At 52.7% G+C, this 69776-nt stretch overlaps 1 protein-coding gene and 1 long non-coding RNA gene across 2 annotated transcripts; both read left to right on the forward strand.

Moving 5' to 3' along the window:
* Positions 1 to 379: 379 nt before the first annotated feature.
* On the forward strand, positions 380 to 3283 carry LOC101676714. Its single transcript, XR_201281.3, has 3 exons — positions 380 to 518; positions 1249 to 2431; positions 2760 to 3283. It is a non-coding gene; the product is annotated as an uncharacterized LOC101676714 (long non-coding RNA).
* A 13496-nt stretch (positions 3284 to 16779) lies between these two features.
* CREG1 (cellular repressor of E1A stimulated genes 1) lies at positions 16780 to 21749 on the forward strand. The gene is made up of 3 exons (XM_045087791.1): positions 16780 to 17228; positions 20241 to 20360; positions 21561 to 21749. The coding sequence occupies exons 1-3, from the start codon at positions 16875 to 16877 to the stop codon at positions 21747 to 21749; spliced, it is 663 nt and encodes a 220-aa protein (XP_044943726.1). The 5' UTR covers positions 16780 to 16874.
* Positions 21750 to 69776: the final 48027 nt, after the last annotated feature.

Here is a 69776-nt window from a genome sequence, read left to right on the forward strand (position 1 = left end):
TCCAAGAAGACTGGCTCTGAGATTTGGACACAGACTGCGATCTACCTGCACAAATGTCTAATTGTTCCTGATTTGTTCGGAAAGCTTCTCCTGATACTTGGTAGCAGCTCAGGTCGGGGTCAGTCCCTGAGCGTCCAACAGAGAGATTTTCCCAGGTTTCTTGATGGAGACTAGAGCCATTGGAATTGGGGCACCTTGAACTCCAACTAGCCGGCCATTTTTGCCCAGACACCCCTAACCCCAAAGGTCATGCCAAGAGCCCAGAGGCTCTGATTGTGATTTCACCACCTCAGCTAATAATGGCCCTTATTGTTGTGTTTTCCAAATGCCACAAGGCTCCTTTCTCTCAGGTTTCACGGATCCACCCTGCTTGTAAAAAGACCCCTGGATCGTGTCAGCATTCATCTGGGCCCTCTCTCTGCTTATCAAAGTCCAGACCCTTTGGTGTGGGCTGACGGATGCCTGGTGTGCTTTTCCAAGGTGGGCTAGTGAGACAGAAGACAGCAGAGGTGAGAGAGGTGAGTGCAGTAAAAGTGAGGCTACTGTATCAAGAAGACAAAAACACAGTAGCTTACACTAACTTATTTCTCTCATGCCAGATTTCAGGTGAGTAGTTCAGAGGTGCTCCACTCCAAACGGCTTCCTCAGCTCCGGCCCTCACATTCCGTATCCTCGCCATCAGGAAGGAGGAGAGCACAGGCTTTTGTTTTAAGGGGCTGGCCTGGTAGAGTGCACATACCGCTTCTACTTCTCTTTCACGTTGGCCCAAGCATAACTACATGGACAGCCATAGCTGCCAGGCAAACTGGGAGACACAGTCTTTAGCTGAGTTGCAGGTGCCCAGTAAGAATTTTTCTTCCTGTAGAAAAGGAGAACAGACATGGGGTGGGACACGTGACCGCCACAGTAACTCTGGGAAGCTCTTGCACGGATTGAGAGGCCATTTATGTTTTTTTTAAGAAGTCGAGATTCAGGGTGCCTGGGAGGCTCTGTGGGTCACAGCTTCTGCCTTCGGCTCAGGTCATGATCTTGGTCCTGGGATCGAGCCCTGCGTGGCGGCGGGGGCGGGGGTCTCTGCTCAGCGGGGAGCCTGCTTCCCCCTCTCTCTGCCTGCTTCTCTGCCTCTTATGATCTCTGTCAAATAAATAAATTAAATTAAAAAAAGAAGACTCTGTCTTCTCCATTGGTTTCTAAGCTCCTGAAGGAAGGAAGGAAGGAAAACTTTTCTCAGCATCTTTTCTGTCACAGGAACATAAAGAACTTGCCAGCATTTGGCCCTCACCCAACCTCACTGCCAGAGGGTATCGGGACTTCCTTTTTGACGGACGAGGAGGCGGAGGTTGGTCTCCGTGCTCAGGACGACACAGCCATTAGCAGAGGAGTCAAGCTCTGAACCAGGACCTATGACACCGAGTCCAGCTCTTTTTATAATGCCGCAATTATTTTTATGACAGTTGAGGGTGGAAGGGTAGAAGTCGGCTGGTTGGTCACTGGATCCTCCTCTAGGCACGACTAGCATGACCTCCTGTCTGCCACAAGGACCCAAAAGAGTTAGAATAAACTCTTTTTCAGCTTTTCATCTCTGACAGTGCACAGCATAGTACCTGACATGTGAAACAGGTCATTATGGTATTTACTGGACATACCTGAGTTGTTGGATTGATATTTTTAGAAGAATCATCATTGCATTCCAAGAGGCCTTGCAAAGTCTTCATGGGGCTGGGGTCCTTCTGCAGACACAGCAAACAAGTGAAATCAAGGAAAGGGGTTTTTGGACGCCACCGTTCATGCCCAGATTCCTGGCAGGCCCTGAGCACGAGGTCACCAGTGCTCCACTGTGTCTGGTGTCTGAGTCGCGCTCAGTCTTGAACCCATGGCTGAAGGAGATGGCAGCTTCCGGCAGGCATCCCTGAGAAGAGAGAATTTCCCCTGAGGTTTGCGCATGGCGACCATCCATCCTGGATTTTCTGGCACGGTCCCAATTTTATGTCTTTTGTTCAGAAGGCACGTGCCTGGTGGGGTAACGTGTCCTGTTCTTGAATTTGGAAAATATGGTCACCGCAGGCACGTGGAAGGTGCCTTTTATTGCCTCCTGCTGTAGCTCAAAAGTAGAGGGGTAAGACTGCCCAGGGGAGCAGCTTTAGCCCAGCGAAGGGGGGACGCCAGGGCTCGGGAGTCATTCTGTTATCCTGCTGAGGTCAGGAAGCTTCCCTTAGAGAGCCACCTGGAGCAGGGCTGCATCCCGAGAACTGGGTTCTGGAAAAGCTACAGAAAGTGATAACAGGAAAGAAAACAAGCAGAGGCAGAAACTGCCCTTTGGATCTCATTGCACAAAGGAAGGAGGTGACCCAAGGGCTCCTTGTGACACAGGAAGAGCACATTTGGGGAAGTGAGAGCTCTCTCTGCAGGTCCTTCAGATTTGAGGCCAACGGTAGGTGGCCCCAGGGCAAGCATGAGGTTCTTCTGCGGTTCTGGCTCTTTCCACACCTGGGTGGGGTCAGTGCTGGGTAAGGGTGCCTCTCACAAGCACTGTGAAACTAAGTCAAGAGCCTATTTGGCTTCTAGGGTCAGTCCATTCCCATCTCCCCAGTCCCCACGCTGCCTACCCTTCAGTCCCCAGCCTGTCTGGGGGCTCCTGAGGGCTGGGCTTTGTGCTAGGACTCAGGAGACCCGGGGTCTTATGGGGATTCACTAATCAGCTCTAAAACCTGGGGCGCATCACTTTCCCCCTCTGATCCCTGTTTTCTTGCCCATTGGAGGAGGACCCCCAGCGGCTGGCCGAGCTACGGAGTGCTTACCCCTCGCAAGACCCTTGCTTTGCTCCGAGGGGAACCCAACGGGCCGACTGCACACGAGGGCAGCTCGACAGTGTCCGCTTCCCTCAGTCCAGTAAATGGTTTTCGATTCTGCCACCTCCTTCCTTGCTTCGGTCATTCAGTCCGACGCCTACTGAGCCCCATCGTCCGCCAGCCCCGCTACCTGCAAGCTAGTGTTGCTCCTGCCTGTCGAGTCCCTCGAATGTGTCACGGGCTGTCTTGCCTGCTTTAGAGGGACCCTCCACCCCATTTAATAACCCTCCCCCACACACACACACTTGCAGTTATAGGAGATGATACTTCCCTTTTTGGACTGAGAGGGGTTTAAGCAACTTGCTCCCTAACCCTTGAGTCAGACTCTGGTCGTGGTGTCTTGATACACTAATTCTGTTGCTACAGAGACACAGGACATGCAGTTAGTTGGTTTCTGATCTTAAGGAGCTTCCAGCCAGCAGCCCTGTGGTGGAAGGCCAGCCCCGGACATTAGAACATGTCCCACCCATTCCGGAAAACCTGGTGACCCTAGTACACACAGCCAAAACTTCTTTTCCCTGGAGGCTCCCAGCCCCAAGTCCCACAGACCTAGTTTCCCACAAGAACATAAACTGTAGGATCAGCGCCCTCGTGCGTCAGAAAAACAACCTACGTTTGAACTGTGAAGCCCTTTAGTTTTCACTTTTTTTCCCTTCCCTTCTGTGTCTTTGAAACAAGTTGGGGAGAAATGACAGCCACCTGCTAACGGGCAGAACCTGACCCAGAGGCACACGACTAAGTGCTAGGACCAGCAGGAGCGCACAAAGGGGAGTGATCTTGGCACACTCCTTCGCTGAGTGACTTGAGGTCCTGTGTTAGCCTGGAAAATCAAAACTTCGATCGTTCCAATCTGAGAATGATCCTTGCTTCTTTACATGTTCCCTTTCTTCCTTTATACTTGCTTTTTCATTTATTTTCTCCTTTTCTTGTTTTCCATTCATTTGCTTTTTCCTTCTTCTCTACTCTCCCTAACTACTCCTAGGAACAGCTATATTTCCCTATAAAACATAACATTTTTATTTCTCTCTTACCTGTTATTCAAGAAGTTTGCCTCTTGGTTTGGAAGGTGTGTTTTGGTGGAGAGGGTGCGCGGCGAGGGAAGCGCTGCTATGGCAGAGAATCCGACTCGGAAGGAGAAGCTCTGGGTTTGCCTCCACCTGCCCATCCCTCTCTGCTGCTTGCGGGGTGACTAGCAGTGAGTTTTAAAGCACAGGCCGTGCAAATGACACGCTGTGTAAGTTGGGCCATAGGAGGTCAGAGACCACATGTGATCCTGTAAAGGCCGGGGTGAGCGCGGCACAGAGCGACACTGGCCTTGCGTTGGCTCCGGTGGGTCGCGATACGTGTCCTTGCGGAGTCTCTCAGAAACCAAGGCAGAGGGGAACGCGCACTTAGGATTCGCGTCGACCGTACTCCTCAGGTGAAAACAAACGGTTGCTCTTTGGAAGGACTGTGCGTCCTGAGATCCAGACTGGACGAATTCTGCTACACTGTGAGACCAAAGGCCCTGCCACGTTCCCACTAACAAACGTCCTCTGTGTTTCTTATAACAATGCTCCAAGCCAGGCTGATGTGTCACTCCAGGGTACAGTTCAGTAAAAACAAAACCAAATGGGGTTGGGGGGTGGGGGGAGCAATATTATCCAAGCACAATTCTCTGCTACTTTGCTACATTTCAAGGATAAACTTCAGAATTATTACAGGAATGAGTGGACTGCATTTTCCTGGGTGATGCACCACCGCCCATTTTATTTCTCCTGACTGGGATTTTGATAAAACCGAACAAGGCAGAATAGGAGTTTGTGATCTCTCGAAAGAACCTGCATTACGGATAAAAAGAAAATTGTTGTGCTTTTAATGACTAAAGGGGAGAACAGAGTTTAGGGTTTTCTCTAGACTCACGGCTGGCTGGTGCCTCACTCCACCTCAGCAGAGGAAATCAAAGTACCGAGAAGCTGGCACCAAAATCTCTTTCAGAAAACAGTTTGAGGTCTACTCCAGCTTTTGAAAGAAAGGAAGAAAGAGGCACCAAAAAACTGTCAAACTTTCATGTGTGCAGGACCTACTAAGATACTTGTTTAAAATGCAGAGCCCGGGGACCCACCCTCACAGATTTTGGTCTCACTGTTCTAAAGTGGATCAGTGAATGTGCGTTTTAAACTCAGGAAACAGTTGGAATGCGGCTCTGACGTATCTAGTCGGGAACAGGGATTCAAGGCAGATGCTCGTGGCCATTCACTTGGACAAAAATCTCACCATAAAACTCATTGACTGATGTTAATTTTAAACTATAGTTTCCTGGTAAATCCTGTGGGACAAATTAGTTTAGAATGGTGCCCCGCTCCCAGGAACTCAATGTTCTAACCTGATGCATAGAATTGCCAATATAAAGCAACTTTATGTGCAAGATATTTGTCAAAACTGATTTTAGAATAGATCAACTCAAGTCAGTAGGTCACTTACGGTTAGGTTTGTCGGCACGACAGAAAAATCACAGTGGGGGTGCCTGGGTGGCTCAGTCATTAAGCATCTGCCTTTGGCTCCGATCATGATCTCAGGGTCCTGGGATCGAGCCCTGCATCCGGCTCCCTGCTCAGCGGGAAGCCTGCTTCTCCCTCACCAGCTCCCCTGGCTTGTGTTCCCTCTCTCGCTATCACTCTCTGTCATAAATAAATAAAATCTAAAAAACAAAGTAAAAAAAAAGTGTGTGTGTGTATACATATATATGTACATATATACACATATGCATATACTGTGATTAAAAAATATCTACCTGTCTATCAGAGTGGCTTAAAGAAAGATCAGTTCTGTCTCCCAGAAATGAGTGCCAGAGACTGGCAGTGCTGGGCTGGTCACATGCAGTGCTCTGCTACGTGGGGACCCAGCTCCTTCCACTGTACTGATGCCCAGCATACGGCTGGAGGTAGCTGCTGGAAGTCTGGTCATAGTTCCACACTACAGAGACCAGGAAAGAAGAGGGTGAAGACTGACAGCTCTCTTCCCTTTAAGGAGACTTTCCAAGTTTGTACTCAGCATATCTGCTTCCATGTCATTGCCCAGAACTTAGTCTCATGGCCATATCTGGCTGTGAGGATTTGAAGGTCTGGGGAAATGTATTCTTTATTTTAGGTGGTCATGTGCCCAGCTAAATTTGGAGGTTGATGACAAGAGGAAGAAGCTGGAAGTGGGTATTGGGGGACATCTCCCAGTCTCTGCCATGGTCATTTGTGGACACAGATTAGGTGACAAGGTCAATCATTGGTTGAAGCGAGTTCTAGTGGGCAACATCAAAACCATATCACCTCTTTTAGGAAAAATGTGCCTTTCTGAGCTCAAGAACAGACACTCATGCTTCCTTCTCATCTCAGAGCAAAAGCAGTTCACGAGATACACACTGTAAAGGTGATGTGTCAAAATCCTTCTGCTTGTTTCCATTCTTGCCGTTTTAAAAATTCTACATGTGTCACACGACTGTGACACATGCAAGCAGCACAGAAGATACAAAAGTTCAAGTTCCTGCTGCCACAGCCCCCAGCCCCGTCCTACCTCAGGGCAGTCTTGGGGACACCTGGGGACCAGTCGAGATTGGGGACACTTGGGGACCAGGCAAGATTATGTCGCCCACTCATCCTTGTCACTCTTTATGTTTACCCCGACTCCTATTTTGTTTTGTTCTGTACCAGTGTGGGGTTCCGGTGGGGTTTATCACAAGGAGGGAGGCTGGAGTCAAAGATTACAGATGTTAGAGTGTTCAAAGGGCTTGAGAAATTGCAATGGGTTCTCACAAGTAATTCCTTGGTATATAAACCAGGAAACGTAAATGGGACTAGGGTTGCCCACCCCCCACTTGACTAAAAGAATTTTCTTTATTTTGTAATACCGGGTGGCTGGACAACACCAGCAGGCCTCTGTGCCAAAGAGAAGGCTCAGGGGAACGGAGGACATTTTTTTCTTTTTGATTTGCTTATTTATTTATCTAATAACACCCTGTTGTACGAGAGGCTCAGGGTGGTCAAAAGTACAAAAACATTGACATTAAGGTCAAAAGATGGAAAAGGCAAGGTTGTGAGTCTTGTACCCGTGGGCCAAGTGGGTGACAGAATGAGGAGGTCACACCCTTTCTAAGGGACAGTAGCTCATGCTTCAGGCCTAGGCCACCTGATCTAGTTCCTTAGAGGATGGCAGAAAAGTGGATTTTCTGATTTATAACTTTCAGAAACTCCATCCTTAAAAAGCTTCAAGTTGGAATCTCAGAGGTTGGAAGCCAGTTGGTGGTTTTCCTCAGAGAGGTGGGGAAAACCAGGAGGAGACGTGAGCATAATGGCCTGGAATGTTCTGGGTCTTCATCTAGGCTGGTTCCACGGGTGTGTGTAGCCCTTGGTCATTTAATGGGTCCACACACAGATGTGTGCCTTTCTTCTCAGATGAAAATGTAAAAGGTAAATTAATGCCACAGTAACCACAGACTGGCCAAAGTACGTCTCTAGCCTGGATTTGATCGGCGGGATGCTGTTTCATCTTCTGAAACAAGACTGAAATGGAAGTTAGGTTGTCAGCCTGGAAGGGCAGGTCCCAGGGGCCAAGAGAGAGGAACAGGAAGCAGAGGTCCACTTGGGGCTTCCCAGCAGCCAAAGCAAACGGGAAAATGAAAAATACAGTCATTTACATGGTTTGTCAGGCCAAGGAGAGAAAAAGATAAATGGACACCCCCCAAAAAACAGTCCTCGGCACACAAAACAGACAGAACATCTGTGGTTTTTTTTTCTTTTTTTTATCCCTGGGTGAAAGAGGTTTTATTTTTAGGCTCTGGCTTGTTTTATGTTTTTTGGCTTCCTGGGCTAGGAAAAGAAATTTCTTTTTCGTGCAAAAGTAAGTATGTTATATAAATGTATAGAGATATTTTTTATATGTGTAATATCTAAACTAGACTATTGCCACTACCTCCCACACGGCCAGTGGGATTTCTTCTCAGCCTCCGGCCTCCCCACGAGACGTCAGAGTATCCTAAATTTTGTGTTCTAAATTCTTTGGCTTTTTAAAGACTTTTTATTTATTTATTTGAGAGAGAGAGAAAGAGAGAGAGGTAGAGAAAGCACAACAGGGGAGGAACGGGGGGGGGGGCGCAGGCCCCCCGCTGAGCAGGGAGCCCAATGCGGGGCTTGATCCCAGGACCCCAGGATCATGACCTGAGCTGAAGGCAGCTGCTTACCTATGGAGCCCCCCAGGCGCCCCTACTATTTCTCTTATTTTTAATTGAGGTAATAGGCAAAAGTTCAAAGCATGCCTGCGGATACGGAAGTGTGTGCTACGTGTGCGTGCCAGCGCCTACTTGCAGATAAGTGAAGGAAGCAAGGGAGGAATGAAGGTCATTCCCATAGTTTTCTTTTTTTAAAGCTGCATTCTCTTGCTGTCAAGCCGGCAGTCACACTCCTTGGTATTCACCCAAAGGATCCGAAAACTTCTGTCCACACAAAAACCTGCTCACAGATGTTTATAGCAGCTTGATTGATGATTGCCAAAACTTGGATGCAACCAAAATATTCTTCAGTGGATAAATGAACAAATCAGCAGTGGCCCACCCACATAATGCAATCTTGTCCAGTGCTAAAAATAAAGGAGTTATCAAGCCTTGAGAAGGCATGGAGGAACTTTAAATGCAAATTACAAAATGAAAGAAGCCCACCTAAAAACTACGCACTTTTTACGGCCCAAACTATCCGACACTGCAAGAAAGGCAAAATGGTAGAGACATTAGAGAGATGAGTGGTTGCCAGGGGTCCGGAGGCTGGGGATGAGGGACAGGGACGGATGCGCAGGTGGGGCCCGGAGGATTCTGAGGCAGTGGCGGGACTCTGTAGAGCTCCATAATGGTGGAGACGTGTCATTATACACCTGTCTAAACCCATGGAAAGTCCAACACTAAGAGTGAACCCTAATGTAAACTACGGACTTTGGGGGATTAGACGTGTTAGTGTGGGTTCATTGATTGTAACAAATGTGGCATGCTGGTGGGGATGTTGAGATGGGAGAGGCTGTGCCTGTGTGGGGCGGCAGGTAAATGGGAAATCACTGTTCCCGTCAATTTTGCTGTGAACCTAAAACTGCTCTAAAAAGAAGTTTTTTTTTTTTTTTTTTTGGAAGGCAGACGGCTACACACAGTGCCTCATTTGGATGTGTCTGGAGTCTCGGAAACTTGACTCCCCTAGGTTCTCCTCCAAAGGGACCTCGAGAGCTTGTTTGGAGGGTCTAGCAGGGGACATAGCTACTTGTATACCCTCAACCTTGGGGCGCCTGGGTGGCTCAGTCGTTAAGCGTCCGCCTTTGGCTCAGGTCATGTTCCCAGGATCCTGGGATCGAGCCCCGCACTGGGTTCCCTGCTCAGCTCCGTCTCCCTCTGCCCTCCCCTTATTCATGCACGCCCCCCCCTCTCAAAAAAATAAAAAAATAAACTCTTTTAAAAAGATATAATAAAAGGTAAAGATGAATAACCAGGTGAAAGGTGTACAGGCAAGATCCAGGAGGGCGTCGAGCATACACCCTTCTGTCCCCGTGGGGTTTGGGGCGCTTCTGGCTTATGCATGCTTTTACCATCCTGGAAGCTCTCCAAACCCAGCTTAGGGCTTCTACAGAGGCTTCATACATAGGCCTCATTGATTACATCATTGGCCTTTGGTCATTAAGTCAGTCTCTGGCCCGACTCCCCTCTCCAGAGGTCAGTGGGTGCAGGAGTCGGGTCTAAAGTCAAATATTGCAAGGCGCCCGGCTAGCTCAGTCGGTAGAGCATGAGACTCTTAAAATCACATATTGTAATGAAAGGTGTTCTCATCACTCGAGAACTTACAAGGGTTTCAGAAGGTCTGTGCCAGGAACTGGGGGCAGAAGCCAAATCTGTAGTTCTCGTTTATGTCACAGCGGTCAAGAAAGTCAGACACGGAGGAAAGAGAGTGGAGAGGAAAATAAGCACAGGCTTCCTCCTCAGCTCTCGGAGAGGCAAGCCACACGGAGCTGTCAGAGCGGGCTTTCTCCTCGTCATCCTGGACCTCAGGGCGAGAGGCCGTGCCTCTGCCTCCAGCCCCGAGCAGGATGTCGTGTCCTGAGGGACAGCAGCTCTGGGCACAGCCCCTAAGTGAGGCTGTCCCCGTGCCCCTCCGATCAGCCTCTCTGGTTCCTGGGAGTGACCTGCAGAAAATGGGTTGTCTGTTGGTCCACACACTAAATGCTAGGCCTTGGGTGGGCTCCTTAAGCCCGGTTGCCCTCAGTCTCGTCCACCATAAGATGGGGCAGATAAAAACAGACCCTCAGCCAAGAGACCCGGGGCCATGTCTGTCTCGGAAGTCACCATTTTCCAGATCTGAGGAAGGTAATAAGGGGCTCAGAAGTGTCTGTTTTTGGTGACCTACAACACCTCAGAGCAGGGTTTACAGCAAACCCCCTGTGAGAGCCCCTGAAGGGTGGAGACGTGTCCACGGAAGTCCTCAGGGGCTCCTTCCACCTCCTGCAGCACGTGACCTCAGCCCTGCCATAACTGCTCCTCCCCACCCCTCCCGATGAAATCCAAATTCTTCCATTCTGGCTGCAGACAAGCGGGAAGAATTCCTCTCCCCGTCCAGGACCCACCGTTAACCACCAGTTCCCAGAACCGCTAAGCAGGGCTGATCCTCCTGCTGAGTCCCCGTGACACAACCCCTCCTTCCCAGACAGAGCCTACTTTAGGGGCCTCTCAGGCCTGGAGTTCTCGAATGAAGGCTCATGAGGATGGCACTCTAGGATCTCTTTCACAACATTGGGAATTTTACTGTGAAACACGGGTGCACGCACGGGTTGTGGAGCAGACAAAAACAGTAAGGACCCTCCCCCAGGTTAAGGTCTGCTGCCAGATGACTTACAAACACGTGTTGTTTTCAGAACTTTTTGGATTTTGGAAATGAGGTTATGAGGTTGAGGGCTTGTATACCAACAGACGTGAGATTTGATGAGACGGTCTCGGGAGGTGTTTAGAACAGTGCTGGGCTCACGGAGCTTAACAGGTATCTGTCACGTGAATCATACTAAGAGGACAGCCGTCACTAAGAACTGTTGCTACGAGAGCTCAGACCCACAGGCCTGCCTAGTGATTGCAGTTTAGAGCAACGCCATGCGCAAGGCAGCCTCTCATCCCTGAGCCCTGAGAAACTATGGGGCAGGTGCCTGGCGTTTGCAGCAGAGAGCCTGTGGTCCTTGACAGCTGAGATCAGAGCTCTGAATGCAGACTGTCCACAGAAGGCTTTGGTTTCCCAGCAGTTAAATGATTTATTTTTGCACACGGCAATAGTCATAGGATCGGCTCCGCAGCCTGAAGAGGATCCAGAACTCTTGGGCTTTTCACGGGGGAGTGGGATGACAGATGGACACAGATGCACGGAGCATGTGCCTCTGATAAGCATTAACATGTGATCTAAAATCCTACTCTAAGCTGTACACACTACAGAGGTAAGACCAGTCAAAAATATTTTAAATATTGCCCGTGATTTAATCACCACTGTATTGGGGCGCCTGGGTGGCTCAGTGGGTTAAGCCTCTGCCTTCGGCTCAGGTCATGATCCCAGGGTCCTGGGATCGAGCCCCACATCAGGCTCTCTGCTCGGCAGGGAGCCTGCTTCCTCCTCTCTCTCTGCCTGCCTCTCTGCCTACTTGTGATCTCTCTCTGTCAAATAAATAAATAAATAAAATGTTAAAAAAAAAATCACCCCTGTATTCATTCACCCGGCCATCAATTCCCGAGCACCTGCTGTAGACCAGGCATTGTCTGTGGCCAGCAGGATTCCGGACTGAACACACAGACAAAGTCCTTGCTGTGATCTGAACAGTTCTGTGTCCACTCTCTTCGCTAAAATGAAAACTCCATGAGAAGAGAGCTAGGTTCTTTCCGAGTGCCACCCACACTCGGAACCCTAACACCCAAAGTGATTGTGTTAGAAGGCAGGGCCTTTGGGAGGCGATTAGGTGGGGATTCGTGCTTTTATAAAAGATCCCCCGGGCGCCCTTGTCCCTTGCAGCACATGAGAATACCAGAAGTGTTTGACCCAGCAGGGGCCCTTACCCGACCACCCTGGCACCCCCAGCTTAGACTTTCAGGTTCCAGAACTGCGAGCCATAAACTTCGGTCAGTTGTGAGCCCCCCGGTCTGCGATAGTATGTCACAGAGGCCCAGAGGGACGCAGTTAGTTCTCTTCTCATGGCGTTTTCATTTTAGCGAAGAGAGTGGACAGACACAATTATCGGCTGTGGTGAGGGCTACAGAGATAATAAATCAGGTCCCAGAGCCAGGAGGGACTGGAAGGGACTGTTCTGGAAGGGGTGGCCAGGCAAAGTCTCTCCTCACAAAGGCTGAGGAGGCTGAGAAGAAGCTGGCTTGTTAGGAAGACAGGTGGGAGGCCCCGCGGTGGCAAGGTCTGAGGTGTGGGAGATGACAAGGGGGCAGCGGCTGGGCTGGGGGGTGAGCAGAGGAGCTGTGGCTGGAGAAGTCAGCCGGGAGCAGCCAGCTTGACTCTGCAGGCTGAAAGGAAAGAAATAACGTGCTCTGATTGTAATTATTTAAGGAACATGAGATTTTTTTTTAAAGTCATCTTGACCACTGTGAGGCTCAAACTTCCAATCCCGAGGTCAAGGTGCTCGTGCTCTGCCGACTGAGCCAGCCAGGTGCCTGAGAATTGTTTTTTATAGTGTGCTCTGGGCTATGGTCTTTCACAGTCTTAATGTATCTATAAGGCAAAGCCTTACATATTCTTTTTAAAAATTATTATTTTTTTTAGAGAGAGAGGGTGTGCACACACACGAGCTGTAGGGGTAGAGGCAGAGGGACAGGGAGAGAGTCTTCAGCAGGCTCAACGGTCAGTGCAGAGCCCAACACGGAGCTCAATCTCACCACTCTGAGATCGTGACCTGAGCCAGAATCAAGAGTCAGCTGCTTAACTGACTGCCCCCCACCCCCCGCACCTCTAGAAGGAGAAGTCTTTGAAGGACTTTTAATTCATTCTAGTTCCTGCAGATGGCGTTCTGGTCGTCGCACAGTTACGGACACTGCCTTCCGTCACCGCTAACCCTCCAAAATCAGATCATCCTCTTCTAACCCCAAACCTGTGATTGTTAAAAATAAAGGACATGACCTAATAAATAAAGCTTTTTCTATGGTGCAGACGCTGCTTACATTAAAAAGAGAAATATTTATCAAACATTGGCTTAGTAAGGGTTCGTGTGAAGACCTAAAATGACATGAGTGCCTCGTGTCTGAGCCACATCATGTCGTGACAATTCAGCTCGTCTGTCACTACTTAGCTCTCATTTTCCTCCTTGCTTTTGGGAAGAACTATGAACAGCCCCACATTCCCTATCTCCCACACACCTCTCCACACCACTCGTCCACTTTTTTGATAAGTGAAGAGTTTGCCACCAAGCCTAAGCCTCTTGGACGTGGTAGGGAAATCCATGGAGGTTAAGTCCCATGGTTTCCCTTGAGGACCTGGACCAAAGCCAGCTTCTCGTCACCTCAAGCATAGCCTCTAGCTAGCCAACTCACGGTTTTCCCTTTCTTCCGATGACAGCTTCACCTACACAAATAGCTTCCATTTGCCCAGCAGATACCCGTGCCTAGGTCACGTGAACACTAACGCTGGGTTTGTGGTCCTTGCCTCCACTCACGATGGTGGGACCTGCCTCCCTTCTGAGCCTTCCTACCACAGGGGCTCACAAGTGAGCTCGCCCTCTGCTGCTGAGACCATCGCTACCCACAGAGGCACGAGGGCCCTGTTGGCAGAGCCTTTAGCTGAGCCACTTTCGGGGACACCATTGTCCGGACCCTGCAGATCTGTGCACCAGCACCGGCCTCCAGGTACCATCAAGGTGGGGGCTCCATGGTAGCCAGACATTATTGCCGCCATATGCACCTTCAGTTTGTGTGGTTGAGGGTTTTTTAGTCTCTCCTTCCCCTTTCCGTCATGTTCCATTTCTAGATGAAGGTATGAGACCGGGGGAGGGTATAGAGTTGGGCTGGAGGAGACCTACAGATGGCGGATGTTTTTCTGAGTTCCTACTGGCTGGATTCGTAACTGAGTGCCACCGTCCTGTGACTGCAACAACCCCATGTCCTCTCTGGCCCACTCACATTCTGTGTCAGTCCCCTTCCCTCCAGCGACATGATGCCACTCGGAGAGTCTAGCAAAGTCACATAATCTGGGTTCCATGTTGCTGGGCTGCTCTCTCTCTCTCCCCACCCTCAGTCACTTGCTTCAACCCGGCTGCCAGGATGGAAGCTGCCCTATGGAGAGGCTGTGTGGCAAGGGTGGGGGTGGGTGTGCAACCAGCAGCCAGCAAGAAGCTGAGGCCCTAGATGGCAGCTCCAGCCACTCCTGGCTAAGGGTTTTCCCTGATACTCCATGGAGGAGGGCCTGGCGATGGAGAGCTGAAGCACCCCACGCTACTCTCCAGCATCTCTGTCTACTCAACCTCCCTCCCCGCTGTTGATGTTGGAAGGCTCTATGCGTGAAGAATTCTGTTGGATATTATTAATTCCGTTGGCAGCCATTCCATAAATATTTATTGAGTGCCTACTCTTGTGCCTTGGGAATACAGGGGTGGGCGAGATAAACAGCATTCCTGTTCTCCTGGAGTTTCGGTTCTAGCATTAATGAGTCACTATGTAAATAAATGCAGTTCCTACTGAGTGTGATAATTGCAAAGGAAGAAGCGAACAGTGTTGCCCACTGGAGAGTAACTGAAGAAGGCCTGTCACAAACAGTGGTCAAGGGGCACCTGGGTGGCTCAGTGGGTTAAGCCTCTGCCTTCGGCTCAGGTCATGATCTCAGGGTCCTGGGATGGAGCCCGACATTGGGCTCTCTGCTCAGTGGGGAGCCTGCTTCCCTCTCTCTCTCTCTGCCTGCGTCTCTACTTGTCATCTCTGTCTAATAAATAAAATCTTAGAAACAGTGGTCAAGGAGGCATCACGGGGAGTGCATCTGAGCAGAGATCTGGGTGGCCATGCCCCCAGTTGAGGGAGAGCACAGGGTCCACAGGCAGACAGTCCCTGGGGACAGGTGCTTAAAGCTAGGGGGTTTGTAGAGCTCACTCTTAAGCTCAAGAGCAGGGAGACCAACTTCCAGGCACCTGTTTTGCCATGGAGCTACACTAGGGCCTATTGTTATTTTGTGTCCCAGCATAGAGGCATAGCAATAAACAAAAAGTGTATTTTTTTCCTCTTGCAAAAGGTCAATGGGAAACTCACAAAAGGTCCATATTTTGCATCTTGATAGATTATAGAGCCCACAGAGGTGTCAGATATCAATTCAGTTTCTCATTTCAGGTGAGAAAACTGAACCCCAGCAAGGCGAGTGGAAGTTCAACGGTCCGTGGCTTGACGGCGGCAAGGCTAGATTAGAATTCCAAATGGGAATTTATGTCCACTCTTTCCTTAACAGGTTACGGCAGTTGTTCCGATTTCTTTTGAAAATTACAAACTGGATTTTCCTCCTCTTAAATTCCTCTCTCCTTAGTTTTCCATCTAGCCTGAAGCTCTTCCAAATTCACTTGTTAAAAAGGAAACCCTCTGTTATTAAGGGTTGTTCACACTTTTTTGGCTTCCAGAGGGGACTGAAAACCGTCTTTCTTTACACAAATTCCCACCGAGTAGCGTGAGAATCTTCTCGGCTGAATATTGCCGAGTCTGAGACAGAAATCCGCGGCAGGACTTCGGCTCCCACCTGCTGCCCACACCCGCTCACATGACTGGCCCAGGGCACGAGCGGAACGACTCGACTCCACGGAACTCAGCCGCGGAGGGCCGGTGACCGCCAGGGCCGGATTTTTGAAGCTGACAAACAATTCATGCCGTGCGACAGTTAAGGTGGGGCTGCGGGGCGCAGCCAGGGGCAGGAGTGTCGCTCCGTCCGAGGAGAGTGACCGAAGCTCACAGCATAGAGCACGTGGGTCCGGGTCTGAGCTCGTCGGCCCGCCGCGGTAAGGCCGTCATAAGGCGCAGGGAAGCGGGTCCGGGCGGGGAGGTAGCCCTGCTCCCGCGGCCGGAGCGCACGTGGGCGCAGGGAACCGGGCCCCAAAGGCTCCCGCACGGAGCGTCTTAGCCGGAGCGGAAAGAAGTGCTGTTCCCACGCGCGAGGGTCAGCAGCGGAGAAGCCTGCGCAGCCGCGGGCCCTCCGACGGCTCCGCGGGTCCCCAGCGGCCTCGGTCAGCTCGGATCCGCGCGGGGGGCCGTGCGGGTGGACGCAGCCTCGGGCCTGGCGAGGAGCCTGCGGGGCCGGGAGCAGCCTCAAGAGTCCTAACTCTGGGGCTCCTGTCCGCCCGCACCGGACCCCGGAGCTCTTCGCTGCGGACGGCGAGGCCCAGCGGACCCGGCCCGGCGGCGGCTCCCGCGGCCTGTGCGCGTAGACGCGTCTTTCCCCAACCGCACGACGCGGCGGGCTGCGGACTTCTCTGCGCCTCCGCTTCCCCGGCCGCGGGCAAAGCAGACTCGTCGGACGGCGCCGCGGTGCGGGGTCGGGCCGGGTCCGGGGTCGGGCCGGGTCCGGGGACGGGCCGCGTCCGCGTCCGACTTCTGCGGGTCTCGGGGCTCTGGGACCCGGCCCGACCCCGCCGAGCGGGCGGGGCGCGTCTTCCTCGCCCTCGGCCCCGCCCCCGCCCCCGCGCACGCGCTCTCCCTCCCGCTCGCTCCAGTACACGAAGAAAGAAAATATTTAGGAAAAGAAAGCGCGGCCGGGGAGGCGGAGAAACGACTCCGGCCGCAGCGGGTTGCAAAGCTCCTCTGCCGCGCCGGACTCCGATTGGTCCCCCCGGAGGGGGCGTGACTCGTGGTCGCCGCCGTGGGCGGGGCCGGGAGCGCGAGGCTCCGCGTCGACCGCGTCCTCCACCGCCCCGGACTCCGATTGGTCCCCCGGAGGGGGCGTGACTCGTGGTCGCCGCCGTGGGCGGGGCCGGGAGGTCGCGACTGACCCTCGACCCCGGTGGGTCGCGGCGCCGCGCACTCGCTCCCGGGTCCCGAGCATGACGAGCCGAGCCGGAGGGTCCGCGCGCGCTCTGGTCGCCGCGCTGCTGGCGCCGGCGCTGGTGGCGCTTCTGGTGGCGCCGGCGCGGGGCCGGGGCGGCCGGGGTCACGGCGACTGGGACTCCGCCGCGCCGCTGCCGCCGCTGCCGCCCCGCGAGGACGCGGCGCGCGTGGCCCGCTTCGTGGCGCACGTGTGCGACTGGGGCGCGCTGGCCACGGTGTCGGCGGAGCCCGCGGTGCGCGGCCGGGCCTTCGCCGACGTGCTGTCGCTCAGCGACGGGCCCCCGGGCGCGGGCCGCGGCGCGCCCTACTTCTACCTGAGCCCGCTGCAGCTGTCGGCCGCCAACCTGCGGGTGAGCGGGGCGCGGGGGTCGCGGGGCGCGGGGCGGGGCGGGGCGGCCTCCGGGGTCCGGCGCCCGCCGCTGCGGTGGGCTCTTCGCCCGCCCCCGCCGGCAGCCTCGGCGCCGCGAGTCGTCCGGGGGCTCCGCGGGCGGCGCTCGGGGGCTCACGGGGCCCTTCCGCGCGGCCCGAAGCCGAGGCCCCCCGCGGGTGCCGGGCGCAGCCTCTGGGGCCCGGCGCCACGGCCTTCCCGGGAAGGAGCGGGGCTGGGGCGAGGTCCGTGGGCTCGTCTCCGCCCGGCGCGCGCCAGGCCGGGGCTCGCCGCCGTCGGGGGGTCCCGCCGCCCCCCGGGGGTCCCGCCGCCCCGCTCCGCCGCTCGAGGGCGAGAGCCGTGCGGAGTCCCGGACGGGCTGCGGGGGAAGAACCCGCGGCTCAGGCCGAGGGACGCGCGGCGCCGCGCGGGGTCCGCCCGCCATCCCGATTCGGGTCGCGGAAGGGCGGCCGTGACCGGAACGTGCCCCCAGACCCGCGTTCCTTGGCGCACCCGCAGCTCGTTGCGTTTTCCTTTGGGATCGCAGCGGCTCCCCGGGTCCGCGGGTTCGCGGCCTGGTTCCGTCGGCCTGGAGTCCCGCGCGTCGGAAGCACCTGCTTCTCCTCGGGAGGTGGTGTCGGTCAGGCCGGCCCCGAGCCGGGCCGCCGCGGCCCCACTTCCCGGTCCCCGGACGCGCTCGTCCCCAGCCCCGGCGGTGCTGCGCGCCAGCCGCTCCGGGAGGGACGGAGCCCGATCTCCCTTTGTGACAGCGCTTCGCTCCGCGTCCCGCTGCCTTAGGGGCGGTTGTGGCCTCTCGCTGCGCCTGTGCTGGGCTTCATCACCGGCGTGCGTGCGCCGGGAGACGGTCTGTGCCGGGCCTCCGACACCCGCGGGGCGTCGGCCGGTGCTTGGGCGTGAGGCTGGCGGAGGGCCTGCTGTCGCTGCCGACCTTCGGAAATGGGGACTCCACGTTAGCGTCCGGGGACATCTGTGCCCCCGGGGACCCGAAGCAAAATCCGAAACCGCTGCTCTCCGCAAGCGACGCTCGCCTCCGGGCATCCCGGCCTTACTGCCCACCCCACTCGGGCATTTGCCCAAAGCAGGCTCATTCCTCGCCAGCGATGCTCAGCCTTGGCTGGAAACACCGTCACCCGGAAGACTTTAAAAAATAAGTGCCCGGGTATTGTATTAAAAACATGTTTTATTAAACAACAACAACAACACCGACTCCCCAGTTCCTCCCTGATCCTTCTAATGAGGGAGGGGGATGGAGAACTACTGCTGTCCACGATTATATTTAAACTCTCACTGATAGGGTCACCTGCTTTGTAGGAAGGACGACAACTAAGACTCAGGTGCAGCGAGTCACCTGTGCCCGGCCGCTAATGGCTGCCAGGTAGAACTCCAGCCTGGGTCTTGGACATGTCTAGAGAGATGGGGTAAGGACCCTGCGGGATTTCAGGTTTCCGGGATGGCAGTGAAATGGTGTGGCCACATCGGAATTAGTCTGACTGGATCCCTTCGCTTCACGCCTCAGGTTGATTTATACCTTCTTTTCCTCCTCCTCCTGACCTCTGTCTTCTCCCTGTCACCCTGCCCACCAGATTTATAGGAACAGAAGACCACATAGCATTTCCCTCTGCCCAGAGACCTTTAACAACATCTGGCTGTCTAGAGCTGGGAAAGATTCACTTGGGATGTTTGCTCAAAGTACAAGTACCAGGCCTGGGAATGGAGCCCAGAAATCAGCATTTTAACAAGTTCCCCATGCAGGTGGTTCTTGGAGAGCACAGACAGATGCCAGCCTGCAGAGCACACCCCGGCTCCTTAGCTTGGACTTGAGCCCCGCTCACTCCCCCACCCCCTGCCACTTCTCCTTCATCTTCCCACCCACCCCCAAACCTCTTTTTCAAGCAGGTTGGGTTTCTCATTGCTCACAACCATGTGCCACATTTCCCCAGTTCTGTTTTTGAAATTCCCATTACCGTGAATACATCATCCCACTTCTGTCCTGATTTTGAGTATCTTACAAGGCTCTCTATAGAGTCCGTATTACTCCAGGCTGTGTTGACATCTTAAACTCCAAATACACTTTACTATGTCATTCACTTGATAGTCAGTTATATATTGTCTTCTGATCTCTTCTGTGTCATTTTGCATTATTTAAGTTTTGTTTATGTCTGACTTTTCAGTCGATTATCAAGTCACAGAGAAATGAGAGACCTTTTTTTGGTCTCCTATGGCTTCTTGCCTAATAGGGCACAGACAGTGAATGTTTGGCTAAATGATTTCAAGGAGCTCTCTTGAAACTCGTTGTTTTGATAGGTCACCATGAGATGGCAGAATTTTCCACACAAGCCGCTTGGAGTTTAAAGTACTAAATGCAACATTTGAATTTTTCTGTGATCTGTCAACAGTGCCTTTCCTAAACCTAATTTCTGGAAAAGAAGGAAGAATTTTGCTTGCCTCACTTTTTGAGTCTAAGCATTCTTCTCTTATTGCTTAAACAGGAATGAACAACTTCTCCAATTTTGAAATCACACAATTTCTGCTAGCCTAAGATAACAAGAAAGCATGATTCAGCAACTTTCTTGGTTAAATTGTACAATTAGTTAGTTGAACAACTACGTATTTTTATGCCCTAGTTTCATAGTAGAGCCTGACCCTTTAGGTCTTTCAGTGAAGGTCTAGACCAGCCTTGTATTTAGGTGATATCATAATCGTAATTTCCCTGGTGGATGTGAAACATTAAGAGTTTAAGAAAAAAGAGTGGCTTGGTTAATTTTTAATATAGGACCCTAGCCCCTGCTTTTTGGGAAGAAGGGTCAAGATCAATCTCTACCCAACTAGTCATTTTCTCAAATGGTAGGTGATGTTTTACAGTTCATTGTTTCCTTGAAGAACACTCAGCTCTAGGGACAATGTGCATGTGACTTGTGAGGTTGACTCCAGAGACAAAACCTCATGTGCCAGGATCTTTATTTTCTCTATACAGGAAAATCCACATGCTACGCTGACTATGTCTTTGGCACAGACGAACTTCTGCAGGAAGCATGGATTTGATCCCCAAAGTCCCCTCTGTGCCCACATAATACTGTCAGGAACCGTTACCAAGGTGAGTAGTTAACAAGAACAGAGATGGGTTTTAGATAAGTACCATCTATTAACAATAAAAGAAGAGATATCTTTTTTTAATTTAAGATTTTATTTATTTGAGAGAGCAAGAGAGCACAAGCAGGGGAGTGGCAGAGGCAGAAGGAGAAGTAGGCTCCCCACTGAGCAAGGAGCCCGATACATCCCAGAACCCTGAGATTGTGGCCTGAGCCGAAGGCAGATCCTTAACCCACTGAGCCACCCAGGCGCCCCAAGAAAGAATTTAAGAACAAGATGATAATGATTTGTGATTGAGATACAGAGTGAGAATATGTTCTAATGTGTGCGTTGATGAAAACTAAAGGCTTAAATTGGTTGATTTCGTATAGATGTTCAATAAGATATTTATGTAGAAAACGAATGAGTTTTTGAAGCTGAACAGATGTAACAGCTGCTCAACTCCTCTGTAAGGAACACCTGTTCAGCCAGAGCCCTCTGCCGCTGGCCATGTTGTATACTGCCCGGTATTTCCTGTGTGGGGCTCCTTGTCTCCGTATGCTAACAGTGGCTTAGGGCAGGGAGCGGACCATGTAAGCTGAAATATCAGATGTGAACTTAGCGCAGTGAATGCTGCAAGGCAGAGGGCCAGGTGTCACAGCACCGACCCCACCGCCCTGCTGGCAGATGTGCTTCTTGACCTTGTGGATCATGATGACCCGAGGCAAGTCTGATCACGGTCTGGAGGTTTCGTGTGGGTGCCACTGTGCAGCTGCATTTCATGAGTAGGAGAGAGGCGGGAACGGGGCAGGGAGGGACAGCTGATGCTCTCGAGTTCCACTGTGCCTCCCGAGACCTTCGTCTGTGGGTTTGCCTCTCCACGTTGAACACGGGCTTGTTACAGGGTCCGTGGGCCGATGTGACACGGTGTGAGCACCGCAACATTTCATCCTACGCCCTGTGCCCGTTACTCTGGTAGCTTGGAGGGACTGCCAAGCAGTGGAAGGCGGACCTCGTGATGATTCCCCACCTCAGGAGATCTGTACCGCTGACATCTGAGCTCCTGGATGTTTTCCGTTTTTCTGCATGCCTCCTGCAGTTTTCTCCTGATTCCTTGAGCTTGTAACTAAAAAAACTCTCAGGTTTCTAGAATCACGCCCCCTTAGCAGGCCAGAACACAGAGTATGGTTGCCATGAGTCATTCATGTCCTGTATAACCCTTCAGGTGAACCAGACGGAAATGAGCTTTGCCAAGCATTCCCTGTTTGTCCGACACCCTGAGATGAAAACCTGGCCGTCCAGCCATAATTGGTTCTTTGCCAAGTTGAATATAACCAACATCTGGGTCCTGGACTACTTTGGTGGACCAAAAATAGTGACACCTGAAGAATATTATAATGTCACATTTCAGTAAGTATTTATACATCTTTCCTCTTTTGCATACTGCAACTGAGCAGTCCTCGGTCTTTTAAAGCGGGGGGAGGGGGGTTTCACTGTTTCATATACCACAAACTGACCCTTTTAACAACCTGGTAAAACCTATGACACCCCCTCAGAATAATATATTTAGGCGTATAAAATACATAGGCAGCGTAACGGAAGCCGACTCTATTGAATTACATTTATAAAAATATTTTTTAAACGTGTGATGTAATATATTGACTTTTTAATGAACACATTAAATAAGATTTAATAATGAGCCTGTAACATTACTGTACTTTCTGAGTAGTGAGGACTGAGTATTTTATGGCAGTCGCTACAACCCTAACGTGAGGTGAAAGTATCTGCTTGCGTTATTTCTGTGGCTGACTGTCACAGATACGTGTCCGCTGGGCTTTGCTGTCTATTTTCATCATGGAAGAAAATGATACATTTCAATTAGAGCTTAATGAAAATGAAAACATCTGTTTTCCATCCAAGTTCACAACCCCTGAGCTCTGTCTACAGGCTTGAACGCCAGGTTGAAACCTTGTTTCAAGGCGATGCTTTGGGGCCCTGGCTGACCTGTGATGGCCTTTTCCCATGAGAATCAGACTTGGGTGCTCCTGGACTGCGAATGGTCCACATCTGAGTGTGCACGTGGCCTATTTCCCATCAGCCTCAGTGCTGTGAGTGCTGCGGGCGCCGTGTGGGGTACCCACCAGGACGTGGACACTTGGGGCTGGAGGAGGTCAACTCCTGAGGGGTCCCAGGAGAAAACGAAGAAGAAAATAGCCTGAAGACGGGAAAAGGACAGGAAAGAAGGTGTGATTAGATCCTCTGAAGTTAGATTGGGGTTCAAATGAGGGAAGGCAGTTTTTCCCGGTGACAAGGTGGGGGGCCTAGCTGCCCTCCTGCAGGCCCAGCGGCTACTCCGTAGACTGTGGCTCAGATTTTATTCATTCATTCATTCATTCATTCATTCCCAAACAGGGTCTAGGACAGTATGTGGCTCAGAGCAGAGGCTCCTTCTCAGGCTGATAATTTGAGACAAAGATTCTCAGCTTCTCTGGTTGAATGAGGAACCCAGCAGTCACCGTGTTTATTTTGCTTCCGAGCATGCAGGAGACGAGGCACAGGCTAGCGATTCTCTCCTGGCCTGACAAAGCCACCTTACTTCATAGGAATAGAGAGGCAGCCCTTAAAACATGATGACCTGGCAGTGAATTATCCAGGAGGATGGCCAGTAAGATAACAGACCCACGACACAAGGTTAATGTTTGCTTTGACAAGCCTTGGTGATCTCTGAAAGACATTATTTGTGTATAAATAACATGCCCAAGGGCAGTGCTGGCTGGTGGCTCAGTTGGTTAAGCAGCTGCCTTCGGCTCAGGTCATGATCCCAGCGTCCTGGGATGGAGTCCCGCATCGGGCTCCTTGCTCCGCAGGGAGCCTGCCTCTCCCTCTGACTCTGCCTGCCATTCTGCCTGTGCTCGCTCTCTCTCTTTCTCTCTGACAAATAAATAAATAAATAAAAATCTTAAAAAAAGAAAAGAAAAGAAAAGAAAACTGTGCTTCCCTGTTAAGTCTCTGTGTTGAGTGAGTGAGTGGCATAGATAAATTTGAGGTTCCCATTTTCTTACGCAGACTAGGGAGCCTTTTGTGCAGCTCAGAGAGAAGAGGGAGCATTTCCCTGTCTTGAGAGAACTAAAGTCTAGACCAGGGTGTCGCCCTGTCTGAGGCAGGACAGAATCCTAGGGAGAGGCAGCCACGAAGCCGACCTTTCGAGTTCAGCTGACTATGGTGGTTTCCGACATCGGGTGCCGCTCAGCAGAGCTGCATCCCAGAGGCTGTAGCAGAGGGTGTGGTGGTCGCACTCACTGGGGCAGGGTGCTGGCTGACATCCAGTCTCCGAGGCCAGACCCCAGACCTATAGATACCAGAACCCAGGCAATTCTTCCGTGTTCTGGGGTGGCTGAAATTCACTCAAAATCTTAAACTTCTGGATCAGGAGTTGCTTAAACCATTCCCTAGAATGATGACCTGGTAAGATCTGTCAACTCAGTTTAACGAAGTAAGTCTTCTTCCTCTCTCTTCCCCTCTCCAGGTGAAGCAGAACACGGCGTCTTGAACAACACTGGGGAGGTGGCTATGGGTGGCTTATGCACACCCGAAGGCCTTAATGTTTCTCTGTAGAACATTTCCCAGATGGGTTTGTTGGCTTTGCTTGCTTGCTTGTTTACAAAGTAGAGTTGCACTATTCCTGGATTTCTTGGAAGATGTGGTTGCTAGATTTTTTTTTTTTTTTGCAAAATTTGAAGCCATTTTCTTAGAGGGATATCTTTCATCATGATCAAGGAAGTTTTATTCCATCTGTTCCAAACAGTTTTCCGGCAGTGCTCCTTGAAGAGAAGCCAGTGCTGGATTTAGGTGGCCCGCTGGCATTTGAAGGCATCGGAACGCCTGTCCTTCCTTCCTGGAGGCCACAGTGCTGGCGAGTGGGCCTCAGTCCACCATGGCTGTGCCCAAGCTGCGGGAGCCGGGCGGTGGGGCTGGCCTGTGCGCCTGTGCACGTGCGTCATCGTGCCAAACCCTCCTCCTCATGAGCCATTTGTGCCTGACAGTCTTGGGGACCAACATAGGGCAAAACTATTTCTTACAAAGTACTTTTTTTTTCACTTTTCAAATTAAAGTGATAATTCCCTGGAACAGAAGAAGTTCACAAGCCTTTCCTGAATTTCATTTTCCCATTAAAGTGGACACTGGATAATCTGCGTCCTCCACTCAAAACACACACCACATATATGTGTACTTTATTTTTCACCCCCAAATGGGCTTGCAAAAGAAGAAAGGATGCAGGGAATTTTGTGTGTCATTTTCTGGTGTTCTGTTTAAGTGGAGTTTAGCAGACATAGACCAGCTTAAGCCAGTCCCCAAACCCACTGCCCCTGGTTGCACTTTGTCGCTTTTTAAATAATGCCGCTCTCAGCAGGGGCCCGCAGCCGCTCACAATCTTTAAATGGCTCCTGTGCTATTACTGCCTAAGTCAGGTCGTGAGGGAGAAGATAACTTTAAAGGAAAAAAATCACATTTCTTCAGAAAAGAAGCTGGTTTTATTATCTACACACATGGTTTCAGAAGATGAGGGAAGACCCTTCTCAAGAGGGGTGTCAGGAACCAAGCTGCCGGATCCTTCGTTGGCTAAAAACGGAAGAGGAATGTGCATTGTTATGTTTTAAAACTACAAATTGAACTTACCTAAAATCTAGCGAAGAGCTTCTGTTTAAGAAAAATGATTTATATTGAACTTGCTAAAATGGGCTTTTCACTCAAAATAATTAAAAGCATTATTTTCGTGAAGTGTGTTGGGTCTGTTTTCTTCAACATGGATGTTCGTATTTATTATGCTTTCACTGTCTGCTGTTGAAACCCTTTTGTGTTTTTGTTTTAGCAAAGCTGTTACACGATCCGCCGTTGGCTGCCTTCCTGCGGGGCCTTGGGTGCAGAGGGAACTTGGGATAGGATCAGACTGAGGGTGTGTGTCTGCTTCTCTCCCTTTTCTCACTGCTGGTGATTTCTCCCTTCACCACTTGGTGCCGTGTGAAAGCTTCTGTGTTGGGGTAAGATCCACTTATCACCCGGAAAGCCAAGCACTGTGTCACTGCAGGCACTGGCGATGGCTCCGCACTTGAGTATGTCTGTCGTGCTCTGACTGACCACCAGAGAGCACCATAGACCCCTCTGTGGAGATGCTGGGTTCTTGTCCTCAGAGCCACTCAAGTCCCCAAGAATGATACCGTGGGCCAGGTTAGGAGAGGATGGCCTTGATAAGGCCACACGGGGGTAAAAGCAGCCTGGTGGGGGCAAGAGAAGCAGGGGCCTGGGCTGCTGCGCTTCCTACTTCCTCCGTGTCGTTTCCTTTGGAGCCCCTGTGCCCACCTGCAGCAACAGAGGGTCGGAGCCCTTGCCTTTACCAGAGGGGCTGAGTGTCTCCATGAAGGCTGGATTGGACAGAGGACGAGGTAGGCCCTGATCAAGAAAAGAGAATTCAAGATAGAAAGGTATTGGCTAAGGAGCCTGAGACGACTGAGCCCAGACGGGATTCTGGCTTTGGGTGTGTGGTTAGCGGGTCAAGTCTGCTCATCTTTACCAGGCCATAGCCAATAATTAGTGTTTTTATTCTTTTAGTTCAGGTTCAGATTCCCTGGAGACATGGAGTGGGGTGGAGAAAAATCCTTTAGGAAATGTGGCACGGTTCAATGAAATCAGTGCATTAATAACCTGACTGGAGGCAGTTAATACCACGGCTCCCTTCCTAGTGATAATCAAACCGAAGGTCACAAAGTTATTGAAGAGCCGAGCCTGCTTTTCTATCATGGAGCATGTTTCCAGTTTTAGTAATGAAAAAAAAAAATAGCATTCTCCTGTTGTGCAAAGCTGGTAGGTCAGTATTTTTTAGGAGAATCTCAAACTGTCACTTCAGAAACACTCTAAAATTTTCATCTGAGAAGACCATGATAGCTTAAGTCCTTTTTGGGATCAAAGGAAGTATAAATCAATAAAACTTAATCTTTTCCTTAGTTTCTTCCCTTGGTATTTACTGTAAGATATATATCTGTATGGACAATTTTTTAAGGTTGAAAATTCATAATCTCACCAGTCAGCATGGCTGCTAATATTTTGATGTGTTGGCTTCCAATTTTTGCATCCATGAAATTTTTTCTGTGAATTCAATCATTGTGCAGTGTATGGATTGTGAATCACACTTCTTTCAGTCTGTCAGTCTTGTTATGTTCCCAGAAATCGCTCCTGAGGATGGCGTGCACTGACTGCAGAATATCCCATCAGGTCCGTCTCCTCTGGCTGCCAGCTAATGCTCTGTGTTAGTGCTCCAATTGCTAGTGGCCAGAACCCTCGTCAGAGTAGTGTAAGCAAAAAGAGTTCGTTGATCTGAAAATACTCCTTCAGCACCGTCTCCATCTCCGGGCTTCTCTTCCCACTGCGTTGGTCTTAACTGCAGCCAGTTTCATCTTAGGGCGCAGAAGGTACACCTTCCCTGGCGAGAAAGCCATTCCCGACTAATGTCTGTGTCCAGGTGGGCTGACCTCACTGGCTGAGCCGGGCCACCTGTCCTTCCCTGCAGATGGGTTCAGCTCGGCGCCGGTGGTCAGAACCACAGGGGCTGGGAGAACTTTGAAGCAGGGCTTCTGAAAGAGAAGAAGTCAGGCTGACTAAAGGGTTGTGGAGAGACAAGAGCTAAGTGCCATTTTCACTTTCTCTAGTTTTGTCCGTGTGAGTGACTTCCAGTTCCTCCTTGCTCTAAGAGAAAGATCTTATGCATAAAGTGTATTCCGCATCTCTGTTTATGTCCTTAAGTGGCTGAGGCAGAAGCCCGAAGTGCTTGTTCCAGATTGCTCCTAAGAGTTTATGTCCATGAGGCCTGCACGTGGCCTACCATAAGGCATGCCTAGGGCCCTGAATTTAACAGGTAAAAATAGAATTGTCTTATTTTAATTGACAGTTCTTAGGTTATTGGTAACATTGGACATCTAAAAACTCAAATGCTAGTTGCCTTTCTTTCCTTTGCTTCAAATATCAGTTGGCAACCAATAGGTCGAGTTTTATCAAAAATAAAAGTTATGATCATCATAAGACATGATGTTACAAAATAAGTTCATACACTGTGTTTTTTCTCATCCTTGCAACAAGCCATGTGGTAGATGGGACACACATTATTGTCCTTTCAAGACAGGAAAGCTTTCAGAGTGTTCCCACTGTCACATTGTCAGGCCAGGTCCTTTAATCTAGCTCTAAGAATCCAGGGACATCTCAGCTGCTGGCTCACAGGGGTCCTTTTGATGAAGTCTTAGAATGTAAGTGAGGTTTGGTGGGATGAGGTCTGGAGCCGATGACCAAGAAAGAATTCTTGAGACATCTTTGGTGCAAAATGGTGGTTTATCAAAGCATGGGGACAGGACCTGTGGGCAGGAAGAGCTGCTGCCCTGGGGCTGTGAGGGGTGGTCCATTATATGCTTGCAAGTTGGGAGGGGGTCAGTGATGGCGTAAGTCTCTAAGGAATTTTGGAAGCAAGGTTTCCAGGACCTTGAGAGGCTGGCTGCTGTTGGGAAAAAGGTGATTCATTCCCAGTAATAAAACCTTTGTCATGAGACCCTTTAGTTGTGTATCGGTGGGCCACATGCTTGGGAATGGTTGTCCACCCTATATCGGTGGGCCACATGCTTGGGAATGGTTGTCCACACTATCTTGGAGGGGTTAGAGAAGTTTCCAAAGGAATTGTTAAAGGAGACTTACAGGGTCCTGGTTGGGGGTAGGGGTCATCAGGCTAGGATTGCCCTTTGCCCAGAGTTGAGGCAGTTGAGTCCCTAGAGGAATGTCACTCTGCCTGAGGCAGGCTTGTCAGTGGGTAAGGAAACTTAATAATTTTCCCTCTGCCTCTGTTTCCCACGTCACTTTGAAGAAATGTCTTGCCACTTGTATTTAAAGTTGTGTGGCACAGGAATGGCACAGGTCAGGAGCGCCTGGGTGGTACCACTGGTTAAGTGTCAGACTCTTGGCTTCAGCTCAGGCTGTGATCTAGGAGTCGTGGCGCTGACCCGTGTTGGGCTCTGTGTTGGGCACAGAGAATGCTTGAGACTCTCTTCCCCTTACCCTCCCCATCCTGCATGCTCTCTCTGTCTCTCTCTTGAATAAATAAATAAATAAATCTCAAAGGGGGAAAAAAAAAAGGAAAGAAAGAAAAATAGCGAAGGTCACCGGTAAGCACAGTGTGGGTCTCACAGCTAGCAGCCTGACTTCTCCTGGGGCAGGCAGTGTGGTGCCCAGGAAGGCTGTGAACCCTGCAGCTGAAGGTCTAGTGCACCCGATTCCCACTCAAGCACTTAACGGAGTGGCCTGTGGTGAATGCTCTGCTCAAGGTCCCTTTCGTAAGTCAGGGCAACACCTAGGTTTGGTGGTGACCCTTGGCATCAGTTCATCTCCGTCCTGGTGTGGGATAGCCTGAGGCCAGTGCATGGAGGATCTGGAGCCATTTTCTTGGTGATAACACTGCAAGAAGGTCACACCTGTTGTGCGTCAGTCACTGGTCTCCACTGTGCACTGGAGGAGACCCTCCCTCACCCTGTGCTATGTGAGTTCCATGTCTCCACCTGGGAGAGGGGGGAAGCTCTGGGGTCCTGTGGTGGAACCTAGTGAGAGATCAGGCCCAGTGGGCTTGGAGCCAGAAGAGCCCAGAGATCTCTGTTTGATGTGTCCATAGTTACAGGTCCCTGTGGTGCCCAGGAAAGGCTGCCCAGAGCAGAAAAATCCTGTTCATGCCAGGGCCAGACCCAGGGCCCTGCTGGAGCTCCAGGCCCTTGTTTGTCTATTTTAATTACCTTCCCTTTCTCCTAAGTTGGTGACTGTCCTACGGGCTGTAAACGTCTACAGGGGGGACCCTTCTGTCCCTGCCCAGCAGTCCCCAGAAGTGGGCTCCCATCAGACTTATTCCTCGAACAGGAGGACATGGGCCTGGATTGGGGTGAGGGTGGGGAGTCTGGCCAGGGCTGGGCTGGGCTGAGAGGGGACTTCCAAGCTACCAGCTACCTCCATGCCATGCAAGCCCATGGGGTCCTTCCCCCTTGAAGATGCTCAAAATGCAGTCTGCAGGAAGTCAGAGCCACTCCAGTGCCATAACATGGGGTAGAGCCTTGCAAACCGACGGTGAGCTGTGACGATCTAATTGGTTTGTTGGATGATGGATAACTCAGGCAGCATCTCATCCAGCAAGTAGAGGGGAGCTCCCAGGAGCTATACAAAATGGGAAGCTTTTACAGGCTGAAGGGGGCAGAGACAAGGAAAGAGTGGATTACATCATCTTTCTTTGGGAGAAGAAAAGGGGCCATGTGGCAGTTTTCCTCATTGGTAGTGATTAGAAGATTCCAGACTGACTGGTTGAGACTACATTCCCGGAGCAGGCTGGAACTGTAATTAGGTTAGGTATTAAGCCTTGGTCTGGTGATGTGGTTTTAGCATTAATGACTCTATTTTGGGCCTGTGGTTTCTTTTAACACCCTCATATGGAAGCCTGGACACAAGGCAGTCACCGGCTGCTCCTTTAGTCAAAATGGCGCAGGGGGTAGATCACAGCAGGCAGGGGTAAAAGGTGGGGGGGCGAGTGGGACATGGGAGAGGTGGGAATAATTATCTGTAAATATAATTTCAAGCTAGAAGACAGCAGGTGGGGGCCATCTGGTTTACCCTTCCATCTTTCTTTTCTTTTTAAGACAACAAGAAGAAAGTACTTAATTGTTTTTAATGCTTTGATTATAAATACAAATAAAGACTATCACCTCTTCTCTAACAAGTGCTTATGTAGCTTCGGGTATGTCCTGGGTCTCATGAGACTGGGCAGTCCTGTAGAGCTGCTTTTCTGACGGAGGAACCCACAGCATTGCTGTCTCTTTTTCACAGTGTTTTTCAGTCTCAAGTAATAAAACCTCCCCTGGGAGTTCTGCCCCTTTGTCTTACAGCAAAAGACACCAAGCCCTAGAGAGGCCCAGTGATTTGGTCAAGATGACACAGCAAGTTAAGGACAGAGTGGGGACCAGTTCCTCAGTTTTTGCCTTCCCACAGAGGTAGCACCTGGTGGTCCCACACTGGGAGGAAGTCCGTGTGGTAGAGCAGTGGAGGGGAGAAGCCATGGCAGAGGTGAGGGTTTGTGAAGAGCATCCACTGTTAGCCCATGGTCAGGGACTGGGCTCACAGATGTCCTGGTGTCTCATGGGTTGAAGCTTGCCCATTGCAGACGATGATTTTGTGTTTGCTCAGATATCCAGGAATATACTTCTTAGGTGTTTTGGGGTTAAACTCCTCACCTCCACCAACCCACGAACTGGAACCATGTCTACATAATGCACGTGAGCAGAGGCACTGAGTCCCCACCTGGTGCTCAAGAACTTCGAAGGTCAGAATGAGGAAGCACACGGTGCCCTGCTCGGGGTGGGTGGGCCTCCATTCTTCTAGAGGGCTTGTCCACACCACCCCCGGCCATCCACAGCCTCCTCGCCCCTCTGGGCTCCTGTCATTCCCAGAAAGACCTTGCACACAATATCTGCCCCCAAATATTGAACAACCTCCAGGAGCCCTTTCCTCAGGCAACAATGGGCATGGTCACCACTCCTGAATGATGTAAAAGGGAACAAATTCTTTCCAACAGTTTCTATTCTGGGCACACAACATATCATTTTATTCATTGCTCCAACCATCCACTGTTGGCCATTGGTCAGTGGATGGGCTGGACTCAACCTGGGGTTGGCAATTCCACAGCTCATGTCGTTCCACCTCTGGGGACCAGCACCCAGGAAACATGAGTTATAGTCCCGATTTGGCATTTACTGGCTTTGTGACCTTGAGCAAATGACCTCACTTTTCTGAGTCTCAATTTCCTTACCTATAAAATGGAAACTATATACCCAGTATTGACTACCTTACTGAATTATCATGAAGATTAATTATGACATATATGTGAAAGTAACCCATGAATGTAGGCATTCCCACTAAAGCAGAAAAAGTTCTGTTTGCAGTGGAGACTCTTTGACTGTCAACATCAATATGCAGTCAGTCTGAATTCATCTCCTCCTGTGATGGCATCTCTCCAATTTCACCCGTATTCCAGATTGTTTCTACTATCCCTCACCACCGTTGAAGATCTTTTATATCCTTGTGTGGTCTTCTCATCATTTCTTTCTTTCCTGTGTGTTTGGACAGGAGGCATGCGTTTCCTCCCTCAAGCCTTACTCAAAAAACAAAACTTGTGACTTAATTTTCTTCAGGAGGAATAATTTGGGGGTTGGGAAAGGACCCATCAGGTAAAACTCTTACAAAGAAGACCCAGGTCAAATGGCAAGTTTGCAAGTGCATCTTCAGGGGCCATATGTTTTCAGTATCTGTGATAGTCAAGGCCATTTCAGCAGCAAGGTATGGAATCAAAGTCCTAGAGCTTAAGAAAAATTAGTTGGCTTATGAAATGGAAAAGCCTGTGGGCAGGCCTGTAGCTGTGGCATGATCCAGGTTGTCAGTGGATGCAGTAAGTGTTCTGTTTTTAATACATCTCTTGTTTTGTCCTCCTCTGGGTTGGCTTCATTCCCAGGCAAGCTTCCTCCATCTGATAAGAAATATACCAGGCATACCTAATCCTCACAGAGGAAGAAAGAAGGAACATCTTTTTCTCATAGCTCTTCTTTAGGAAACAGGATCATGAGATGGCCTCCAGAATTTCCACATTTTTTTGGTATATGCACTATATAATCTCCTTGATTACAGGAAGAATCTGTGAATATGATGGGATATCACTCCTGTGATTACATTATGTTATTGTGGGTGGGCCTGACCTAATCAGCCAAACCCTTAAAAAACCCTTTAAAAGTTTTCTCAAGTTGGTTGCGGAAGTTAGAGATTGGCTCTGGTTGTCCTTGGAGAAGGCAGACATCCATGTTGTGAATGTCTGTGGGGCCCCATTCAAGTAACTACAGGTGTTCTCTAGGATCTGGGAACAGTCTTGGCCAAAGTTACTAAGAAAATTAAGATCTCAGTTCTATATTTGTAAGGGAATACATTTTGCCAACAACCAGTGAACTTAGAACAGGTTCTTGAGCCTCAGATGAGAACAGCCACCCTAGCTAAACGATCTTGATTTCAGCCTCATAAGAACCTGAGCAGAGAGTCTGGTTGTGCTGTGCCTGGATTTCTGACTGACAGTACCATGAAATGATACATTTGTGCCGTGTTCAGCCACCAAGTTTGTGACCTCCCATTGTGCCTCATCTATCCCCCGCTCTGCCAGTGGTACAGCTCTCAGCCGCTGCAGTTTCTCCTGTGGGGGGAAGTGCGAACACATGAGTAAGCACTCAGCTTCTTCAGCTGGGTGGGCTGCTGCCACAGAGGCCCACTTCTCTCTCATTCCACTTAGAGCACTGAAGCCTGAGCTACACCGTGGGGCAGGAAGAGACCAGGAAAGTGGCAGGTAGGACACTTGGAGGGCATTAAAGCAATCTGGATCCCACTAACTGCACTGTGGACTCCGTCAAGAAGCCAGCCTAGGAGCTGCTGGGGCTACTTTGCCTCTAGCTCCCCCCAACAGGCCCAAAGACACCCCAGTGCTGTGCCTGCCTCCCCACATGCCCGGATCCCTGAGGTGCTCCTGATGGCAGCAGTGAGGGCACATGTTGGCAGATGTCCAGTGAGCATACACAGAAAGCCAACCTGAGTCTGTGGACCAGAGAGAGACATGGCATTGCAGCTTGTCCCCACTGTGCTGACAAGTGCAGACATGCCATGTGAGACGCTGGAAGGAAGGACCCTGAAGGATCCCGACACTTGGCAGGGGTGGTGAAATGCAGTGTGAGACGCTTGCAGAAGTGGCAGTGCCGTTTTCCACCACTGGAGGCAGTGGCGAGTAGGAGACAAGGGATGGTGCGGCTTTACTGACGGTCGCCACTGGAGGGCGTGGTGAGCTGTGATGGGAGGGTCACTTTAAGGCATGGCAATGCTGCTTGCCACCACTGGAGGCAGTGCTGAGCTGCCGTGGCAAACACCAGAAGAGGAATCGGTGCTGCCTGCTGGCTCTGAGGGCAGTGGGGAGGTGCTGGGTGAGGAGCCCTGAAACGTGAGACACTGCAGTTCGTTTTTAAAGGACAGAGTATTGAGCTGAAGACTGTTTCCCCAGGCTCAAGAGTGGTGGTCACAACCGCTGGAGCCAGGCCCCCACTCAGCACTGTGCCCTGTTGCCCCAGGTTGGATAGGAATGTGCTGTCAGGATGGTTCAGGAGGGCCCTGCCAGTGGGGGTCTGGAGCGGGGGGAACCAAACCCTACCCACGGTGCCCTTGGAACCGAGGAGTTGAGTGTCTGTTTGGAAGAGTCTATTTGCTTCTCCAAAAAGGACAAGGGCATTGGCCAGCTTGAGAAGGAAGTGGATGACCACTTAAGAAACAAGCATGTGTCTCTCCTTCTCCCAGGAATCAGAGCAGGTGTGTAGGCTTTAGGTGGCAGGCGCCTCCATAGCAACACCTGACAGCCCTTCTTCGCTCTGGCTCCACGAGACCTGAAGTTTGGAAATCAGCGTCTGAATCCATCCTGCAGCTTGTCCCAGGACGTCAGCATTCAGAGAAAACAGCAGGCCCGTGGGGCACAGTGGCACATCCATGCCAGCATGGGAGGTCAAAGTTCTATTTCAGCCCAGACAACCTGGGTTTTCTCTCATCTCTAGTGGAGCCAAAACGTCCCACGAATGAAGCTGTCAGCCATGGAGTATGGGTGCTAGGGTTCCTGAGATTCCTTGCAGGGAGCACCTGGCAGGGAATCTCATTTTCTCCGCTTCTTTCTGGCTCACAAAGGTGTTTGGAACATTTCTTTCCTAGGCAATCCCTTGGATTCGAAAAGGAAGATGAGATGGACTTGGTGTGTGTTTGGGATGTAGAATGCGTTCCTTCCTTGAACACTGTTGATTCCATGGGTCCTAGGCTGTGGTGGAATGACCGGCATCTAGAGTGAGGTGACTGCTTGTGGTCAGAGAGAGGCTTGGAGGATGGCTTCTCCTTTGTCCAAGGGGATGTGTCCTAATGAATTATTTTTTATCCAAAGAGTTTCGATGAGGGCAGAGAGGACATTCAAAAGGATTCCAAGGAGCCTTGGATGATTGAAAAGGGAAGCTTGACTTTCTAGTTTTACTCAGTGGACCATCTAGAGAGTTGGGCATGGCATCCTTTCTCTGCAGTTTCATGGGTGGTGAAGTCAGAAGAAGAGTCTTTGGGAATTCCCCTGGATAGAGGCATTCTGATGGCTTCACAGGGCATGGTGTCAGGAACCCTGGGGTAAATTTCTGGGGCTACTTGCCAGACATGGGGTCATGTTATCCCCCAGGTTTTCCGTTTCCTCCTTAGGGAAGTTACTGGCAGGGAATGTTCTGCTTCCAGCAGAACCCTTCTGCATGGTCGGTGGGCATGCGGGTTGTTGCAGCCACTCTAGAAAAGAGCATGGTGGTTCCTCCAAAAGCTAAGAACGGAACAACCCTAGGATCCAGCCATTGCCCTCCTAGGTATTTCCCCAAACAGCACAAAAATGCACATTCAATGGGAGTACAAGCACCATGATATTTACAGAAGCATTATTAACCATAGCAAAACGATGGAGGGAGTCCCAGTGTCCATTCACTGATTATATATATATATGAATGTAGATATCTAATCTCCCACATATTCTCAATGGAATAGGAGCCAGGTTCAGAAAGAATGTAATCTTACCATTTGCAAAGATGTGGATGGATATAGAGTGGATTTAGCTAAGCCATATCAGCAAGAAAAGACCAATAACCTATGATTGACTCCTATGGAATTTCAGCAAGAAAACAGATGAACATAGTGAGGGGAGAAAGATAGGACAATGAAGAAACAGACTCAAACTTAGAGCATAAATGGAGGGTTTCTAGAGGACAGGGGTTTGGGTTTGGATTCTGGTTAGGATTCATGTTAGAGTTTGGGTTCAGGTTTGGGTTTGGGTTCAGTTTCGGGGTTAGGGGTTTGGGTTTGGGTTGGGGTTAGGGTTCAGGTTAGAGTTAGGGTTGTGGTTAGGGTTAGGGGGTTAGGGTTAGGGGTGTGGTCTTCCAGTTGGCTTGAGCACCAGGCTGCCACGGGGCTCACTCTCTTGTGGGATCACTGTACAACGTCTTCCCTTAGGTTCCCTATGCCCAAGTCATCCTCTGCTTGGGGACCATTCTTGGCTCAGGCTCCACACGCTGGGATTGGGAGCAGGTTACCTGGACCTTCTGGACTTGTGCTTCCATGCCCATGACGTGGGCATAGGCTGACCTCACAGACTTGTTAGAGGAGACCCAGTGCAGGATGACGCAGGCTACTGTGACCCCAGAGGGAGCACACAGGCCTTGCACAAAGCACTGGGATCAAGGGACCCAGCGCAGGATCTTGGCACCAGGCCACAGAGCATGGGGAGTCCTGGTGGGGGAGGCCCTGGTTGGGGTAGGGGTCCATGGAAGTGTCCTAGAAAATGCAGGAGACAAGGCAGGAAACAGGGCTGAGCTTCCCCAGGAAGTCGATGGAAGAGTCAGAGGATCACAGAGACCTTTGGGTAAACTCAGAGGCCCTGGAGATGTTGGCTGAAACGCTGGAGATGTTGGCTGATCAACGTCATTTGATCAGAAATGTTGTGTCACAAACCCCCAGTCAACACTGAATGACTTACTCTTTGTGCTTCTAGGAATCAGTGTGTATGGACCATTAGAACTCACACTGCATGAGGTCTAGGATATATTGACTTTTCATCATTTTTCAGAACTAGATATTGGGCCTCTCAGGAGTAGCATCCTGGTGGTCTGGAACACTGCGAGCCTTGAGGACTAGCCCCGTCACCTCCCACAGTGGACATGAGCACATGGGTTGAGGGGGTCTCACTGAAAAAGCCCAGGTGCTCAGTAAGAGCAGGGACCCCAGATCCTCTGTTGCATGAGGGAGGGCATGAGGGAGGATGGGGGTGCGGGAAAGAGGGAGGGAGGATGGGGGAGAGGGAGGAGGAAAGGGGGGAAGTGGGGGAGGGAGGATGAGCAGGGAAGGAGCGAGGCCGAGAGGGAGGCAGGGAAAGAGGAGGGCAGACTCAGGGAGGGAAGGGACGGGTGCAGGGGAAGGAGAGAGGGGGATTGAATGATGGAGTGAATAAATGAGGTAGGGAGGGAGGGAATGAAACCATAGAAGCCAGTCCATACATCAGGAGCCACTATTTTGTGTGAGGTCTGAGGGAATCACAGCTCAGGCCCTGGATGGTGGCTCGGGGCACGTCTATCTGCCCTTCCAGTGCTGACATGGCGTCTCCTTGGCCCGCTGTCATCCTGGATCCTCTCCACCTCCTCCACAAAATATTCTGAATGATCCAGGAGCAGGGTGGCAGGAGTGGTGTCTCAGGAGGGGCTTCCATGATCCTGTGCCCCAGACAACACTGAGAAAGGAGCCCCAGGACATTGTGTCAGGAGGACGGGGATGAGGATCCCCTCCATCTCCTTGGAAATGAACACTGATCCATTCCCTGCTTTCTCACCACTGCTGTGCCCAATACTACTGAAAACACATCCGTGGCCAACTGAGCCAGAGTTTCTGGGGGTGAGTTCCAGGCAGAGTCCTGCTAGGTGACAGGTGCCCCTGTGGCCTGGGATGGGTGCCGCTCACGGTTGTCTCAGACAGGGGTGCCCGTCCGCCTTCTCTCCAAGGGCCCTGCATTGGACCTCTGCTTCCTCACGTTCTCCCCAGGGCTGCTGGTCCCCAGACCAGACACCTGCCAGTCTGAGGGTGACCAGCACTGCCTCCCCAGGGTTTCCTTTGCCTGAGTCCTTCCCTGGGAGCTCCCGCATCACCTGACACATACTCCCTGTGTGCCTCTCATCCCCCTTGAACTTGCACGTGTCTAGTCTCTGTCCCTGTGGGACCCAGTGACTTGGAGCATGGATTGGAGCAGACCCATGGGAGAACTTTCTCTGGCCTAGGGTTGTGGGCGATGCTTTTGCGCTCCGCGGTGTGTCTTCCAGCTTTCTGCATTTCCCTGGTTTCTGTGTGGGCCACAGGAGGAAACAGCCGTGTCCTGTCTGGGGACCGACTGTGGTGTCCCAGCAGGAACAGGGGCCTTGGCCCCGAGATTGTGCCCAGAATTCCTAAAGGGGTCCCTAGGATGACATCTCCTCTGTAATCCATTGGGCGTCTCAACATCCAAGAAGGGAAATTCTATGTCAAACAGAGAGAAGAAACAAAAACCAAACCTAACCAAACCCCAAACAAGGGCCCTTTGAAAATAGGTGCAGACACAAAGGCACCTATGGAGGGATTCCACTTCCAGAAACCTCCAGAACACGTGCAGGAACAGGAAGAGAAAGCAGCTTAGGGCTTGCGAGGGGCCAGGCTGGGGGGAACAATGGGCAGGAGGGCTTGGGCTCAGGGTCTCCTCCTTTGGGGAAGGAGATAGCCTGCAACGATGTTCTGGGGCGTGGTGGCACAGCGTTGGGAATGCACTTCATGCTCATGACGTGTTCAAGGGAAAACAAGAACTTTTATTTAAAATAAATAATACACGGCATAGAGGAGATGGACGGCGGCGAGAACGGTGACTCCATACAGGAGAGGAAGAACACAAGGAGGGGGGATGAAACATTCTGGGGGGATGTCGGGGTCAGGGGATGGAACTGACGGCATTTTTCTGGGAAGATCTCCCCGCAGAGCTGTGGGCTCTGGATGCGGGTCTGGGAGGCCCGCAGGAGAAGGTGTTGGGGCAGGGGTTGGGCTAGGGGCGGGGACAGGGTCAGCAGTAGTGGCCGGTGCAGGATCCAGAGCAGGAGCTGGGTCAGAGGCAGGAACAGGAGGCCAGGCAAGGGCAGGGAAAGGAGCAGGAGCAAAGGAGAGGGACTGGGTCTGGGGCGGGAACAGGGGCCTAGGCAGGGCCAGGGGAAGGGGCAGTGGTCCTGGCAGGGCCAGGGGAAGGGATGGCGGCAGTTGAAGGGGAAGACGCAGGGGCAGGGGCTGGGTCTGGGGCAGGAACAGGGGACCAGGCAGGGAAAGTGGAGGCCTTCCTGGCAGGGGCAGGGGCAGGGGCAGGGCCAGGGGCAAGACCAGGGGTAAGACCTGGGTCTGGGGCAGGTGCAGGGGCAGTGGCCCTGGCAGGGAAAGGAGAAAGGACAGGGGCAGGGGCAGGGGCAGACGCAGGGCCAGGGGAAGGGGCAGGAGCAGGAATTGGGGCAAGTGCATCGGTGATGACTGGTTCAGGGTCAAGGGCAGGAGCTGGGTGTGGGGCGGGAACAGGGGCCTAGGCAGGGCCAGGGGAAGGGGCAGTGGTCCTGGCAGGGGCAGGGGAAGGAATGGCAGCGGTTGAAGGGGAAGACGCAGGGACAGGTACTGGGTCTGGGGCAGGAACAGGGAAAGTGGAGGCCTTCCTGGCAGGGGCAGGTGCAGGGGCAGATGCAGGGGCAGGGGCAGGGGCAGGGGCAGGAGCAGGAGCAGGAGCAGGAGCAGGAGCAGGAACGGAGGCAAGTGCCTTGGTGATGACTGGTGCAGGGTCAAGGACAGAGGCTGGGTCTGGGGCAGGAACAGGGGCACCGGCAGGGAAAGAGGAGGCCTTCCTGGCAGGGGAAGGGGCAGGGCCACCGGCAGGGAAAGAGGAGGCCTTCCTGGCAGGGGCAGGGGCAGGGTCAGGGGCAGGGTCAGGGTCAGGGGCAGGGGCAAAAACAGGGTTAGGATTTGGGTCTGCGGCAGGTGTAGGGGCAGGTGCAGGGGCAGGACCTGGGTCTGGGGCACGTGCCGGGGCAGGCGCAGGGGCAGTGGCCGTGTCAGGGAAAGGAAACGGGATAGGAGCATGGGAATGGGCAGGGGCAGGAGCTGGGGCAAGGGCAGGGGTGATGGCCAGGGCCAGGTCAAGGGCAGGAGCTGGGTCTGGGGCGGGAACAGGGGCCTAGGCAGGGCCAGGGGAAGGGGCAGTGGTCCTGGGCAGGGGGGCCAGGGGAAGGGATGGCGGCAGTTGAAGGGGAAGACGCAGGGACAGGGCCTGGGTCTGGGGCAGGAACAGGGAATGTGGAGGCCTTCCTGGCAGGGGCAGGGGCAGGGGCAGACGCAGGGGCAGGGGCAGGGCCAGTGGCAAGCCCAGGGGTAGGACCTGGGTCTGGGTCAGGTGCAGGGTCAGTGGCCCTGGCAGGGAAAAGAGAAAGGACAGGGGCAGGGGCAGATTCAGGGGGCAGGGGCAGGGGCAGGGGCAGGGGCAGGGCAGGGCAGGAGCAGGGAGCAGGAGCAGGAGCAGGAGCAGGAGCAGGAGCAGGAGCAGGAACGGAGGCAAGTGCCTTGGTGATGACTGGTGCAGGGTCAAGGGCAGGAGCTGGGTCTGGGGCAGGAACAGGGGCACCGGCAGGGAAAGAGGAGGCCTTCCTGGCAGGGGCAGGGGCAGGGGCACCGGCAGGGAAAGAGGAGGCCTTCCTGGCAGGGGCAGGGTCAGGGGCAGGTTCAGGGGCAGGGGCAGGGGCAGGGGCAGGGGCAAAAACAGGGTTAGGATTTGGGTCTGCGGCAGGTGTAGGGGCAGGTGCAGGGGCAGGACCTGGGTCTGGGGCACGTGCCGGGGCAGGTGCAGGGACAGTGGCCGTGTCAGGGAAAGGAGACGGGATAGGAGCATGGGAATGGGCAGGGGCAGGAGCTGGGGCACGGGCAGGGGTGATGGCCAGGGCCAGGTCAAGGGCAGGAGCTGGGTCTGGGGCGGGAACAGGGGCCTAGGCAGGGCCAGGGGAAGGGGCAGTGGTCCTGGCAGGGCCAGGGGAATGGATGGCGGCAGTTGAAGGGGAAGACGCAGGGACAGGGCCTGGGTCTGGGGCAGGAACAGGGAATGTGGAGGCCTTCCTGGCAGGGGCAGGGGCAGGGGCAGACGCAGGGGCAGGGGCAGGGCCAGGGGCAAGCCCAGGGGTAGGACCTGGGTCTGGGTCAGGTGCAGGGTCAGTGGCCCTGGCAGGGAAAAGAGAAAGGACAGGGGCAGGGGCAGATTCAGGGGCAGGGGCAGGGGAAGGGGCAGGAGCAGGAGCAGGAGCAGGAGCAGGAGCAGGAACGGAGGCAAGTGCCTTGGTGATGACTGGTGCAGGGTCAAGGGCAGGAGCTGGGTCTGGGGCAGGAACAGGGGCACCGCCAGGGAAAGTGGCCGCCTTCCTTGCAGTGGCAGGGGCAGCGTCAGTGGCAGGGTCAGGGTCAGGGGGAGGGTCAGGGGCAGGGGCAAGAACAGGGTTAGGATTTGGGTCTGCAGCAGGTGTAGGGGCAGGTGCATGGGTAGGACCTGGGTCTGGGGCACGTGCCGGGGCAGGTGCAGGGGCAGTGGCCCTGTCAGGGAAAGGAGACGGGAGAGGAGCAGGGGAATGGGCAGGGGCAGGAGCTGGGGCAAGGGCAGGGGTGATGGCCTGGGCCAGGTCAAGGGCAGGAGCTGGGTCTGGGGCGGGAACAGGGGCCTAGGCAGGGCCAGGGGAAGGGGCAGTGGTCCTGGCAGGGCCAGGGGAAGGGATGGCGGCAGTTGAAGTGGAAGATGCAGGGACAGGGCCTGGGTCTGGGGCAGGAACAGGGAAAGTGGAGGCCTTCCTGGCAGGGGCAGGGGCAGGGGCAGACGCAGGGGCAGGGGCAGGGGCAGGGCCAGGGGCAAGACCAGGGGTAGGACCTGGGTCTGGGTCACGTGCAGGGGCAGTGGCCCTGGCAGGGAAAAGAGAAAGGACAGGGGCAGCGGCAGACGCAGGGGCAGGGGCAGGGGAAGGGGCAGGAGCAGGAGCAGGAGCAGGAGCAGGAGCAGGAACGGAGGCAAGTGCCTTGGTGATGACTGGTGCAGGGTCAAGGGCAGGAGCTGGGTCTGGGGCAGGAACAGGGGCACCGGCAGGGAAAGTGGAGGCCTTCCAGGCAGAGGCACGGGAAGGGGCAGGGCAAAGGGCAGGAACAGGGTTAGGACCTGGGTCTGGGGCCGGTGCAGGGGCAGGTGCCTGGGCAGTGGCCCTGGCAGGGAAAGGCGAAGGGATAGGGGCCGGGGAAGGGGCAGGGGCAGGGGCAGGAGCTGGGGCAAGGGCAGGGGTGATGGCCTGGGCGAGGTCAAGGGCAGGAGCTGGGTCTGGGTCGGGAACAGGGGCCCAGGGAGGGGTCGGGGAAGGGGTGGGACCAAGGGAGGATCTGGGTCAAGGGCCAGAACAGGAGCACAGGCAGGGGCAGGGGAAGTGGGAGTCGCTCTGGCAGGGGCAGGGGCAGGGGGAGCGGCAGGAGCAGGGGTGGGGGCAGGAGCAGGAGCAGGAGCCAGCTCTCCCCGGACAGCATCAGCATCTTCGTGGGCAGGCGCCCGGGCACCTGTGGGCTCCCGGTCTCCCGCCGAAGTGACTCCAGACACCATGTGCCCCTCCGGAGTTGCTGAAGTTGGGAGTGGGTCTAGCTCCTCCGCTGGAGAAGCTGGGAGAGGAGAGAAGGTCACCCGCGGGCCTGCCTCTCCCTGTGGCTTTGCAGAGACAGAGCCCAGCCCGGGGCCTCCCGGAGAAGCCGCAGCCACGAAGGAACCCTCCCCGGGACGTCTCCTCGACTGCAGTCCACCCCCTGGGTGCTCCGAGCCAAGTCGAGGCTCCTGGCCCCACACCGGCCTGTGGGGGCTTCTCCCTGTGGGGCCCAGCACCGACCCCTCCCCACACAGCCACAGGCACCCCACCCCAGCCTTCTCACCCTCGGACTTGGCCTCCGTGGGCTCCGTGTCCAGGACCGCAGTGCAGTGGAGTACCGCGGGCAGTGGTCTGGGAGGTAGCGAGGGCCTTCCCAGGACCGGGGACTCCGGGGTCGGGGAGGGGTGCGTGTCTTCCCGCCTCCTTCCTAGTTCATCCGTGGCCTGCCAAGGCAGAGACGGGGAGTGTGCAAGAGGCGTCAGAGCCCTGCCCTGCCATACCCACCGTGCTCCTGCCCAGTGCCCCTGCTTCTCCCAGATCCCACGCAGACCTGTGTGTGCACAGCCCCGCACCTGGGTCAGTGACCCGTCCCTGCAGGGTCTCAGGATCAACCCTGGGCAGAAGGGTGCAGCCCCCACACTCCGTCCCACCTAGCCAGCCTTAACCTGGGGTGTGAACATGACCTGCCCACCAGGCATCTGACCCCTCATCAGCCTGCTCCTGCTTGGGGCGTCTCCACCCCCCATGAGCTCTCTTTACACACACACACACACACACATCCACACACGGGGAGGAGACGTAGGCCTACACGGGTCGGTCAGAAGGTGTGGGGCTGTCTGACTTGAGCCTCCCGGTATCACCTTTTGATTCTTTTTGCCAAAGGGCCAGAGTCGTCGGGGAAGCCTGACACGACCTGCCCAGTGGGGGGACGTGTCTGGCGGGCGAGCTCTCCTCTGCCTGCATCCTCTGGGCTTCGGTAGGCAGCAGCAGAACATGTCGCTTCCTTCAGGATCTGCCCAGAAATGAGCTGGGCAGGGGGGTTTTCTCTGGAATGTGGGTGCCTGGATACGTGGGTTCCAATTCCGTTGGGCTGTGTCGTCAGGGAAGTGAGGTCACCACTGCCTGGGGGCTCCTTACCGGACTTCCTGCTCCCACCAGAGCTCCCTGAGGGTTAGGGTTAGGGTTAGGGTTAGGGTTAGGGTTTAGGGTTAGGGTTAGTGTTAGGGTCAGTGTCAGGTTTCCGGTCACGGTCAGGCTTAGGGTCAGAGTCAGGGTTTAGTTAGGTTCCAGTATAGGGTCAGGTCGGGGTTAGGGTTAGGGTTAGGTTCAGGGTCAGGTTTAGGGTCCGGTTTAGGGTTTGGGGTTAGGGTTAGGTTTAGTCTTAGGGTTGGGGTTAGGGTAGGGTTAGACAGTGTTAGGGTCAGGGTTAGGGCTAGTGTAGGGGTTAGGGTTAGGTTTAGAATCAGGGTTAGGTTTAGGGTCAGGATCCGTGTTAGGGTCCGGTTCAGGGTGAGGTTTAGGGTCAGCGTCATCGGTGTTATGCTCAGGGTTTGGGTCAGGCCCACCGTCAGGGTCAGGGTCCGTGTTAGGGTCAGGGTTTGTTTCTTGGTTAGGGTCAGGGTCAGCTTCAGGGTATGGTTAGGTTTGGGTCAGGCTCACAGTCAGGGTCCGGGTTAGGGTTAGGGTTAGGATTAGGGTTATGGTTAGGGTTAGGGTTTAGGGTTAGGGTTACTGTTAGGGTCAGTGTCATGTTCACGGTCAGGGTCAGGCTTAGGGTCAGAGTCAGCGTTTAGTTAGATTCCAGTCTAGGGTCAGGTCAGGGTTAGGGTTAGGGTTAGGTTCAGGGTCAGGTTTAGGGTTGGGGTTAGGGTTAGGTTTAGTCTTAGGGTTGGGGTTAGGGTAGGGTTAGACAGTGTTAGGGTCAGGGTTAGGGCTAGTGTAGGGGTTAGGGTTAGGTTTAGAATCAGGGTTAGGTTTAGGGTCAGGATCCGTGTTAGGGTCCGGTTCAGGGTGAGGTTTAGGGTCAGCGTCATTGGTGTTACGGTCAGGGTTTGGGTCAGGCCCACCGTCAGGGTCAGGGTCCGTGTTAGGGTCAGGGTTTGTTTCTTGGTTAGGGTCCGGGTCAGCTTCAGGGTATGGTTAGGGTTGGGTCAGGCTCACAGTCAGGGTCCGGGTCAGGGTTAGGAGTTACTGTTAGGGTTAGGTGTAGGGTTAGGGTTAGGGTTAGGGTTAGGGTGTGGGTTCAGGTTTACGATTTGAGGTTAGGGTTTGGGTTCGCGTTGAGTTTCAGTGTGAGGGTTATGGTTTAGGGTTCGGGTTCCGGTTCAGATTCGGCTTAGTATTAGTGTTCTGGTTCGGGTTAGGATTAGGCCCTGCATGGTGGCTCGGGGCTGGTCCATCTGTCCTCCCAGTGCTGACCTTCCTTGTCCTTGGCCCTCTGTCATCCTGGCTCCTCTCTACGTCCTCCTTAAACTATTATGAATGTCCCCAGGAGCAGGGTGGCAGGAGTTGGGTCTCAGAGGGGCTGCCTCGATCCTGTGCCTCAGACAACACTGAGAAAGGAGCCCCAGGACATTGTGTCAGGAGGACGGGGATGAGGATCCCCTCCATCTCCTTGGGCATGAACACTGTTCCATTCCCTGCTGTCTCACCACTGCTGTGCCCAATACTACTGAAAACACATCCGTGGCCAATCGAGCCAGAGTTTCTGGGGGTGAGTCCCAGGCTGAGCCCTCCTAGGTGATAGGTGGGCCTGTGGCCTGGGATGGGTGCCGCTCACGGTTGTCTCAGACAGGGGTGCCTGTCCGCCTTCTCTCCAGGGGCCCTGCATCGGACCTCTGCTTCCTCACGTTCTCCCCAGGGCTGCTGGTCCCCAGACCAGACACCTGCCAGTCTGAGGGTGACCAGCACTGCCTCCCCAGGGTTTCCTTTGCCTGAGTCCTTCCCCGGGAGCTCCTGCATCTCCTGACACACACTCCCTGTGTGCCTCTCCTTCCCCTTGAACTTGCACGTGTCTAGTCTCTGTCCCTGTCTCTGTCCCTGTGGGACCCAGAGACTTGGAGCATGGAGTGGAGCAGACCCATGGGAGACCTTTCTCTGGTCTAGGGTTGTGAGCGATGCTTTTGCGCTCCGCGGTGTGTCTTCCAGCTTTCTGCATTTCCCTGGTTTCTGTGTGGGCCACAGGAGGAAACAGCCGTGTCCTGTCTGGGGACCGACTGTGGTGTCCCAGCAGGAACAGGGGCCTTGGCCCCGAGATTGTGCCCAGAATTCCTAAAGGGGTCCCTAGGATGACATCTCCTCTGTAATCCATTGGGCGTCTCAACATCCAAGAAGGGAAATTCTATGTCAAACAGAGAGAAGAAACAAAAACCAAACCTAACCAAACCCCAAACAAGGGCCCTTTGAAAATAGGTGCAGACACAAAGGCACCTATGGAGGGATTCCACTTCCAGAAACCTCCAGAAACACGTGCAGGAACAGGAAGAGAGAAAGCAGCTTAGGGCTTGCGAGGGGCCAGGCTGGGGGAACAATGGGCAGGAGGGGCTTGGGCTCAGGGTCTCCTCCTTTGGGGAAGGAGATAGCCTGCAACGATGTTCTGGGGCGTGGTGGCACAGCGTTGGGAATGCACTTCATGCTCATGACGTGTTCAAGGGAAAACAAGAACTTTTATTTAAAATAAATAATACACGGCATAGAGGAGATGGACGGCGGCGAGAACGGTGACTCCATACAGGAGAGGAAGAACACAAGGAGGGGGGATGAAACATTCTGGGGGGATGTCGGGGTCAGGGGATGGAACTGACGGCATTTTTCTGGGAAGATCTCCCCGCAGAGCTGTGGGCTCTGGATGCGGGTCTGGGAGGCCCGCAGGAGAAGGTGTTGGGGCAGGGGTTGGGCTAGGGGCGGGGACAGGGTCAGCAGTAGTGGCCGGTGCAGGATCCAGAGCAGGAGCTGGGTCAGAGGCAGGAACAGGAGGCCAGGCAAGGGCAGGGAAAGGAGCAGGAGCAAAGGAGAGGGACTGGGTCTGGGGCGGGAACAGGGGCCTAGGCAGGGCCAGGGGAAGGGGCAGTGGTCCTGGCAGGGCCAGGGGAAGGGATGGCGGCAGTTGAAGGGGAAGACGCAGAGACAGGGCCTGGGTCTGCGGCAGGAACAGGGAAAGTGGAGGCCATCCTGGCAGGGGCAGGGGCAGGGGCAGACGCAGGGGAAGGGGCAGGGCCAGGGGCAAGACCAGGGGTAAGACCTGGGTCTGGGTCAGGTGCAGGGGCAGTGGCCCTGGCAGGGAAAAGAGAACGGACAGGGGCAGGGGCAGACGCAGGGGCAGGGGCAGTGGAAGGTGCAGGAGCAGGAGCAGGAGCAGGAGCAGGAGCAGGAACGGAGGCAAGTGCCTTGGTGATGACTGGTGCAGGGTCAAGGGCAGGAGCTGGGTCTGGGGCAGGAACAGGGGCACCGGCAGGGAAAGAGGAGGCCTTGCTGGCAGGGGCAGGGGCAGGGGTAGGGGCAGGGTCAGGGTCAGGGTCAGGGTCAGGGGCAGGGGCAAGAACAGGTTTAGGATTTCGGTCTGCGGCAGGTGTAGGGGCAGGTACAGGGGCAGTACCTGGGTCTGGGGCACGTGCCGGGGCAGGTGCAGGGGCAGTGGCCGTGTCAGGGAAAGGAGACGGGAGAGGAGCAGGGGAATGGGCAGGGGCAGGAGCTGGGGCAAGGGCAGGGGTGATGACCTGGGCCAGGTCAAGGGCAGGAGCTGGGTCTGGGGCGGGAACAGGGGCCTAGGCAGGGCCAGGGGAAGGGGCAGTGGTCCTGGCAAGGCCAGGGGAAGGGATGGCGGCAGTTGAAGGGGAAGACGCAGAGACAGGGCCTGGGTCTGCGGCAGGAACAGGGAAAGTGGAGGCCATCCTGGCAGGGGCAGGGGCAGGGGCAGACGCAGGGGAAGGGGCAGGGCCAGGGGCAAGACCAGGGGTAAGACCTGGGTCTGGGTCAGGTGCAGGGGCAGTGGCCCTGGCAGGGAAAAGAGAACGGACAGGGGCAGGGGCAGACGCAGGGGCAGGGGCAGTGGAAGATGCAGGAGCAGGAGCAGGAGCAGGAGCAGGAGCAGAAACGGAGGCAAGTGCCTTGGTGATGACTGGTGCAGGGTCAAGGACAGAGGCTGGGTCTGGGGCAGGAACAGGGGCACCGGCAGGGAAAGAGGAGGCCTTCCTGGCAGGGGAAGGGGCAGGGGCACCAGCAGGGAAAGAGGAGGCCTTCCTGGCAGGGGCAGGGTCAGGGGCAGGGTCAGGGGCAGGGTCAGGGGCAGGGGCAGGGGCAAAAACAGGGTTAGGATTTGGGTCTGCGGCAGGTGTAGGGGCAGGTGCAGGGGCAGGACCTGGGTCTGGGGCACGTGCCGGGGCAGGTGCAGGGGCAGTGGCCGTGTCAGGGAAAGGAGACGGGATAGGAGCATGGGAATGGGCAGGGGCAGGAGCTGGGGCAAGGGCAGGGGTGATGGCCAGGGCCAGGTCAAGGGCAGGAGCTGGGTCTGGGGCGGGAACAGGGGCCTAGGCAGGGCCAGGGGAAGGGGCAGTGGTCCTGGCAGGGCCAGGGGAAGGGATGGCGGCAGTTGAAGGGGACGACGCAGGGACAGGGCCTGGGTCTGGGGCAGGGACAGGGAATGTGGAGGCCATCCTGGCAGGGGCAGGGGCAGGGGCAGACGCAGGGGCAGGGGCAGGGCCAGGGTCAAGCCCCGGGGTAGGACCTGGGTCTGGGTCAGGTGCAGGGTCAGTGGCCCTGGCAGGGAAAAGAGAAAGGACAGGGGCAGGGGCAGACGCAGGGGCAGGGGCAGGGGAAGGGGCAGGAGGAGGAGCAGGAGCAGGAGCAGGAGAAGGAGCAGGAGCAGGAACGGAGGCAAGTGCCTTGGTGATGACTGGTGCAGGGTCAAGGGCAGGAGCTGGGTCTGGGGCAGGAACAGGGGCACCGGCAGGGAAAGAGGCCGCCTTCCTGGCAGGGGTAGGGGCAGCGTCAGTGGCAGGGTCAGGGTCAGGGGCAGGGGCAAGAATAGGGTTAGGATTTGGGTCTGCAGCAGGTGTAGGGGCAGGTGCAGGGGTAGGACCTGGGTCTGGGGCACGTGCCGGGGCAGGTGCAGGGGCAGTGGCCGTGTCAGGGAAAGGAGACGGGAGAGGAGCATGGGAATGGGCAGGGGCAGGAGCTGGGGCAAGGGCAGGGGTGATGGCCTGGGCCAGGTCAAGGGCAGGAGCTGGGTCTGGGGCGGGAACAGGGGCCTAGGCAGGGCCAGGGGAAGGGGCAGTGGTCCTGGCAGGGCCAGGGGAATGGATGGCGGCAGTTGAAGGGGAAGACGCAGGGACAGGGCCTGGTACTGGGGCAGGAACAGGGAAAGTGGAGGCCTTCCTGGCAGGGGCAGGGGCAGGGGCAGACGCAGGGGCAGGGGCAGGGGCAGGGCCAGGGGCAAGACCAGGGGTAGGACCTGGGTCTGGGTCACGTGCAGGGGCAGTGGCCCTGGCAGGGAAAAGAGAAAGGACAGGGGCAGCGGCAGACGCAGGGGCAGGGGCAGGGGAAGGGGCAGGAGCAGGAGCAGGAGCAGGAGCAGGAGCAGGAGCAGGAGCAGGAACGGAGGCAAGTGCCTTGGTGATGACTGGTGCAGGGTCAAGGGCAGGAGCTGGGTCTGGGGCAGGAACAGGGGCACCGGCAGGGAAAGTGGAGGCCTTCCAGGCAGAGGCACGGGAAGGGGCAGGGCAAAGGGCAGGAACAGGGTTAGGACCTGGGTCTGGGGCCGGTGCAGGGGCAGGTGCCTGGGCAGTGGCCCTGGCAGGGAAAGGCGAAGGGATAGGGGGGCCGGGGAAGGGGCAGGGGCAGGGGCAGGAGCTGGGGCAAGGGCAGGGGTGATGGCCTGGGCGAGGTCAAGGGCAGGAGCTGGGTCTGGGTCGGGAACAGGGGCCCAGGGAGGGGTCGGGGAAGGGGTGGGACCAAGGGAGGATCTGGGTCAAGGGCCAGAACAGGAGCACAGGCAGGGGCAGGGGAAGTGGGAGTCGCTCTGGCAGGGGCAGGGGCAGGGGGAGCGGCAGGAGCAGGGGTGGGGGCAGGAGCAGGAGCAGGAGCCAGCTCTCCCCGGACAGCATCAGCATCTTCGTGGGCAGGCGCCCGGGCACCTGTGGGCTCCCGGTCTCCCGCCGAAGTGACTCCAGACACCATGTGCCCCTCCGGAGTTGCTGAAGTTGGGAGTGGGTCTAGCTCCTCCGCTGGAGAAGCTGGGAGAGGAGAGAAGGTCCCCCATGGGCCTGCCTCTCCCTGTGGCTTTGCAGAGACAGAGCCCAGCCCGGGGCCTCCCGGAGAAGCCGCAGCCACGAAGGAACCCTCCCCGGGACGTCTCCCCGAATGCAGTCCACCCCCTGGGTGCTCCGAGCCAAGTCGAGGCTCCTGGCCCCACACCGGCCTGTGGGGGCTTCTCCCTGTGGGGCCCAGCACCGACCCCTCCCCACACAGCCACAGGCACCCCACCCCAGCCTTCTCACCCTCGGACTTGGCCTCCGTGGGCTCCGTGTCCAGGACCGCAGTGCAGTGGAGTACCGCGGGCAGTGGTCTGGGAGGTAGCGAGGGCCTTCCCAGGACCGGGGACTCCGGGGTCGGGGAGGGGTGCGTGTCTTCCCGCCTCCTTCCTAGTTCATCCGTGGCCTGCCAAGGCAGAGACGGGGAGTGTGCAAGAGGCGTCAGAGCCCTGCCCTGCCATACCCACCGTGCTCCTGCCCAGTGCCCCTGCTTCTCCCAGATCCCACGCAGACCTGTGTGTGCACAGCCCCGCACCTGGGTCAGTGACCCGTCCCTGCAGGGTCTCAGGATCAACCCTGGGCAGAAGGGTGCAGCCCCCACACTCCGTCCCACCTAGCCAGCCTTAACCTGGGGTGTGAACATGACCTGCCCACCAGGCATCTGACCCCTCATCAGCCTGCTCCTGCTTGGGGCGTCTCCACCCCCCATGAGCTCTCTTTACACACACACACACACACACACACACACACACATCCACACACGGGGAGGAGACGTAGGCCTACACGGGTCGGTCAGAAGGTGTGGGGCTGTCTGACTTGAGCCTCCCGGTATCACCTTTTGATTCTTTTTGCCAAAGGGCCAGAGTCGTCGGGGAAGCCTGACACGACCTGCCCAGTGGGGGGACGTGTCTGGCGGGCGAGCTCTCCTCTGCCTGCATCCTCTGGGCTTCGGTAGGCAGCAGCAGAACATGTCGCTTCCTTCAGGATCTGCCCAGAAATGAGCTGGGCAGGGGGGTTTTCTCTGGAATGTGGGTGCCTGGATACGTGGGTTCCAATTCCGTTGGGCTGTGTCATCAGGGAAGTGAGGTCACCACTGCCTGGGGGCTCCTTACCGGACTTCCTTCTCCCACCAGAGCTCCCTGAGGGTTAGGGTTAGGGTTAGGGTTAGGGTTAGGGTTTAGGGTTAGGGTTAGTGTTAGGGTCAGTGTCAGGTTTCCGGTCATGGTCAGGCTTAGGGTCAGAGTCAGGGTTTAGTTAGGTTCCAGTATAGGGTCAGGTCGGGGTTAGGGTTAGGGTTAGGTTCAGGGTTAGGTTTAGGGTCCGGTTTAGGGTTTGGGGTTAGGGTTAGGTTTAGTCTTAGGGTTGGGGTTAGGGTAGGGTTAGACAGTGTTAGGGTCAGGGTTAGGGCTAGTGTAGGGGTTAGGGTTAGGTTTAGAATCAGGGTTAGGTTTAGGGTCAGGATCCGTGTTAGTGTCCGGTTCAGAGTGAGGTTTAGGGTCAGCGTCATCGGTGTTATGCTCAGGGTTTGGGTCAGGCCCACCGTCAGGGTCAGGGTCAGTGTTAGGGTCAGGGTTTGTTTCTTGGTTAGGGTCAGGGTCAGCTTCAGGGTATGGTTAGGTTTGGGTCAGGCTCACAGTCAGGGTCCGGGTTAGGGTTAGGGTTAGGATTAGGGTTAGGGTTAGGGTTAGGGTTTAGGGTTAGGGTTAGTGTTAGGGTCAGTGTCATGTTCACGGTCAGGGTCAGGCTTAGGGTCAGAGTCAGCGTTTAGTTAGATTCCAGTATAGGGTCAGGTCAGGGTTAGGGTTAGGGTTCGGTTCAGGGTCAGGTTTAGGGTTGGGGTTAGGGTTAGGTTTAGTCTTAGGGTTGGGGTTAGGGTAGGGTTAGACAGTGTTAGGGTCAGGGTTATGGCTAGTGTAGGGGTTAGGGTTAGGTTTAGAATCAGGGTTAGGTTTAGGGTCAGGATCCGTGTTAGGGTCCGGTTCAGGGTGAGGTTTAGGGTCAGCGTCATCGGTGTTACGGTCAGGGTTTGGGTCAGGCCCACCGTCAGGGTCAGGGTCCGTGTTAGGGTCAGGGTTTGTTTCTTGGTTAGGGTCAGGGTCAGCTTCAGGGTATGGTTATGGTTGGGTCAGACTCACAGTCAGGGTCCGAGGCAGGGTTAGGAGTTACTGTTAGGGTTAGGTGTAGGGTTAGGTTTAGGGTTAGGGTGTGGGTTCAGGTTTACGATTTGTGTGTGTGTGCACACACACATGCACGCTCAAACACATATGCCTCTAGCTGTCTGTGGGTGCCCGAGTTCATGTCCCCTCATGGGATGGGGTGGTAGCTCTCCCCAAGCATCTGAGGAGCTCTCACCCTCAAAGCAAACCTCCTGGGAGGGTCCGGAATTGCCTAGGACTGGAGGGAAGGTCTGCTCCTTGGACTCTGTACCCGATTTTTGTCCTCGGCCAGTCGCTGCGTCTCTTGAGCCCAGGTTCCCAACTGACCCTGAGGGTTGGACATGGAAATGCTTGAACCTGGCTGTTCCTCCAGGGGTAGCTGGAGGTGGAGGAAAGGTGCACCAGGCACACAGACCTCCATTCCGAGAGGGCCAGGTGTGCCCAGGAGACCTGCACACAGCACCTGTCCCCTGACCCAGCCTTGTGGTGGATGCGGACCCACCATGGCGCTGTCCCCGACTTGTCCCCCATGTTCCCTCACCACTGCCAAGTCCTCTGCGGCCCCAAAGTCTGCTGAGCACCGGAACCGTGCCTATCCTGCGAAGCAAGGCTCAGGGTGCCAGGCCAGGCGGGTTGGATATCTGGGCATGCAAAGTTCATCGAGTACCCCCCACCCAGCTGGCCTGGAATTCAGGATCCCTCCCAGGGTCCTGCTCAATGCGGGCTTGAGCCAGAGGACTTGGAGACGTCAGTGGAGGCCAAATCAGGGCAGGGAGATCAGTGGGCCCCTTCCACTTCTCTCTCCCTCTGCTGGGTCTTCCTGGTTGTTCCCTGGGACAGAGGTCCAGCCTGTCCTTGGATAGAGCCCTGGCTTGAGTCGGTGGGTGGGAAGGAGGACAGAGAAGGTTAGGGTTTGAGTTAGGGGTTAGGGTTAGGGTTAGGGTTAGGGTCAGGCTCAGGGTCAGGCTCAGGGTCAGGGTTAGGGTAAGTTTTAGGGTTACGGTCTGGGTCAGGTTCAGGGCCAGCGTTAGGGTCAGGGTTAGGTTTAGGGACTGGGTCAAGGTCAGGGTCAGGGTCAGGGTTCAGGTCAGGTCCAGGGTTAGGTTTAGGGTCAAAGTCAGGGTTAGTTTAGGTGACAGTTTAGGGTAGGGTCTGGGTTAGGGTTAGGTTCAGGGTCTGGGTAGGGCCAGGGTTAGGGTTTTGGGTTAGGATTAAGGTTAGGGTTAGGGTTGTGGTTAGGATAGGGTGTGACAGGTTTAGGATCAGGGTTAGGGCAGGGTTTGGGGTTGGGGTTAGGGTTAGATTCAGGGTTAGGTTTAATCAGGGTCCTTGTTAGGGTCAGTGTCAGGGTTAGGGTAAGTTTTTGGGTTAGGTTTAGGGTTAGTGTTAGGGTCATGACCAGGGTGGGTTAGGGTACGTTTTAGGGGTAAGGTCAGCGTTAGGGTCAGGGTCAGGGTTAGGACCAGGGTTAGGGTTACGCTCAGGGTTATGTTTAGGGACTGGGTCAGGGTCAGGGTCAGGGTCAGTGTTCTCGTCAGGGCCAGGATTAGGTTTTCAGTCAGAGTCAGAGTTCCGGTCAGGTTCAAGTTTAGGGTCAGGGTTAAGGTCTGGTTCAGGGTCAGGCTTAGGGTTTGGGGTTAGATTAGTGTTAGTGTTAGGGTCAGACACATATGCACGCTCAGACACATATTCCTGTAGATGTCTGGGGATGCCCGAGGTCATGTCCCCACATGGGATGGGGTGGGTAGCTCTCCCCAAGCATCTGAGGAGCTCTCACCCTCAAAGCAAACCTTATGGGACGGTCAGGAATTGCCTAGGACTGGAGGGAAGGTCTGCTCCTTGGACTCTGTACCCGATTTTTGTCCTGGGCCAGTCGCTCCGTCTCTTGAGCCCAGGTTCCCAACTGACCCTGAGGATTGGACATGGAAATGCTTGAACCTGGCTGTTCCTCCAGGCGTAGGTGGAGGTGGAAGAAAGGTACACCAGGCACACAGACCTCCATTCCGAGAGGGCCAGGTGTGCCCAGGAGACCTGCACACAGCACCTGTCCCCTGACCCAGCCTTGTGGTGGATGCGGACCCACCATGGCGCTGTCCCCGACTGGTCCCCCATGTTCCCTCATCACTGCCAGGTGTTTTGTGGCCCCGAAGTCTGCTGAGCACCAGATCCATGCCTACCCTGGGAAGCAAGGCTCAGGGTGCAAGGCCAGGCGGGTTGGACATCTGGGGATGCGAAAGTCACTGAATTCCCCTCACCCAGCTGGTCTAGAATTCAGACTCCATTACAGGGTCCAGCTGAATGCGGGGTTGAGCCAGAGGACTTGGAGACATCAGTGGAGGCCTAGTCAGGGCAGGGAGATCAGTCCACCCCTTTCAGTTCTCCTCTCCTCCTTCTGCTTGTCTTCCCGGCTGTGCCCTGGGACAGAGCTCTAGCCTGTCCCTGGATTCAGCCCTGGCTACAGTCAGAGGGGTGGGAAGGAGGGCAGGCAGGAGGGGGTCACCACCAGGATGCCCAAGTGTGAGGGTGTTGTTACTGTAATGAGGGGCCCTGTGGACATGCATGGATTTCAGACCTTTTTAGACGTGAGCTGTGGCCCCAGGACTCGGCCCCTGCCCCCTCCTTCACCTTCCACGAGGCCCGCATTTCCCCCAGCCCAGTCCTCGTCTGCAGCCAGACCTCCCTCCTCCAGCCCCGGGAAATCTGCTGCTCCAGGAGGCTTGAAACTCATTACAAGCTGGCGCCACGCCAGCCCTATGGGGCCTGATTTTAGGTCCTGGAGTCCCACAATGAGGAGAGGTTATGTGGCACAGGAGCAGGGAGAGGGCAGAATGGACTCTCCCTGGGGGCCATGGCTCCCTGGTCTGCACAGACCCTGTTGTGTGCTGGCCCCTAGGGCACCCATACTCCAGCTCCCAGGCAGGCTCTGGGAGGGAAACCAGAGTGTGGCTTGTGCTAGCTCAGACTGTCACTCTGTCCTATAGCTATAGCCTGTCCTGCCAGCTGGACTCCCTCTCCTAGTTGGTCAGCAACACCTTCAGAGCCAAGAACAGCCCATCAGTCAGCTCAGGGGCCAGTATGTGGCCAGGCAGGAAGGGGGAGAGCTCGCCCTCGGCTCAGGGAATCCCTGGCTGGGCTAACGGTGGCTTGGGAGGGCTGGCCTTCCAGCCCCTCTGCTGAGCAGCCCTGTGACTGGAGTCATTTACCTCCCCTCTCTGGGCCTCACTCTTTGCCTCTGTGCAATGCAGTGATCCCGAATGATCAATCACTCTTGTGGCAGGAACATATGGGATGCTGGTGATTGACCTGTTGTGGGCACAGAGTCTGGATTGCAGAGTGCTGCGGGGGATGGTGCACAGTGTTGCCAGTGAGCACCCCTCCTCCCAAAGCCATTCAGCCCTTCCACGCAGCTGTCAGGCCCCTGAGAGACCACGTTCCTGACACCAGGTCCCTATGTGTGGCTCTTCCTTAGCAGTGGGACAGGGTGGAACCCTGGAACACGGGGTCATCTCCTCACTCTGAGGGCAGGAGAGCAAGGAAGACTTCCCCTGGAGTCCCCCAAGGCCATGTAAGAGGGGAGGTGGCTGCCCCCAAGCAGTATATTGAAATTCTGCTTCTGTTAGAACCTGAGAACTGGGGTTTGGTTCTTTCACTTGCTGGGCTGACAAGACACACACGCTCTCCATGACTCCTCCTTGAATGAAGAGCTCTCGCAGGGTCCTGGGCGTCCTGGACTTGGGAAGGGGGAGGGGCCAGTCCTCTCTCTGGCTCCTGAAGAAGACCCGTCATCTCAAAGACAGGATTGTTTCTAGTCATGATCCTGGGCCAGAATGGGAGAAAGCCCCTTACAGCTCCTGGCTCTGGGGCTGAGGGGGTCTTTCTCAGGTGCAGCAATGCCCACTGAACGTGGGGGTTTCAGGAAGAACATATGCCTGGACCAGGTCCTGCCCCAGGGTGGTGGCTGCCTTCTCCAGCTCTGGAGAAAGAGGGACATCCTCTGCTTCTCTGGGTGTGGGGTCCTCTGACCCATGAGCAGGCACTGGAAGTTTTCCAGTCTGACTCTGGAAGTGCACCAGTGGGTCAATCACTATCCACACATGAACACGGACAACATGCTAAAGAAGTGCCAGAGGTGATCCTCTGCCAGTGGCCTGTGGTCAGCGGGGCTTGCAGCTTCAGTGCCCTCCAGCGGACCCCCTTTCCCTGGATGGGAATCCCCCTGGAGTCTCTGTCTTCAGCGTTCTCTTCCTGCTGGTTTCAGGACCAAGGGTGAGACTGGTGTGGCTTAGAAGCCTCCACCCTTGCCTCCCTCCTTTTTTTTTTTTTTTTAAATATTTTATTTATTTATTTATTTGACAGAGAGAGATCACAAGCAGGCAGAGAGGCAGGCAGAGAAAGAGGGGGAAGCAGGCTCCCCGGCGAGCAGAGAGCCGGACTTGGGGCTCGATCCCAGGCCCCTGAGATCACGACCTGAGCCGAAGGCAGAGGCCTCAACCCACTGAGCCACCCAGGTGCCCCTGCCTCCCTCCTTTTGCACACATCACTGCTACCCAGGAAGCAGGGGCTGCTGCTCCCACACTGCCGCACACAAGGCTGACTTAAGGCACTAATTCCCTCCATGCCCAGCTGCTCTGGCTCTGTCACATACACAGTGGGCATAGCTTCCTTACCAGGCCAGGAGTCCCAGCGGAGCTCTCCTTTCGCAGGATCAAGGTTCATATTCTTTTTTTTTTTTTTAAATATTTTTATTTATTTGACAGAGAGAGATCACAAGTAGGCAGAGAGGCAGGCAGAGAGAGAGGAGGAAGCAGGCTCCCTGCTGAGCAGAGATCCCGATGTAGGGCTCGATCCCAGGGCCCTGAGATCATGACCTGAGCTGAAGGCAGAGGCTTTAACCCACTGAGCCACCCAGGCACCCCCAAGGTTCATATTCTTAGCCAGAGAAGGAAGCCCCATCTGTCCTCTGCTAGAGAAGGTGAATTCCTGGGTCAGGTGGACCTCAGGTGCCTGAGGACAGGGGGTCTCCTGCAGTTCCCCTAGAGAGAAGGGTGACGGACACCCCTGTCTGGGAGAATGGTGAGCAGCACCCTTCCTAGGCCACAGGTGCACCCGTCACCTGGCAGTGCTTATACTTCGACTCACCCCTGGAAGCTCTGGCACAGTTTTTCATAAATGTATTTTTTTTAAAGATTAATTAATTTATTTGACAGACAGATCACTAGTAGGTAGAGGGGCAGTTGGGGGTGTGGGGAGAAGTAGGCTTCCTGCTGAGCAGAGAGCCCAATATGGGGCTTGATCCCAGGACTCTGGGACCATGACCTGAGCTGAGGGCAGAGGCTTTAACCCACTGAGCCACCCACGTGCCCGTCATAGATGTATTTTCAACAGAGTTCAACACAGCGGTGGTGTAAACACTAGCGGAGTAAACAATGCTAGTGCCTATGGAGGTGGATGGTGGCTCAGTTAAGCCACGGAGTCTTGATTTTGGCTCAGGATGTGGGATCGAGCCCAGTGCAGGGTCTGTGTTCAGTGTAGTTTGGGCTCATGATTCTCTCTTCCCCCTCCTGCCTCTCCCACCACTCTCATGCCTCACACTCTCTCTCCGAAATAAATGAGTAAAATATAAAAATGGCATCGTACAGAATGTACTTTTAAAAAATTATAAAGAATTGAACATTGATTTTGCCATTTTTAGCATTTTCAGTATAAAGTTGGCAGTGTTAAGTGTGTTTACACTGCTGTGAAACAGATCTTGAGAACGTTTCATCTTATAATCTGAACATTACATCTTACAAATCTGAACTTCTCTTCCCATTGTTGTTTTTCATGTAGAAAGCACATTTATTTATTTATTATGCTCAGTTAGCCACATGTAGTACATTATATTTCAATGTAGTGTTCAATGATTCGTTAGTTGTGTATAACACCCAGAGCTCATCACAACACGTGCCCTTCTTCATACCCATCACCGTGGTACCCCATTCCCCTCTCTTCTGTAAGCCTCAGTTTGGTTTCCAGAATCCAGAGTCTCTCATGTTTGTCTCCCTCCCTGATTTCTTCCCACTCAGTTTTCCCTCCTTCCCCTGTGGTCCTCCATGTTATTCCTTACGTTCCTCGTATGAGTAAAACTGTATGATAGTTGTCTTTCTCTGGTTGACTTACTTCACTCCAGTTCTGTGACTTAATCCCCTCCAATTCTACCCATGTTGATGCAAATGGTGGGTATTCATCCTTTCTGATGGTGGGGTGATATTCCATCGTATATATGGACCATATATTCTTTTTTTTTAAAGATTTTATTTATTTATTTGACAGAGAGAGATCACAAGTAGGCAGAGAGGCAGGCAGAGAGAGAGGGGGAAGCAAGCTCCCTGTTGAGCAGAGAGCCCGATGCGGGACTCGATCCCAGGACCCTGAGATCATGACCTGAGCCGAAGGCAGCAGCTTAACCCACTGAGCCACCCAGGTGCCCCATGGACCATATATTTTTTATCCATTTGTCTGTTGAAGGGCATCTCGACTCCTTCCACAGTTTGGCTATTGTGGACATTGCTGCTATGAACACTGGGGTGCACATGTCCCTTCTTTTCACTACATCTGTATGTTTCAGGTAAATACCCAGTAGTGCAATTGGTCAGTTGTAGGGTAGCTCTATTTTTAATGTCTGAGATACCTCCATACTGTTTTCCAAGGTGGCTGTACCAGCTGACACTCCCACCAGGAGTGTAAGAGGGTTCCCCTTTCTCCACATTCTTGCCAACATTTGTTGTTTCCTGTCTTGTTAATTTTTGCCATTCTAACTGGTGTTAGAATGTGGAGGCACCTCATTGTGGTTTTTACTTGAATTTCCCTGATGGCTAGTGATGTGGAGCACTTTTTCATGTGTCTTTTGGCCATTTGTATGTCTTCTTTGGAGAAATGTCTGTTCATGTCTTCTGTCCATTTCTTGACTTCATTATTTGTTTTTTTGGGTGTTGAGTTTGATAAGTTCTTTGTAGATCTTGGATACGAGCCCTTTATCTGTAATGCCATTTGCAAATATCTTCTCCCATTCCATGGGTTGTCTCTTAGTTTTGTTGACGGTTTCCTTTGTTGTGCAGAAGCTTTTCATTTTGATGATGTCCCCCAAATTTATTTCTTTTTTTGTTTCCCTTGACAAGTCTTTTTCTTTTTATGATTTTTATTTTTTATTAGACAGAGAAAGACACAGGGAGAGAGGGAACACAAGCAAGGGGAGTGGGAAAGGGGGAGGCAGGCCTCCTGCTGAACAGGGAATCTAATGTGGGGCTTGATCCCAGGAATCTGGGATCATGACCTGAGCTGAAGGCAGACGTTTAATGACCGAGCCACCCAGGTGCCCCTAGAGATGTGTCTTTAAAGAAGTTGCTGTGGCTGAGGTCAAAGAGGTTACTGCCTATGTTCTCCTCTAGGATTTTGATGGATTCCTGTCTCACATTGTGGTCTTTCATCCATTTTGATTTTATCTTTGTGTATGGTGTAAAAGAATGGTCCAGTTTCATTCTTCTGCATGTGGATGTCCAATTTTCCCAGCACAGTTTATTTAAGAGACTGTTCTTTTTCCACTGGATATTCATTCCTGATTTGCCAAAGATGGGTTGACCATAGAAGTGAGGATCCATTTTTGGGTTCTCTACTCTGTCCCATTGATTTATGTTCTGTTTTTGTGCCAATACCATGCTGTCTTGATGCTCACAGCTTTGTAATACAGCTTGACGTCGGGCATCGTGATGTGATGATCCCAGATTTGGTTTTCTTTTTCAACCTTTCCCTTGTTATGTGGAGTCTTTTCTGGTTCCTGTTTGTTCCAGCTCTTTGAAAAAATGCCAATGGTATTTTGCTAGGGATGACATTGAACGTGTAGATTGCCCTGGGCAGCATAGATATATTTTGACAATGTTTTTATTCTTCCAACCCATGAACATGGAATATTTTTCCATCTCTTTGTGTCTTCCTCAATTACTTTTCTATAGTTTCTAGAGTATATAGCCTTTACCTCTTTGGTTAGGTTTATTCCTAGGTATCTTATGGTTTTTGGCGCTGTTGTAAATGGAATTGATTCCCTAATTTCTCCTTCTACAGTTACATTTTTAGTGTATAGAAAAGCAACTGATTTCTGTGCATTGATTTTGTATTCTGCCACATGACTGAAATGCTGTATGAGTTCTAGTAATATGGGGGTGGAGTCTTCTGGGTTTTCTACATATAGTGTCATGTCATCTGTGAAGAGAGAGAGTTTGACTTTTTTTTGTCAGTTTGAATGCTTTCTATTTCTTGTTGTTTTATGATTGCTGATGCTAGGACTTCTAGTACTATGTTGAAAAATAGTGGCAAGAATGGGGCATCTTTGTTGTGTTCCTGAGCTTAAGGGAAAAGCTCTCCGCTTTTCCCCATTGAGAATGACATGTGCCATGGACTTTTCATAGGTGTTTTTTTATGAAATTGAGGAATGTTCCTCTATCCCTACACTCTGAAGAGTTTTAATTGGGAATATATATTCCACCACAAATGGGCTCATCCTAGAAGGGTGTTTTGAAGGTCTAAGAAGCACTATCCACTCCATGGGTTAGACCAGAAAATGAAGTTCTTTCCACTTGGAGCATTACTATTTGGGTCTTAAAATTGTCTTGGAAATGTGGGAAACCATTGCATTTCCTGCAGCCCAAGCCTCAGAAGGTCTGTGAACAGTTGACCTTGTCAGGAGCCAGGCACAACTCCTCAGGAAGTGTTGGTGCAGGAAGGGAAGGGGCAAGGCTCTGAGGGTGGTCTGCAGCCTGAGGAATCCGGGGAAGGGGCCCTGTTTGTGGGGGCCCCGCCCCAAACTCCGCCAATGCCTGTGCAGCCCAGCCAGCTGCAGCCAGCTGTAAAGGTGGGAAGGGCCTCCAGGACCCCCTGCAGTTACAGGGAGGCACCGGTATAAGTTATGGTGCTTGGATGCAGGCAGGTGTAGCCACCAATGGGCTTGGGGCACCACCCTCCCTGACCAGTCACCATGTGGGGGTGGAGCTACCTCTCTGTGGGTGGGCCCCCAGCTGCCCCTGGATACAGCAGTGAGGCAGGAGAAAGTGAGATTGACCTGTGGGGGTTCCCTGGTGGGTGAGTACACGCTGTGGGCCGGGGTGGGGACCTGGGTGGTAGGTTGAGCTCCATGGGGGAAGTGGGGGTACATGAAGGGGGCATGGAATGAGCTAATCCTGGGAACTCAGATGAGTTCTCCTTTTTCCCTCGAAAGTCCCTTCTGCCCTATATCCGTTAATTGGCCATACCCCCCAGATCCTTGAACTCTAGGACACCCACTCACCCCTGGTTTTGTGGGATGAGTTGTGGACATTTCAGGTTTCCCAGTGTTTCCCTGGAAGACTGGGATGTCAGGATGGCACACAGTCCCCACGTCAGTGGGTTGCACCCCAGTCCCTGACACAGTGCAGGTAATGGACCTTGAGCAGCACCTCCAGCTCAGCAGGGTCCCCATGTTTAGGCACAAGTGTTGCAGCACCAAGCCTCAGAGCCAACCCCCAACTTCAACATTGTGCCCTGTGTCCCTTGGAGATGGTGGTAAAGGCCCGCAAGGATCATGCAGGTGGGTCCTCCAGGTTCCTGTCTCCCACCCCAGACACAGGTGTAGATGCCCCAGAGGCATCTCCTAATTTTAGCATTGTTCCCTGTGTCCCTCATGGATGGTGGCAATAGGCTGTCAGGATTGTGCAGAAGGGTCCTCCAGGTCCCTGTTCTCCCAGGCACAGGTGTGGTGGCAACGATCCTCAGAGTAGTCCCCCAACTTCAGCACTGTGCCTCATGCCCTGGGCTTGGTGGTCATAGCCGGTCAGGATCCTGCAGGAGTGTCCCCAGTTGGGGTCCTGGAAGCTGGATTAAAAATGTATATGTATTAGACTGGTGACTAGAACAGGGTCACCCATTTAATTTTGGGAGTATCTTGGTCTCTTAGAAGAAACTGCCTTTCTAAATTTTAAAGAATGAAGAACATATTTAAGGGTAAACACAATGAAGGGATGGAACATGCCCGTAAATGTGAAAATTTTTTTTTTAAATTTCTAAAAAAGGAGTTGATATAGTAAGTTGGTTAGGAGAATAAAGAAAAAGAAAGTGGAGAGAATTTGCTTGGGCTGGAGACTAGAACAAGCGTGGAGCTAGATTTAGGGTATATTTTGATCTATTAGAAGAAGTTGTACCCCAAATTTTTTAGAAGAAAAAACCGTATGTGTAAAAAAAATAAAGTTAGATACAATGAAGGATAAAATATGACTATAATAACAAAGGTTCAAAAAGATTATGATTGGGGCGCCTGGGTGGCTCAGTGGGTTAAATCCTCTGCCTTTGGCTCAGGTCATGATCCCAGGGTCCTGGGATCGAGCCCTGCATTGGGCTCTCTGCTTGGCAGGGAGCCTGCTTCCTCCTCTTTCTCTCTGCCTACTTGTGATCTCTATCTGTCAAATAAATAAAATCTTTTAAAAAAAGAGATTATGATTATCTTTTTTAATGAAAGGTATTGTTAAGATAAACTAGTCAAAAAACGTTAAAAGAGGAAAGGGTAAAAGTTAAAAAAAATAGCAGAAGAAAAAAAAAAGAAAAATTTAAAAAATTAATTAACTGCAAGACTAAAGAATCATGGGGAGAAAGCCATGAATTCCGTGCTTTGCTTTCTCCTCCTCTGGAATTGCGCTGTTCTCCTTGGTAAGTGAACTTGGTCTTGGCTCTATTTCTTGCTGATCTTCTGGGGTGGGGGGCTGTTGTAGTGATTCTCAAGTGTCTTTGCCCGAGGCAGAATTGCACCGCCCTTAGCCGGGGCCAGGCTAAGTCATTCGCTCGGGTTCGCTTTCAGGAGCTTTTGTTCCCTGAACGCTTTCCGTAGAGTTCCGGAGGACGGGGACGAAGATGGCGGCCTCCTGGTCTCCAGCCTGGAGGAGCCGAGAGCCCGGGGCCCCACTCCTCAGTGCGCCCTCAGAGAAAAGCGCTCAATCACTCCCGTCTCCCTGGTCTCCAGCCATGCTCCGAGCTCACCCAGCCTGCGACTGGTCCAAGGTAACCCCGAGCTGCGAGCTCACTGTTGGCTCCGTCTCTGTAGCCGGCTTCCCCGCTCTAATACCTGCGAGCTCTGCGACACTCAGACATCCCGATCCTTCTGTGACCCCGCGGGACCTGGGGCCACGCTGACCCCGAGTGGGCTTCACCCAGGTTAAGCCTCTGGAGCGATGAACCTCAGTGGAGCAGACTTTTAAAAGTCCCGATTTTGTGCTCCATTGTTCCGTCACCGCTTGCCGGGAGCCGGCCCCTCCCACCGCGGTCTATCTTCCTGTGCTTTGGATTTGCTTCTCCGCAGGTCCTTCCTTTCAGAAAGTGGACGATTTTCTGTTTCTAGAATTGTTGCTTTTCTTCTCTTTGATCTCCTGTTGGGTTTGTAGGTGTTCGCAATGGTTTGACAAGCTATCTAGCTGGTCTCCTGCTGCCGATGTCGTCTCAGCCTGTTACTTCTCCACCATCTTGCGCGTGTGTGTGTGTTTTTAAAAGATTTTATTTGACCCAGAGGGAGAGACATCACAAGTAGGCAGAGCAGTAGGCAGAGAGAGGGGGAAGCAGGTTCCCTGTTGCGCAGAGAGCCTGATGCGGGGCTCGATCCCAGGATGCTGAGATATGACCTAAGCTGAAGGCAGAGGCTTAACCCACTGGGACACCCAGGTGCCCCACACATCTAGTGTTTTATTCTATCCTTTTCCTTACTTCTCTGAAGGGAAAAGGAAGTGGTGACTGGAGCCTGGTTTCTGATTTGAAGAAATGGGAGATAAGAGATTTGACAGAGCAGTGTTCATGCTGACACGGTCCTCAGTGCACAGTGAACAAAGGTTTGAAGCTTGGACTTGGAAGTGTTGGTGTACAGGGAGGATGTTGTCCAAGTTTCCAGCACGCAGAGTCACTTGGCTGGTTTTTCTACTCGGACCAGTTCCTGCCTTTATAAGGGCAGCTTGAAAGTGGCTTGAAACCCTAGGGCACTTGAGGAATGATCGGATGGGACACCTGGGTGGGCCAGTGTAGACAAACTCAGGGAATTCCAGAGCTAATGATGATTACATTTCTGAGGCTGGAGTTTGCTTCTCTGTGAGTAGCATTGAGGGGGGGGGGGTAGAAAGCAGTCTCTGGATCTTATGACTCATCATGTGAGCAGGTCTGAGCCTGGAAGCATTGTCAGAACAGATATCTGGGAGATTGTGAGGCCATGGTGGTGGACCACTACTCTTGAGGGCAGGCCATCCTGCTCCAGGGACAGGGCTCTGCTTCCTGGCCAGCCCTACTGCTGCAGATGTACCACGAAAGCTACTTTCTCTTTGGTTCTCATGCCCTCGGCTCAGCAGGGTGGTTGGTGGGAAGCAGTCCACAGGCAACCTTATTGATCCTGCCCGGGTGCCCCTTGCTTTCTCAGACGAGGTGCAGCAGGTGTCCTCTGCTGGTGCCTATGAATTCAACGAGCAGAAGAACTTCTTCCAAAGCCACACCCCTGAGAAATCCTCCACTTTCCTGTGCTATGTGGAAGAGGCCAGTTTTCATTTGGAACTGAAATCTCAGCTCCTGTTATTAGGTTCCAAGGCCACACAGCACACCAGACTCCAGGAAACTCTAGTTCCGCTTGGGGCCTGGTGTGCAAGGCTGAGGCCAAACCTGGGCAGCCTGCTGCTGCTGCTGCTGCTGCTGCAGGGTCCTTCCTGAAAACTGTGCACCAAAGTCTGGTTTGTGACGACATCCCAGGAAAGAGGGATAGGTGCAGCACTCTGCCTGACCACAGGAGGATGCTGTGGTCACAGGTAGCTGGTGTAGGGAGGAGAGCTGTCTGTTTCCCAGGACGTGGGCCAGAGGGAGATTGGGGCCCTGGGATGCTTTCCTGCTCAGTTTTCTCAGGTGAGCTCATCAGGCAAGGGGAGGAAGTGTGTGTGCTCACCTGTAATCGAGGAAGGTGTCTGGTTTCAGGTTTCATGTGCAAGTGGATTCCCCTTATGGCTCATTTCTCTGATGGTGTGGAGGGTGCATTAGGTGGACTCCTTGGCCCAGGCATCCTGACTGTGCAAGAGCTCTGGTCACCTTTTCCCCCAGGGCTCTGGAGTTGGAAATTAGAATGAGTCAGAAGTGAAACCCTCCATGTAGGCCTCTGTTTCTCCCTTGCCAAGATGGACTGGTGACTGTGATAATTGCTCTGGAAATATAAAGCAGGAGGCATGGCCGGGGTGATGAAAGGGAGGTGGGGTGGTGGTCAGTGTTCACATGGGGGAAGGTGGTATTTCACTAGGAAGGTGATACTTGAATCAAGATCTAAAGAAGGTGACTGATATCACATCAAGAGCCTTCTAAATGGAAGGAAAAGCATGTGCAAAAGCCCTGGGACAGGAGCATACCAGGTATGTCCAGGAGCAGCAAGAAAGCCCTGTGGCCACACGAGACAGCTTAGGATGTGACCTCCAGGAGGTGACAGTAGGGTGACAGAAAGCCATTACAGGGCTTTGACCCCATGGGACTTTTTTTCACTGGGCCATCCTGGCTACAGTGTTGAGAACACAACACACAGGGTTGAGGATAGACAAGGGAGGTCAATCATGAAGCTTTTCTAGGAACTCAGGCAAGAGATAGGTTCTAGTGTGGACCAGACAGGTGGCCGTGGAAGGAGTGGTTAATCCTATTCTGGGTACATTTTGAAGATGGAGTTCACAGGATTTGCTGATGGCCTGGATATTGGGAATGGGAGAAAGGAGGAATTGAGAGAACTCCCAGCTCTTGTTGGTTGCCCCAAGTGAGGGGAAGGAGGAGGTTTCTGGGAGTAGGAGGGAGTCTGTGTTCCACATGCCGAGGAAGGTGCCTTTTACAGTGGACCTGCCGATGTTCGTGTCTGGGAGAACTCTGAACTCCTACCCCATCAGCAACTTTCAAGTACAAGTCTCCCCCACTTTTTCAAAGTTCATAGTAAGACACTTGGCTCTTTTGAAAGATCTACGTTTTCACCCAGCTTCAGTAGCAGGAAGAAATCTGAAGAGGATTTCCTTCTTATGAAAAAAGTCAAAGAGTGGACATTGCGTTCAGCATCACTTTTGTGGGGAACCGCTACAGAGGCAGCATGCACCCCAACGTGGGCACTGCTCTCTGTATCCAGCCACCAGTGCTTTGAATTGTGTCTGTGAACATCTGTTGTGCTTTATCTCCATTTATCTTGAGTATCCATTAGGAAGTTGTGTCCTGAGGCCGAAGAAAGGCCAAAGAGAAGAAATTTTTAGAGTCCGATCATACTCACTAATTTTTCTATACGTTTTAATGGTAATTCCTTCTGTACACAATTTCTGCTGTGAAAGGTTTCCTAGGAAAAATGTACTTTCAAAGAACAGGGGAACCTGGACCCCTCCTGCAGGGTTAGCTTTAGTCTCCCAGTGACACAGAATGTTCCATGACCTGCAGATTTTATCACTCAAACATTGTGCAGGGTTAGCTTTAGTCTCCCAGTGACACAGACCGTTCTATGACCTGTAGATTTTATCACTCAAACATTGCACAGGGTTAGCTTTAGTCTCCCAGTGACACAGAATGTTCCATGACCTGCAGATTTTATCATGCAAACATTGCGCCTCTGACCACCTCCATCTGTTTCCCGCCCCCAGCTTCCCTGAATCTGGAAACCACCAATTTGTTTCCAGTATGTATGTGTTCATTATGTTTTTGTGTCCATGTGGACTGGACATGAGAGCATCTGGTTTGTCGTTCTGTGTCTACTTTCCTTAGCATAATGCTCTCAAGATTTGTTTCCATGTCTGGTTATTGTGAACGATGCTCCAGTGAACTTGGGAGTGCATCTCTCTTTTTGAGGGAGTATTTTTGTGTGCTCCAAAAAATATTTGATAGAGAAGTTACTGGGTCTCATGGTAGTTGTGTTTATTATTTTCAGGAACCTCCCTACTGTTTTCCACTGTGGCTGCAGCAATGTACATTCCCACCAACAGCCCACTGGGTCCCCTCATCTACACATGCTTGACCACACCTGGTGTCTGTCTCTGGGACAATTGCTGTTCCAACAGCTGTGACAGCTGACTCCTGTTTTGACTTACAGTTCCCTGATGACGATTAGTGATGCTGAACAACTTGTTCTGTGTCTGTTGGCCACATGTATGTTATCATTGGAAAGTATCTAGTCACATAGTCTTCCCATTTTTATTTAGTTTTTGTTTAGATTTGTATGTGTGTTTTGTGTCTTTTGGATATTAGCCTCTTCTCACACATATGATTTACAGATGATTTTGTCACTGGCTGGGTTGCCTTTTAAGTTTTTGTTGGTTTCTTTTGCCGTGAAGAAGATTTCAGTTTGATGTTGTTCCACTTGTTTATTTTTGCCTTTGTTGCCTTTGCTTTTGGTGTCTGATCTGAAGACTTTGCCAAAACCAATGTCAAGAAACTTACTACTGTGTTTTCTTCTTGGAGATTTATGGATTCAGGTCTCATGTTCAAATCATTCATCCGTTTAAAATTTCTGTGTGCGGTGTTGTGATCTGGTTACATTCTTCTGCATTTAGTGTCCAGATTTCTCTGTATCATTCACTGAAGAGACAGTCCTCTCCGCATTGTACATTTTCTGCTCCTGTGTAGTAAGTTAAGACCATATATGTGTGGGTTAGTTTCTGAGCTTTCTATTTTGTTCTATTCTATTCTGTGTATTTGTGTTTATGCCAGTACCATACGGTTTTGATGATTATAACATTGTATTCTAGTTTGAAATCTGGGAGTGTGGCGACTGCAGCTTTCTATCCCCAGATTGCTTTGCGTATTTGGCATCTTTTGTGAATCCATTTGAATTTTAGAACTGTCTTCTATTTCTTTGAATAATGTCATTGGGATTCGGATAGGGATTTCATCACATCTCTAGATTGCTTTGGCTATGATGAACATGTTAATGTCCAGTTAATGAGCATGGCATACGCTTCTGTTTATTTGCATCATCTTCCATTTCTTTGACCCATGCATTTCTCCCCACCCCAATGCACACATGCACTTCCTTTATTTTCCACCATGTGTTCAGTGTTCCAGGTCTTTCTTTCTTTCTTTCTTTTTTTTTTTTTTAAAGATTTTATTTATTTATTTGACAGAGAGAGATCACAAGTAGGCATAGAGGCAGGCAGAGACAGAGAGAGGAGGAAGCAGGCGCCCTGCTGAGCAGAGAGCCCGATGCGGGACTCGATCTCAGGACCCTGAGATCATGACCTGAGCCGAAGGCAGCGGCTTAACCCACTGAGCCACCCAGGTGCCCGTACCAGGTCTTATTCTTGCTTACTCTTATTCCTAGATATTTTTTCTCCATGTAATTGTAAATGGCATTGCTTTCTTAGTTTCTCTTTGTGAAAGTTTGTCTTCAGTATATAGAAACAACAAGTTGGGGCACCTGGGTGGTTCCACTGTGAAGCATCTGCCTTCAGGTCAGGTCATGATTCTGGGGTCCTGGGATGGAGCCCCTAATCGGGCTCCCTGCTCAGTGGGGAGCCTGTATTTCTCTCTCCCTCTGTTGCTCCCCCTGATTGTGCTCATGCTTCCTCTGTCAAATAAATAAATAAAATCTTTTAAAAGAAGAAATGCAACAGGTCTCTGTATGTCAACTTTGAATCCTGCAGTTTTACTGAATTTGTTTTTTTGTAACAGTTTTTTTGGTGGAATCATTAGGGATTTTTATACCCAGATGGTTTAGAGTTTTATCATAAATGCATATTTAATCTTGTGAGAAGTTCTTTCTGCATCTATTTTAACAACCATGTGATTCTATCTTTTATTTGGTTGAGGTGGTGTACCCCACTGGTGGATGTGCAGACGTCGAAGCGTCCTTGCATCACTGGAATCAGTCCCACTGGACCATGTTGTGGGATTCTTCTGACGTATCTTTGAATTCAGTTTGCTGATTAATTTTTTGAGGATTTTGACATCTCTGTTCATGAGGGATATTGGCATTTCCTTTTCTTGTATGTTTCTGGAATCCTTTTCTTGAACTGTTTTGGTAGCAGGATAATGCTTAGTTCCTAAAATGGGTTTGAACGGATGCCCTCCTCTCCTATTTTTTAAAGAGTTTGAGAAGGATTTGTATTAATTCTTCTACTGTCTGCTGAACACCTTAGTGAAACTTTTCGGTCTTGGACATCTGTTTCTTGGGAGATTTTTGATTATCAAATCAATCTTTTTTACTCGTGATCAGTCTGTTCAGATTTTTCCCTTTCTTGGTTCTGTCTTTCTAGGTTGTTGGGAGGGACTTACCCATTTCTTCTAGGCTGTCCAGTGTGTTGGCCTCTACTTGCTCATAGTACTCGGATGATCCTTTGTATTTTTGTGGTATTCATCGTCATGGATCATCTTTCATTCCTTTTTTTAAAGTTCGTTATTTTTTAAAATTTAAATTCAATTAGGCAAAGTTATAATACATCGTTAGTTTTTGATGTAATGTTCAATGATTCATTATTCATGATTCAATTAGTTCCCTGATTTATAGAGTACAACAGCCAGTGCTTTTCACCACACGTGCCCTCTTTCATGCCCATCACCCAGTTATCCCATCCCCCACCCGCTTCCCTTTCTGCAACCCTCTATTTGTTTCCCAGAGTCCAGAGTCTCATATGGTTTTTCTCCCTCTCAGATATCTTCCCATTCAGGTTTCCCACCCTGTCCCTATGATCCTCTGTGTTATTCCTTATATTCCATATACGAGTAAAACCGTATGATAACTGTCTTTCTCTGCTTGACTTATTTCACTTAGCATAATCCCCTCCAGTTCCATCCATGTCCATGCAAATGGTAAGTATTCATCGTTTCTGATGGCTGAGTAATATTCCATTGTCTATATGAACCACATCTCCCTTAAAAAAAAAAAAGATCTTATTTATTTATTTGACAGAGAGAGAGAGAGAGACAGAGATCACAAGTAGGCAGAGAGGCAGGCAGAGAGAGAGGGGGAAGCAGGCTCCCCACTGAGCAGAGAGCCTATGCATGGCTCGATCCCAGGAACCTGAGATCATGACCTGAGCCGAAGGCAGAGCCTTAACCCACTGAGTCACCCAGGCTCCCAGCTTTTATTTTCATTGATCTTTTGTCTTTTTAGTCTCCATTGAATTATTTCCACATTCCTTTTGTTATTTCCCTATTCCTACTGATTTGGGGATTTGCTTTTCTCCCCCCTCCTTTTTTCCCATGGATGTGTATTGGAGAGCCTTCTTCTGGATTGACAAGATCTGAATTTCTATGACTTTCCCCCTTAGAACTATTTTTATTGCATTCCATAAGTTTTTGTAGGTTCTCCTTTTTGTCTCAGGGTACCTCTAAAGTTTCTTGATTTCTTCTTTGACAGTTGGTTGTTTAGTAGCATGTTGTTCAATCTCCCCATATTTTTGACAGTCCCATTTTCTTTTTGTGAGTGATGGCCAGTTTCATACCATTGTGATTGGACAAGATCTGAACTAGAAGGTGAAGGGAGCATTCAGATTAAGTATTTGTTTCCTGTTTTTTGTTTTTGTTTTTTTGTTGTTTTGTTTTTTTGTCTGAGGGAAGAGCATGAGTTCTGTGGGGACAGAGGGAGGTTTTGTGAGCCTGGAGTCGGGGTGGTGGTTAACCCTCATTAGAAGTACTGACTACCATG

The sequence above is a fragment of the Mustela putorius genome, unplaced genomic scaffold, assembly GCF_011764305.1.
Source record: "Mustela putorius furo isolate JIRA1106 unplaced genomic scaffold, ASM1176430v1.1 tig00001451_pilon_pilon_pilon, whole genome shotgun sequence".
Lineage (NCBI taxonomy): Eukaryota > Metazoa > Chordata > Mammalia > Carnivora > Mustelidae > Mustela > Mustela putorius.

What these genes read in the sequence shown, in the direction of transcription:
- CREG1 (XM_045087791.1), top strand. Translation starts at nt 16,875, where the DNA reads ATGACGAGCCGAGCCGGAGGGTCCGCGCGCGCTCTGGTCGCCGCGCTG. An exon ending in TGTCGGCCGCCAACCTGCGG is followed by an intron (nt 17,229 to 20,240) that starts GTGAGCGGGGCG and finishes TTCTCTATACAG; the next exon opens with GAAAATCCACATGCTACGCT. An exon ending in TGTCAGGAACCGTTACCAAG is followed by an intron (nt 20,361 to 21,560) that starts GTGAGTAGTTAA and finishes ATAACCCTTCAG; the next exon opens with GTGAACCAGACGGAAATGAG.